Genomic DNA, 72,089 nt, shown 5'->3' with positions numbered 1-72,089 from the left:
GATTTTATTACTCCTTAGTGCTTATTACTTTTTTTGGGGGGGAGAGAATACAGTCAAATATGGCAAAACAAAGCTGTCAGTCAAAACCAAGGATAGACATAGCACATGGTGTAGAACAGAGTACAAGGTTATCAACAATGGTTATCAACGTGGTCTCTTGTTTCCTTAAAAAGAATTGTCTATCTCATTAGATATTATAAAGTTGGACAAAACAGTAGAGAACAAGACCAATAAAACTTAGGCATTGTAAACATTACAGGACTTCCAAAGAAGACAATAGTCAAACCAGAATGGGTATCTTAGTGAATCTTATTGCCTTCAAAGTAGTTGCCTATGTCTTCAAACTTGATACTATCATATAGAATGGAACAGAGTCTAATCAGTCAAAACAAGATCATGGGAGTATTACAGGACTTCAAAACAAGTTAATAGGAAATCAAAAAGAGTTACTATTTATATATCCTAATTTTTTAAATTTTTTCTTTAATTAAGACAAACATAAGAAATGACTAAATAATTTTTTTAAAAGAATAAGGGGGAGATTGAGATAAAACAGGACATAACAATATAACAATAGAGGTCAAAGCATGACTGTTTCAGCAACCTAGTACTTCACCACCATATAACCTGACTTAATAGTAGTTACCATAGTGTCTGTCTTTTTCCTTGAAATATTTGGATAAAACTTCATATACTCTAGCTTCAAATATTTCCATATCAAGAAGCCCAGAATAAAGCCTTTCTAATTAATGAGTGAAAACTTTATAAGGCTTCAAGGCCACCTAATGGGGAATCATGATTACCACATATTTTTGTATATTTGAATCATTACTTACATTAGGGAAACTATTCGGTATTCACACATGCGAGATATTCTTAAATCATATTTTTTTCTATTGAAGCTTTAATGTACCAGCTAAGAAAATAATTATTTTTTTAAAAAATTCAGCAATTCACAGTGGCCCATTTTCTCACTCTCTGTGTTACATACCTCTTTCCTCCTCAATATTCTGTCTCTATCTTTTTTCATCCTCTTTGGTAGCATAGAGACTGATTTCCATGGATGATATAAGCCACACTTTTTCACCTTTTCACTTGCAGCTGAATTTCAACATTGGATGCTCCTAGGAGAGTCTGGCAGGAGTGATGAGAGAGAGCAAGATGTTTACCCCAATTCTCTCCAGGGAAGGTTGTGGCTTGGCAGGGACTAGATTCCTCCACCTATGACCAAAGTGACTGTAGACCGAGTTCCTCCAAGAAAGCCTCTGACTGGTTCTGATTGAGGAATAAATCTTATGGAAAAGAAAAACCAACAACTTCTGTCACCTCAAACTTTTTCTTCATTTTGGGCAGTTGCCTCTAACTTTTATATCTTTGTATGTAACTGTATCTGTATTAAGTAAAAAAAAAAATACAGATGAGAGAACAATCAGAGGAAGAAAAATGACACTGAAAAAATGGATAATGGAAATAAATGAAGGTACAACTCAAAGCCAAAAGTGCAATACATATACAAAATCCAAATACAAAAAAATGAACATAAGATGAGGAACAGAAAAAGAAAACTTCCCTATTTTATTACCTCTTCCCACCTTATTCTCCTGGCCTAATGAAATAAGCACAGAAAAACTTCAGAAACCTGGGAAAGGAGCTCCCTTCTACTGCATGACAGCCTGAATACCCATTTATCTAAAAATGAAAGCATATCATTCATCTGAAACCTGTATTATTAGACTGCTAAGAGCCAGAAAACTTGTAAGCTAATCAAAGCTCAGAATGCTGGCAGAAGAAAGGGAAAAGATGTATGTAAGTGACAGAGAGATTAAAGAAAGGCCTTATAATTTCATATTGGAGCCAGCCGATGTCTCAAGCTTCCCTCACTCTCAAGGAGCCTGACAATTACTCCTATCCCTCCATGTGAGAACATGTGCTTGACCTAAAACAGAATTCAACTCGCTCCCTCTCAATTTAAGTCTCCATTTTATCCCCACTATTCTTTTTTAAATTTTATTTAAAAAGAAAAAAAAAAAGAAAAACAAAACAAAACAAGACAAAACAGTGTAAAGGGTACAAGTAATACAGGACTACAAAAAAAAAAAAAAGTAAGAAATCACCAGTTAATAGTTTACACATTGTCAGCTTAGAAATAGTTGCTCAACTCACAGGATCAAAGCATACAAAGCGGACATTCAAACAGTGAGACTGCAAACAGTTGTGTTTAATGATCCAACAAAAAGTCCGTAATATGGTCATCTATCCTAACACACCTAAACACACTTGCCGTTGTATCCTTTAGAGCGCTTTTTTTTTCCTTTCTTTTTTTTTTTTACAACAAAATTTACACATTTTGGGTTTTATTATTCCCATAGTTTTTACTACTTTTTTGGAAGAAAATAAAACCAAATATGACAAAACAAAGCTGTCAGTCAAAACCAAGGATAGACATAGTACATGATATAAAAACAGAGTACAAGGTTATCAATAGTTACCATAATGCCACTTGCTTCCTTAAAAAGCATTGCCTATATCATTAGGTGTAATTAAGTTGAACAAAACAGTACACACCAAGACCAATAAAACCTAAACATTGTAAACATTACAGGACTTCAAAAGAAGATCTTAACCTATAAAAATCTCTATTTTATATCCTTCTGTTATTTAACATTTTCAAGAAGACCTTGTTTAAAAAACAGTTTTTAACATTCGTTACTCTTTAAAATCCTGATTGTGGGCCCACTTTCAGAACTCTAACTCCAGAAAAAATGTTGGTTGCTTTTTTATCCCAAACAATAATGCACTCTATTTTCTTTCTGCAAATGGCTGCTTTTGGTTCTCAAAATCTCAAACAATTCCAAGTTATGAAAATAGAAGAATACTTGACTAAGGAAGCTTAATGCTAGCCTACTGATAGAAAAAAAATAACTGGCATGAATATAAAAAAATTGATCCAATTCCCACAAATAAAAGGAAATAAAGGTGGGCTTTTCAAATAACACTGTGATGGTGAAGCCAAAGAGTATCCAGAAAAGACTTGACAAGCAAAGGATTAAAATCATAAATCCAAAACCATGGTGAAATATCACAGATTTGTTTTAAAAATCATTAAGGTTATTTGTTCCACGCATTCATTTGTGTCCAATTTTCATAAATCTACATAATGTGTTGATAAGCCCCTAAGTCCAAGTATGAAATATTAAATCAAGTGCATTAATTAGTGTGACTGACTAGAGCTGAATCCAAAACCAATATGGTTAGCTCCCAATTACCTGCTTATTGGAGAGAAACAGCTCTGTGGGGGGATAATCCCTCAAGCATTTCTTTTTGGCTCTAGCATTCATTATTATGCTGGAGTTTCGTGGAGGATGGTTTGTTTGTTTTCAGCAATATTTTCTTTCCATTTATTTTTTCTTAAGTATAACAAAGTAATCCATCTTCCTAAAGAACAAGCTGGATGACTGCTAATGAAGGAATTGAAGCAGGACCATGTTTCGAGTCGGGTGTGGAAAATAATTCAGAGTTCCTATGCACTTTCTGATACCATGTGCCCAGATTCACCAAAGTCCCTGTCACTGAGAGGACTCCCAAGTGTCTCCAGAATCCACAGGACTTAATTACTATCCAGGCCAGTGATGTCTAACCATTATGAAATGTCAAAGCAAAACTTGGATGAATCATCCAATCTTTCAGCCCAATTTATTCTTTAGTAAATGCAATCTATTTCTTTTTTCAACTCTTCTTTTTGATATGCTTCAGTCCTGGAGAATCAAGATAAAAGATACCATACATTAAAATTTCTGCTGATCTAATGCAGATATTTTTATAATGAGTTGATTGACACCCATGAAAAGCTAACAGTCCTATATCCTATTTCATAAAGACTCTTAATAACCCAATCTGTGATAAGGAATGGTCCTTTCCATGTAAAATATCAACAGTGTAATAATGTAATACAAACTTCCACGGAGCCACCCTTAATAAAAATTTGTAAGTCATGTAACTTTATAGAAAATATGACAGGTACTAAAAGAGGTTAACATGTTCCTTAATTTTTTATTTTCTATAGGCATGCCTCACTTTGTGCACTGTGTCCTGAGCTACTCTTAGAACACTCAACATTTCTTATTTCACCAAGGTGGTCACTCAAGAAAGGCAAGAATTAGGAAATTGGCTCACTGAAAAATTAGATGTTTATTTTTCAAGACTGGAAATGATACTAGGTACTAAATAATGGGAGAATCTATGCAATTTATGTAGAACTCTTCTCACTTAAAATTTAAAAATGAAGTATCTGGCTGCAAGTAACTTAAAATGTTCGTGCATTAAAATGCACACAAATCTTTTTTTTTTTTTTAATTTTATTTAAGGAGAAAAGAAAAAAAAGGAGAGAAAGGGTACAAGTTATACAGATTTGCAGAAAAAAAAATGAACAGTAGGAAATCACTAGTTAATGGATTATATACTGTCATCTTAGAAATAATTGTTCAAGTCACAAAATTAAAGCTTGTAAAGTGGACATTCCATCAATGATACTGCAAACAGTTCTGTTCAATGATCCAATAAATCTCTGTGATATCATATTCTATCTTATACACTTAAATATACATGCAGTTATATAGTTTAGAGCACTTTCTTTTCCTCTCTTTTGTACAATGACTATTACACATTTTGGGTTTCATTGCTCTCACGGTTCTTATTACTTTTTTGGAAGAGAGTAAAACCAAATGTGACATAACAGAACAGAATCGGTCAAGTCAAAAGGGTGGACATAATAGATAATGTGAAAACATAATACAAGGTGATCAACAGTGGTTACCATAATGCCTCCCGCTATCTCTAATAGAATTGCCTATACCATTAGTTATAATACAATTGAACAAAACAATAAAGAACAAAACCGACAAAGCCAAACCATTGGGGACATTGTAGGTCTTCAAAAGTAGATAAAAGTCAACGAGAATGGGCGTTATAATGAATCTCATTATCTTCACAGCTGATGCCTAAATTTTCGAACCTGATACTATCCAGCAAAACAGAATAGGGGAACATCAGTTAAAAACCAGATGGTGAGAGTAATACAGGGCTTTAAATCGAGGTAATGGAAAGTCAAAGTGGGTTACTATAATATATCCTGCTATTTTTTTCCTTTAATTAAAAGGATAAAAATTTTTAAAAAAGTATTAAAAAAGTAAATAATGGAGTGGAGATTGAGATAAAAGAGGGCATAACAACGAAACAGCACAGATCAAAACATAACCATTTAAGCAGAATAGTGTTTCACCACCAGATAATCCTGACCTAAAAGTAGTTACCATATTGTCTCTTTCCTTGAAATCCTTGAGTACAACTTCATATACTGTAGCATTAAGTATATCAAAACAATGTAAAACCACTTAAGAGAATGACAGCATTACAGAGTATTTAGAATCGACTAACAGAAAATGAATAATGGTTTCTGTATAATCTCCTTGTCTTTAAAAGGTTTTTGCTTATACTATCATACATAATAAAATCCAGTAAGATACAACCTATTTAGACCATTGGAGACAGAAGGACAAAAGCTAGCTAACACTTCAAAACAAGATGATACTAAATCAGTATTACCTATTAAGATGTCATTTTCTCCAAAATAGCTGTTCCTATCATCCAATCTTCTCTGCCTCATTTCTGTTGAGCTCTTATTCTGTCAGTAGCTGTCAGTTTGTCTTCTTCACTTTGTTCTCTGCTCCATTAGTCGTGGCCTCCACTATTTCTGGATTCTTTGTATTTTTCTTTTTTTAGAATATCCTGCAATACTCTCTGTAGAGTTGAATTGGTGGTTGCAAATTCCCCCAGTTCCTCTTTATCCTGGAAGCACCTTGTTTTCCCATCAATTTCCAGGGACAGTTGTGCAGGATATCTCAATCTTGGCTGGAGATTATTATCTTTCAAAGCTTGAATTATTTCCCCCCACGCTCTTCGTGATTTGATGGTTTGTGCAGAGAAATCTGCTGTAATTCTGATGGGTGTTCCCTTGTAAGTGGTCTGTTTCTTGTCTCTGACAGCTTTTAATATTCTGTTCTTGTATTGAATTTCTGGAATTTTTATTATTATATGCCTGGGTGTTGCTCTGTTTGGGTTGTAGGTAGCTGGGGTCCTGTATGCCTCATATATCTGAGTATCTTTACCTTTTGCTAAATTAGGAAAATTCTCCTGGATTATTTCTGTGAGTAGCTTTTGTAGTTCATTTGTTTGTGTCCCTACTTCTTCTTTTATGTTCTTAATCCTTAAGTTATGGATCCTCTTATCATCTTCTTGTCTTTGTATTATTGCTGTTTGTTTCTTTGCTGTTTTTAAGAAGTTTTTCATTTCATTCTCCCATATTACAATTCTGCCCTCCAGTTCAGATAGTCTGTCCTTAGTTTCTTTCAAGCTGTTATGCCAGTCTTCGATAGACTTCTTAGTTTCTTGGTAGTCCCTTTGAACCTGCTTCACGTATTCTATGCTTTCCCTGTTTTCTCCATCAAACAATTCTCCCCTCTTTTTCTGTTCTTCCATTCTACCATCTGTTTTTTCTTGGGTGGGGCTTAGCATTTCTCTGACTATTTTGCATACTTCTAGCTTCAGGTCATTGATAACTTCATTCCTGAATTGGTCTATGAGGCTCTCTATATGGTACATTATGTGTATTGGTGCGGTGTCCGCTATTGCCTGTTTCTCAGAATTGGGGGCGGAGGAGCCTTTCTTGTTGCTGCCTCTTCCCATATTCTCTGTTCCTTATATATGCAAGCTTATATGAGAGGCCCAGCTTCTCTCCCTGTCAGCCACAGCCTGATCGAATTGCGCCGGTTAGGTGTTCCCACTCACCGCTGCACACCAGGCAGCCTATGCGGGGCCCGCCCCTCCCGGCCTCTGTCAGGCTCACAGAGCCATCTGGGTTGGGCCAGCCTATGGGGTCCGCCGGCGGCGTCACGCAGGCCAGGCACTTTTCACCAATCCCGCCCGAGAGGGGAATGTGTGGCTGGAGTCCCCACTCCGCCCTGCTCCCGCAGGACTGCTCGGGCCCAGAAAGTCCTCTGCTGGAGTCAAACTGTGGTGGAGTGTCAGTTTCTCTCACTCACCTCGCCACAAGTCAGAACATGCCTCCCTGCCCGTCCTGTTTTCGACTCCGTTCGCAGACTCCCGTTCTCAGAGTTTCCGCGCGTCTCTCTCCTTGCCGAGCTGATGTAGAGGCAGCCAGCCACCGCGCGGCGGGAAACCCAAATCGTGGCTTCCAATGGCGCAGGGTCCAGCCTCAGCAGCGAGACTTTTCTGTTCCTGTTTTAGCACCAGGACTGCATTCCAAGTTGGTTTCTCTCAGCCGAGTTCGTTCCTGAGTCAGCAGAGCATATCTCCACCTGCTTATGTCTCTTTAGTCCGCACCATACCTGGCTTCTGAGCCTAGTTTTTCAGAGAGCCTCCAGTAGTTGCTGTTATCTGTCCTCCATGTTCTCCCGGAAGTCAATGCACACAAATCTTAAAGACTAAGCTCCAGTTCACACAAAATGTAGGAAGCCTCTTGATACATTAAGGATAGTGGCCAACGTGATCAGCAGTCTTCTTTCACCTTCTCAGGCTCTTATCCACAGCTTTTAAATCAACCATTTCCTAGCAGAAAGTTAACATTAAATCACTTCTTCAAGATTTTTATTCTTTAAAAACCTTTACCCCTCAAGCTCACACTTCTTAATTACTGTCCAGTGTTTTCACTGCATTTTCCATTTTATTTACTCTTCCTAGTTGTTCTCAATAAGTTGATCAATTACAATGCTGGTAGAATCAGAAATCTAAATAGCATTGTCTCTCAAGAAGTGGTTTTATTGTTCTTCATTTCCACTTGAGATCATAAATTGGTTTTTAAGTCCTTCTATTGTTCACATCTCTGATAAATATAATTGTCCATCAATATTTAATAAGGGTAAATTAAATATATAACTTTTACAATGTATTTTCCAAGTTTGATAAACAAATTGGATATGTCCATTTTAACATACTAATATTATATTATTATACAATCTATTTATCATTACATAATAACCTGCTTCCCTAAAATTTAGCAACATAATCCATCACTAATTATTTATTTTTGAAATTTACAATAAAATGGACAGAGGGGAACTGTGTTATCTTTTACAACTTAATCTTAGATGTTATACCATACCACTACTGCCATTATTACAAGCTTCAAATAATTAAGTGAAAAATTGATAGATTCCCACTTCTTGAGAGAAAATATTAAAAATCATATTTTAAGAGATGTTTGGGGATGAGAAATAATGTTACTATTTTGAAAATTTCAATCTGCTATATTTTTACAAAATTTATAAACAAGGAGAATTTCTGAAAATAAATATTTTAAATCTAATAACATTTACATTGTAAAGACTGACATAATATTTGCAGTTAGGGCTTAAATTATTTCTATAGAACAAATCTATTGCTACCTTTTTCCACATTTGTGGAATTTCTATCTTAACTCTCATATCTATATACTTATTTCTAAGGGAACTGTTATTTATTTTAATTCTTATTTTAGTCAGATGTTAGTTACATATTTGTATCTAATCATTTCTCTGAGCAATATGAATTATATTGACAAGGTCTGTCCTTGGCACTGAATATCAAAAGCATTGCTAAACCTGCTCCTGCTACTCTGTGCCATTTGGTTTTTCAATGTGCGCGTACCATATGGACATTGCATTTATTGTCAGAGTCTGAGATGCTCACTTAAGAAGCTCTCTGGAGTATTTTCATGTTAAAAATCTCATCTGGCCAAAGTTTTTTTTTATAGTTTCTAAAAAAGCTCACTAACCTCAAAAATATTCAAGAAGCAGGAAATGTATTCTAATATTTAAATAAGAAGCTCTTAGCTCCACAAAAGTCACATGCAAAATATGATAGAAGCATAATGTATCTATGAAAGGAACAAACTAATACACAATTAATGCTGTTATATGGCTTGATTTGGGTTCACAAGTTGAGAAATTCCCAATAAGACAATAGTATCCTATTTTCTTCAGCCATCATAGTTCCTTAGTTGTAAGACCCATAATTGTGCTGGCAAGGTCAACTGCATCCATCCATGCACTGCTCTTGAGCAGTGAAATAAGAGACCACCCTCATTCCCTCCTTCCTGCGTCTAGTAGTCATATTGTAGATTTGTAAAAGTTTCAAATAGTATAAAAAATTAGCAGGTATGAAATAGAAATTGATTTTTGGTAGTATAGTGCACTGGGGACAATACTAAAGGCTTATATTTTAAGTGGAGACAGTGATGAAAATCACAGAACATAAACTAGGATTGAGGAAAAAATTCCACCTCATAGATCAGTCAACCAGAAAGACTTTTAACTGGTTGACTGCAACAGAAACACCTATGAACACGGCATTGAACTAAATTACTGTGAAAGACACCACAAACAATAGACCAGATTCTCTATCACCACTTACTCATAAGTACTTAAACACCCTGAATTATTCATGAGTCAAAGTAAGAGTAAATTTGCAATTACATATTAAGAAAACAAAGTGCAATGTGAAAACCGTATATGAAAAATCATTAAAATTTAAATTAGAAACATTTAAATTACTTTAAAATAAATTATACACTTTACATATATTTCACAAACTAATTTAAAGAGCTGGTTCATTGAAGATGTTTATAAAATAATTTTTTTTCAGATCTAAATGGCTGTAATTTTAAATGACATGATCAATTTTTAAGAAATCAAAGTTCATTTATCAAAAATAATGTGAAACATGTTATGTGTCTTTATGGATTTGACTGTATGTTTTTAAAAACTGGTAAAGGAATTAATTGTAGAATAAATAGAAAATGGAGCATATAAAATGTTATCTACAAAACTTTCGACAATCATCTGTTCTGAATAACGTCAGTGTTCATAGCCCCAAATTTCTCAATGGATTATTTGACATGCAAATAAAAACTCTTACAATAAAATAAAAATCAGTTAGTTGAACATCAGTACTAAAATGTTAGTGCGTTAAACACATTTTCATGATGGTGGAGTGGGCTAAGGACTTGAATAAGCATTTCTTCAAAGAAGATACACTATTAATCAACAAATATATAAAAATGATGCTCAGTGTTGTTAATCATTGGAAAAATGCAAATAAAAATACCTATGAGATACCACTTTATTCTTACCAAGCATATTGTAATTTTAAAAAGAACTGAAAACACATGTGTTGGTGAGAGTGTAGAGAAATTGGAATCTGCTACACTGGTCATAGGAATATAAACTTATACAATCATCACAGAAAACATTTGAGTTATTTCTCAAAAAACAAGCCTATAATTACCATACAATTCAGGTATCATACACTAAGGTCTATACACATATGAATTAAAAGCAAATAAACTGATATTTGTATTTCTAATTTAGCAGGGATATTTACAATAGAAAAATGTAGAAACAAAACAAATGTCTATTGACAAACGACAAATAGAAAAACAAAATCTGATACATGCTAAGTAAAATAAGCAAGACACAGAAGAACAAATATTGAATTATTCCCCTTACATGAAATATTTAGAACATGCAAATTCACAGAGACAGAAAGTAGATTAGTGATTATCAAGGGCTGGAAGAGTTTACAGAGCTTCTGTTTAGAGAGTGAAGAAAAAGCTTCAGAAATAGTAGTGATTCTTGCACAGTATTATAAATATAGGAATCCACTGAATTGTATACTTAAAAATGGTTAAAATGGCCTATATTTTAAGAAGTATGTTTAATATAATATGTATAACATAAATACTGTATTACACTGTATAATAATATATTAATTTATTATATAATAATAAATTGGTATAATATATTAATCTATGCATAATATCAATAATATTGCTGTTTTAGAAGATATGCCATCATTTTTAAAAAATATATTTTCCCTTTAACATTGGTCTGTTTTGCAATTTCACTTCCACTACCACTGTGTAAACTTGAACAATTTATCATCTTCAGATATGTTTATCTGTAAAGTGTAAATAATAACAGGACCACAACCCCTGATTACCCTATGCTGGAATATGGCACAATTTGTCACATACATTTCCCTCCACACAAGATTTCGGTGGATATTTGAAATACTGTATGTTCTTCATTTTCAAAAGTAGTATCCCATTCATATATATAATGAAATATGCTTGAACTTGCCTGATGTTCTGGTTCTACCTTTGTTAAGACCAGTTTATTTGCTCTAGTTCATAATTTGGAATTATTACCTGAACTCAAGATTTTTTAATTTATATATCAATGACTGGAATTATATTTTATATATGAAAAACATCGGTTTTCTTTGTACTTCTTAACTCTCAATATGTGATAGTAAAAATATTCTCCTTTAATTCATAGCTTCAACCGCTTCTCATTTAGCCAATAGAAGGTCAGTGAACCTCAGTCTTCCAAAACAGCAAAGTAAACACATTTATAACTGGCACTTTAAACGATATAGTTCTGAGCTAGATACTGATTGAAATTCTCTTGGTTGAAACACATAGGCCTGATTTTTTTCATTTGTTTCACACAACAGATGTGGATATTCTACTATGACTGTTTTTGAAGCCAAAGGTTGGTGAGAAATTTCCTTGTCTAGCAGGCAACCCACAGATATATAAGTATGCATCTTTTGTGAATTTCAGTCCATGTGCCTCAGCGTACATGCCTAAGAATATTTTCTGAAGTCTGCTATACCTAAAGCATATGTTCTCACTTCTGGAGAGTATAAATTGAGATGGAAAGTATCTTTTCTTTCATCTCTGTGAACAGTTAGTTTCTCTTTTGAAAGCATCATGACATTTATTTCAAAGTGATTACAATAGAGACTTTTATGATTTCAAAGGGTTAGGGTAGGGGCATAGATCAGAAGAGGTAGAGTTCCTTCCTACACTATGTGAAACCCTAAGCTCAATCTTACATACTATAATGAAGAAAGAAATTCATAGAGTCAAATTAAAATTAAAACAATAATATTACCATTAAGAATATTTCCTATGTCTTATATTGTCTATATAGCTAGTTGTAATTTCTACAGCAACAGTATATTGACTAACATGTTCATTTAGCATTTTTTTCCTCACAGGACAGGTAAATGGACAAGAATTTATTGTCATTTAAACCTAATAATATTACTTGCCTTTATTAAGCAATTTATCTCAGTTGTTCTCTTATTGTAATGATATTATTCTTAATCCACTGGTATTTTCACAAGGGGTACAGAAAACTTATTTTTTCACTTATCGTGCTTTAACTCTCTAATTGGTGTCATTCTCAATTTGTACAGATGCTTCTCTGATCATGAGAAGTAGAACTGAAAGAAAATTTAAAAATTATCTGGGGACTTGCAACTTCAAATTATTTAAGAGCTACACAAGAAATATAAAGTGTGGCGACATGTGATGGCACACATCTGTAATCACAATCCTTTGGGAGACTGAGACAGGAAGATTTCAGGTTCAAATGTTGGCTGGACAACCCAGCAAGCCTTTTATTTAAAATAAAAATTAAAATGGACTACAGGTTTGGCTCAGTGGTCAAGTGATCCTGAAGTTGATCGCTCAGTAATGGAAAAAGGAAGAAAACATAAACGTGTTATATAACAAGTTTAAAAATTAGAATAACAGACCCATGGAAAGTATCACAAAGACATTTTTAAAGATGAATTAACCTAAGAGGAACAAAATAAATACTGATTTCCTGACTAGATGAGTCAGAAAGTTAGTAAAGGTTTGACTCAATGCAATCTCCTCATTAAAAAATTGCAGAAGGCAATATCTAAAAACATAAGTGACAAAATCACACAATTTAGTTACTAACAAGAGAGTCACTAGCAATTCCCTTTTTTTAAAGGTTGGCAACTCCTGAATCATTTCTTTTCTAAATCTCTACCCTCATTTCTCTCAAGTTTACAACTCCGCAAAGCCCATCTCAATTTTTACTTCCCTGCTATTCATTCAACACCCTCTAACATTACAGAGAGTATTTCCCACCTTGGATTTGGATGGATATTGTGACTTGCTTCAGCCAGTGGAACATCCATAGATGTGACTCGGGGAAACTTGAGGAAAGTGACCACATTTCTGTTCACTGTGTTGCCATGAAAATATCCATGGGCTGGGCTGCTGGAAAGGTTATATGACAGGACAGCATTCCCCTGCAAAGCCATCCTGGTTCTGCACATAACCAACCAACATGGTGAAAAGCCAGCCAGCCTTAACACTCTACCATGCAGAAATATTGCAGACCACAGATGCACATGCAATCACAGCCCAGATTTCGACAATGGGAGTAGATTAGCAGAGCACCACAGATTTGTCAGCTAAATAGTTTTTTTTATTGATGCATGTCTCTGAGATTTTTGTGGTTGTTTGTTAATCAGCATATTGTTAATAGATAACTAACACAATTTATACTGTCCAAATATTCCATCTGTGACTATATTTGTCTGAGTCATGATAAAAGAGGGCCATTTAGATAGATCTGAGGCCAGAGATACGTAGGTGTAGCATAGGCAATCGGGTGATCATTTGCTTAGCTTGAGAGCATTCGGAGATCCAGTGGCAGGTACACTGAGTTCAGCAATGGTTCCTAACTGATACTTTGATTAAATCAGACGGCAAGCAGATTCAGGACTCCAGGCTTGTTTGGAAGGTGGCCACATTGATGCCAATAAATTAATGAGAAATCCTGATGAGCAACAGCACAAAAATAAAATGGAAACTTTATTTCAGGGACAGACACTGGTGGTTGGGCTGGGCTGGGATATTAACTTAGGAAAGGGGTGCACTTCATGAACTGGTGTTATTGGCAGATTCTTTCTGCAGCAGAGCTTGGTCCTCCTCAATGGGCACTGCATTGAGACATGTTCTAGTCACAGGTGTCACATCTGATCAGTTTACGGTCTTGTCCACCTCAAAGCAACCAGGGAGAATGTTCTTTAACTAGGGGTGAGGTATTTTTAGCAATAACTGGTCACACCTATAACAAGGTTGTGCAATAAACTTATAACAATATAGGGAACTATGTGTAGGTTGGTAAAACAAAAATGCAAGATGATAAATTTAATTTGACTTTTATATAACTAACCTTAAAATGTATATGCATGTCTCAAATATGACACAAAGGATATTTATGCTAGTTTTCAGTTTGTTTACAGAATCACATGGTAAGACACAGGGAATTTGTGAAAGGTTTTGCCAAGCTGGCTACCATAGTTATTGCTTCATTGCTGAGACAAAATATACAATACTCACAAGTTAAAGGAGGAAAAGTTTGGTTTAGCTCACAGTTTGTAGATGTTTCACTCCATAGTCTGCTGGATCCAAGACAAAGAGGCATAGCAGAGGTGAAACAGTTCATGGCAAGGCAGCCAGGAGGCAGCAAGAAGTAATGTTACCTTTCCCTTTATTCCACTTAGACTAAAAGCCTATTGGTGGGTGCCAGTCACATCGAGAGTGGGGGTTCTGTCTTCAGTCAGTTCAGTCAGTCACACTCCTCACTGTACTAAGTCAGTTAGCAGACTATTCCAGTACCACACACCCTTATCCTAGTATCACATACCCATGATCTGTCCACCTTCCAATAGCCCCACCAATGTGCACATGCGACTTTAGGAGTATATTTAGATACAAACCATAACACTGGCTTTCACAGAAGACCCACTCTCAGATAACTCATTAATTTTAATCACCTTTTAAGTGCCTGATTTGTGGCAATCTCATACTTGGGATTAAGTTCCAACATGAATTTCAGAGAAGACTACCCATAGGCAAACCACCCTAATACCTATTTCTAGGATTCATACAAGAAATTAAAACAAATCCTGCTTAGACATTCTACAAAATATTAGTGACTAGTTAAGGTACTATAAATGATCGTTCTTACCAACATTGTCATAATCATAAGGTTATATGTAATAAACTAAAGAGAGAATAGAGGAAACAGTAATCTGCACAAGTGAAAATATTATCAGAAAACAGAAAATTGGAAAAAGCCAAAAAAGTCTTACTTATTTGCAAAGCACAAAGCACATATACGATTATAAACTGTAATTGTTAGAAATAAAACAAAATGTTTGAATGCATGTTAAACGCCTTGCCTTCAAGTCACCCTCCAGTCAATACTGTTAAGAGAAAAATACAGATAGAGGATTTACACTTGTTTGGAGAACCATGTAAATGCTAGGAATGCAAATGCAACAAGAATTTAAATTTTTTTCTATAGCCATTCTTTCAGAAGCATTTTTAGGAATTTGTCAGTTAATGGAAATCTTCTATTCTGTGTTTTTGGTCTTCCTATAATAAGAAATTCTTGTTGGACCCTTGAGGAAGAAAAATGTAAAATAGATTCCAAAAACAGTCCAGCTGTCAGTTACATAGTGAGAAAAGGCAGATTAATCCCCACAGACCTCACAGTTGACAAAGTCCTCGCCTAATGTGTTTAGCTATAGTGCTAAGAGGAATTTGATAACAACATTCTGGGAGCCCCACGCTGTTACATGAAATAATTACTGCCCTGGGGTATTGCAGGTAATCAGCTAGGCTGGGTCTCCTCACATTCAGGGAAGAGGAAAGGGGCAGGGGTGATTATCTTCCTATAATAGTAACAGCTATTATGTCTCATTTCTTAAATTCATTTCAATGCCATGACACAGTTTTTGTTTTCCTTAAGTGGCTGTTATTTCCCTAGACACTCTTTTTTCTTTTGTTTTTTGTTTTTAATATGAAGAAAGCCAATTTACTGCTCACAAGCTTTATTGTGACAGGGGAAATCATGGTGAAGACATGACAAAAGAGGAGCTGTCCTATACTACTGGGCAGAGGACAGATTGCTAAACCACTTTGTAAACACTTCAGCATTGTCTAATAAAATCCATGATATGCATATTTCTTCTTATTGTTCTACCCTAAAAATAAATTTTGATGTGTTCATGACAGTCGCATACAAATAATAATACTATTATTCAGAATAATCCGCAGTGGTAAAAATGTTCATGAAAAATACACTAGAAATATAGTAAGAGTAACTGCAGACATATGCAAAAATATAAACTCCAAATACATGATCTGAAATAAAAGAAACCAGACACTAAAAAATACAGACCATGTGATTTCATTTATATAATATTCAAAAAATCATGCAAAAGTAAATTACTGTAGAATGTGAGGACATTTATTCTTAGGCTTTAAACTTTTTCTGTTTCAAAAAGGTTCAAACTAAACATAATGAAGCAAATTAGAAGCAAAACAATGTAAGTGACACAGATTTCAAAACAAGACAACAGGAGATCTACAGTGGCTTCCATAATGTCTCTTGTTTTCTTTTAAGTGGTTGTCTATATATTTACATACAATGAATTCATACAAAATAAAATAGTATAAAACTGATCAGAATAGAGTAATGAATGCAGGAGAGGCTTTCAAAACCAGACAAGATGAAAATCAACAATGTCTGCCATAATTTCTCTCGTTCTCCTCAAAACAGCTGTCCATACCTTCATGTATTTTGAAATTGAACAGTACAAAACAGACTAAAACCACTCTGAACAAAGAATAGAAGCATTACTGGATTTCACAACATGATGATACAGAATCAGCAATGGATACGATAAAGTCTGTTTTTCTCCAAAGTAGCGGTTCATTTCATCACAATCAATTCTCGTAAACTGTTTAGAAGTTCTAGGCATGTATAAGCCTCTACATATATACCGATCCTTTCTGCATTAGAGAGAAAGACAAAGCAAAACAAAACAATACTAGAAAAATAAGAAACAGACAAATAACGATAGCAAAGAGCTTAAAACAATGACGATATAGGCCTTCAAAACACGGTGTAGGAACAGAACTAAGGTTGATATTTTACATAGTGATCTTCAAGAGTTCCTCAGGTCACCAGACACAAATGTGCAGCAGTTAATATTCATAGGATTGGAACAATTTAGGCAATAATGCTAAATAACAAAAAACAACAAAATCTCAGAGACATGCAGCTGTTTCTGTTGTAGTGTTTAGGTATTTGATCCATTTTGACTTTAGTGTAGTGCGTAGTGATATGGATCTACTTTTAATCTCCAACATATAAAGAGTCCATTTTTCCAGCAACAGTTATTAAAGAGGCTTTCTTTCAGTGTACAAGCGTGGCCTCCTTGTCAAAGATAAAATGACTGCGTTTGTAGTTGTATACGCATCTTTTAGTCAGCTTCACTGGTCCTCAGGTCTGTTTTTTGTTTTGGGGTTTTGTGTTGTTGTTTGTTTTGCCATTACTTGATTTTATCACAGTAGATTTTTAAGTATAATTTCAAATCAGGGATTGAGATGCTTCCTACCTTGCCTTTGTGGCCCAGGAATGCCTTTGTTATTCTAGCTCTCTTCTGATTCCAAATGAATTTTAGGAGTATTTTCTCTATTTCTGTCAGGCACGCTGATGATATTTTGATCAGGATTATGTTAAATCTGTGTAACAATTTTAGGAATATGGCCATTTTCACTATGCTGGTTCTTCCTATCCCTGAGCAAAGAATATCTTTCCATTTGTGATATTTTCTTTGATCTCCTTTATCAGAGTACTGTCATTTTCAATATATCGATCATTTACTTCTTTTATTGGATGATTTCATAAATTTTTTTTGGATGCCATTGTGAAGGTTGTGGTTTCTTTAATTGCTTTCTCAATGAGGTTGTGTTTGTGTATAGGAATACTATTAATTACTGAGCATTTTTTATTCAGCTACTCTCTTAAATTTGGCTATTAAATGTATATTAATTTTTATATCTTTTTCTGTGTGTATTTTGTATTTCATGATAAAAATACTAAAATCTTTTCTGTTATTTTTAGTATTTTAATCCAAACAGCAGAGGAGAGATGAATTACTGGATTCACATTGAAGCTTTAATAAGCACTGTTCCTTTCAATTTTAACAATATCTCCTATCAGAGATGATCTTCTGCACTTGAAAGATAGGAACAGAGGTTTGGGGAAATCCAGGCATAGGCACATGACTGAGAAAGCAGAGCCGGTGGCTGAACTCAGGCTGGTGCCATCTGAGTATGTGTCACCAGGATGACTACATTTACATCTTGGCTTTATAGACAGAAGTTCCATATTTTATAATGAGAAGCCTAATTAAACACATACTCAAGATCTGCATACTAATATATACATAATTTCACATATTTTTAATATAATTTAAGAGCTGTTTAAAATATATGCACCTAATTCTGTGCGTAAGCCACACCATCTTATTAAATAAATGTTATTAATTAAGTTAAATGATGTATTATTTCTGTTTAAATAGAAAAAAGGAAGTTTGTGAATCATTAGGTGACATAAAGAAAGCTCAGGAAAAAGATGCAAAGCCAAAATCTCAATTTCTGTTTTAGATTTTCTGTTACGTAGCTGTAGGTCAAAAAATGAAACAAACACAGAACACAAGGATAATAAAAACTTGTAACTTTTTAAAGTTGAGAGGGGACCCAGAAAAATGCCTCATTCGTTTATTCTGTGTACACTTAATTGCCTGCAGTCACACTTTAATCCAAGCCCCAGGGACAGATGACGAAGAGCACACAGGTGACTGACATTGTACTCTAAGTGTTAAAGAAAAATCAGCAGCACAATTAAATTGTAAAGTGTGAATAAGAAGCAATTCAAGAACTGGGAAGCACCATCCTGAGAGAGGTTTAATCCTGTAATGACGTGCTTAGAAGTAGTATTTGAAGTAAATATGGAGGCAAAGAGAAAGGGAGGAAGAAGGAAGGAAAGAAGAAAGGAAAGAAGGAAGGAGTTACCTGATTGTTTTACAATTTAAATCCCAGTCAGAATGTCTTTAGCCACAAAGTTGAATGTCACTTGGCTGCTTTTGATTGGTTGAGAGTAGTAAATTTCATTCCTGTTCACCATAAACATGTATCAGAAATGACCCAAGTTAAAATATTCGCTTATGACTGCAATTTAAGCAATTAAAGCTACTTTTAAGACCTCACTGATAGTTATACATGTAAAGACTCATACATGTGTAGACTTCTCCTAAACAGTTTATGAGAATCAATTATATAACACAAGATGAAATAAACAGCTGCTTTGAAGAAAAAGAGACACTATGGTATCAAGTGCTGATACTGTAGCATTATGATTTGAAATCCAGAAATAATGTTATTCTTTGGTCAGAGTGGTTTTAGTCTGCTTTGTATGGTTTAATTTCAGCATACATGAAGGTAGAGACAGCTATTTTGAAGAGATTGAGAGACACTATGGCAGCCATTGTTGATTTCTCTGTTGTCTGATTTTGAAGGCCTATAATGCCTTCATCATTTTTCTCTGATCAGTTTAATGCTATTTTTTTGTATGAATTCATTTTCTGTGAAGATATGGACTACGGTTTAGAAGAAAACTAGAGACAATATGATAGCCATTGAAGATCTCTGGTTATCTTGCTTTGAAATCCGTCACTTACATTGTTTTCTTCTGATCTGCTTTGCTCTGTTTTGTTGTGTTTAGTTTTACTCTCTTTAAAATAAAATTTTAAAAAGAAAGAAAATAAATGTTGATGGCCATAGACATTAAAAAAAAAAGACCTCACTGTTTACGTTTGATCCGAAACTTTCAGAACAACTGGCTCCCTCTTCATCTTGTCCAATACACACATTCAGAAGTAAGCAAATAAACAGTGCCGTATCTTCAGAGAGCGACAGAGGGCGCTCTGAAGAAATAGTGAAGCTAGGCTCAAACCAAAGCCTCTTTCAAAAGTGATGCATGATCTTTTCCTTTCTTCTTTCCTTCTTTTCCTATTCCAGTAGTTCTGTCCTGTGGAGCAGTTGCTTTCTCGTTCATTATTACAGTATCTATTGACTAGTGTTAATCCCCTCCCCCCCCTTTTTTTTTCTTTTTTGAAATTTTTTTTTGAAAATTTTTTTCTTTTTTGAAATTCTGTATCATTTCTTTTTTCGGTTTTGCTTTTAAAAAAAGAGTGATACATAAGCCAAGGCCAGAAAGAGGACCAGAGGCAGCTGAACAACCATGAAAATAGGAAGAAGTTGTCTCAGGCACAGTGCAAAGTTTTAAGTTACAATCGCACTTGTTATTTTTTTCACAATTTTTATTTTAAAGAGAAAAATTAAAAATAAAAATAAAACAAAATTTCAAAACAAGCTAGTAGGCAAATAACCATAGCCGAAATAGTGTGACTAAAAAATAAGTTAAGCTTAGGGTTTGGTTCAGCTTCAAGTAACACGGAGTTAATATAACAGATCCTCAAACAGAGGCCATTAGCTCTTAAATGTCCGTGCAAAGACCAATGTGTTAAAGGTTTGGCTGCCAGAGTGTGGTGCTGCTGGGAGGTGAAGAGTCCTTAGAGGGTGGAGAGGAGTGGGAGGAGGTTAGGACACAGGTCAGGGGTACTCTTCAAGGTGACATTTTACCTTAGTCCCTTTTTCTCTCTGCTTCCTGGCAACCATGGCCTGAGGAGCTCCCTGTGCCACGCTTTCTCTCTCCCAGACGGTCTGTCTTTCCGCAGGTCCAACATGATGTGGCCAAAAATCCATGCGCAGAAACTTCTGAAACCTTCAGTCAAAATACATTTTTCCTCATACTTTGTCACAATAACATAAAGCTGACTCACCTATTTAGTCTAAAGTTGAAAAGAGAGTTTGTAAATACTTCAGGGACCAAAGTTATTTTTATATTATGACTTAGCATCTTCCCTTGTGATCTAAAACAGTCACTGGTACTCCAACTCTTAAAAAATTGAGTTCCTTCTCTGGGCAAATAGGAGGGATGGTGAAGAATGTACAATACTCATTTTAAGAAGCTCCCAGGAAGCAAACATAGCAGTATGATATATAACTCAATAACCAGGGGAAAAAGTCAAATACATGTAGCAGGAAACTGGAAATGTGTTCATTTTCATTTATTTATTTATTTACTAAGAAAGAAAAGGAAATTCTGTTTCATTGAAGAAGAAATTTGATACAGGAAGAAAGAGATATGAACTGAGTATGAAGAAGTAAGTAAAACTACCTTTTTAGGAACATAATGCATAGAATGGAACTTTATACTTGAAGGCAGGACTACTTGGAAGGAAGATTTTCCTTTGCTTAAAATCAGGGGTTTCTAAAAGAGAGAATTTTGTGCCCTGCATATAATTATTTCTTCAAGCCTGTCTCAGGAGTTAGCTTGAATTTACTTGACTCTTCATTTATTTTTTCCACCTTTTTTAAAGTCAGCCAACATATCCTATTAATCCATATCATGTCTCTTGCACAAAAATTGGAAAAGTTTGATATAATACTAAAAATTTGCAACCAAGAACCATCTTTTGGAAACAGCATTTAAGGAGGGGAAGGGACAAAAAGGGAATTGGTTGAGTTATGTGTATTATGTATCCCCAAAATATATCTGCTAATGTTCTAATTGCGGTAGTTCTGGTTATGGTTTTATTTAAAAATAGGATCTTTGAAAATGTAATCAAATTAAGGAAAACCATGCTGAATTAGAGTGGACCCTAAATGCAAGAATTTTTTTCTTTATAAAAGTTATGTGAAGATATAGAGGCATAGAGAAGTACATGGAGTACGTCATTATTAATTACTTTTCTCTAGTTGCTGAGACAAAATATCCAATGCCCAAAGTTAAAGGAGGAAAGGTTTTATTTAGCTCACAGTTTGTTAAGGTTTCCATCTGCAATCACTGGCTCTAAGGCATGGTGGCACATGGCAGAGGGTTCATGGAGATGAAACACAGCAAAAACAAGAGAGAATCAAGGTTCTTTCTGTCTCTTATATTATATCCAGGCTACCCACTCTAGGGCAGATGTGGCCCTCAATCCTAGCATCAGACCTTGAATCAATCACAAGCCTTACATTTAGCCACCTCTGAAAAAGTTTGAAACTGCATAAGCCTTAGGAGGATACAAACCATAACACCGTTTGATGACAGGACCAGAGTTTCTATAATATACCTGTAAGTCAAAGAACACCAAGGACTAACCATTGTCACCAGAAACTAGAAAGAGGAAAAACTTCTTCCTCAGAGTTTCATGAAGGAACTAATCTTGCTGAAACCTTTATTTTAGACTTCCAGTTCTGAGAACTGTGAAAGAGTAAATTTCTACTGCTTCACACCACCAAATTTATGGTAATTTTATGACTTCTCTAGAAAACTACTTCAATAAATAAAACCAGATGTGAAAGAGTAGAAACTGAAAAAAGAAACAAGAATCTAACAAGTAGCTGAGGTGGCTACAAAGCAATCAAATCTATCAGGAGTACTGGGCATCAAGGGTCAGGTTCAAAAATAATCACAATCGTGATCAGAGAATTAAGATATCACTTGAATTAGAGTATCACACATGAGCCCCACTCCCGCCCAACTACCTGTTTTGGGATTATAGAGAATATGGAATGGAATGGGAAGAATTTTAGAACAAGTGGGAGTAAGTTACTACCAGTTGGTTTTCTTTCTTTGCTGTCACCTTAAGATTCCAGATGAGGTAGGACCATTATGAATTTGAAAAGCACCCAGTAATAATGCATTGAATGATACTTAAAATATTCCAGAATGCTATGAACTATGTAATATTTTATTCACATATTGTATCTACCTACAGAAGTTATAGGGAGTTATAGGGAAGAATTAAGCCCTCCTGAATTCCTATGTCGAAGTCCCTCCTCTGGCACTCAGCATGTGACTGTTTGGAGACAGAGTTTTGAAAGAGGAAATTAGTTGCAGTAATGATGTGCTGTGATGGATGCCTTTACAGGAAGAGAACATTAGTATGCACAGAGAGATACTTTAGGTCACATACATAGAGGAAAGATTGCTTCGGAACAGAAAGAAGGTGACCATCTGTAAGCCAAGGAGAATGGGCTCAAAAGAAACCAAACCTATCAATCTTGGACTTATAGCCTCTGCAATTGTGAAAATTAAATTCCTACTGCTTAGGCTACCCAGTCTGTGGTATATTTTAATGGCAGCCTTGCCAAACTAACACTATAACTTGATTTAAATTATGCTGAGAATCAGATTCCATGCTGTATTTTATCATTTTCCAAGGCATCCTCTATATTCTTTGGATCCAATTAAGAGTCTATTGAATCAGAGAAGTAACATGTACATGTAAGCTTAAGCCCTCACTTGTTTCTAAGTGAATCCTTTTCTATCTCTTTCTCTCTATCTTTCTGCCTCTATCTGTCTGTCTGACTTTCTCTCTTTTTTTTTCTCCATCTCTGTCTCTCTCCAATATTAGTCGGTCAGTTATTCTCAGGAGTAGTGTTCCTTTTTGTTGTTGTTTTGTCTTTTTCCAGTACTATGGATTCAAACTGGGTTTCGGCATTGAGCTATTACCAGCATCTTTTATTTTTTATTTGAGACAGGGTTTTGTTAAGTCCCTGAGTTTCCCAGGCTGGAGTCCACCTTGCCTCAGCCTTGCAGACTTCTGGTATTACAGGCATGCACAACCATGCCTAGATAAGTGGCTTTTAAGGTAAACTACATAACAAACTCAGTGTAAGTGCTGCATTTGAAGCCCTCTGGTGGTGCTATGATTTTTGTGTCAGATGCATCCCCCCAAGTCTCACGCAATCATGGATGCCACTGAATCTAGCATTTGTGGTTGGTTTATTGTCTAATGCTTGGATTGATGGTGTGAGTGCTACACCTGACCAGGGGTGGAGCCAGCACAGGTAGAAGGCGAGCCTCTCTCTCTTTTACTGTTTGTGCTGTTTATAGGACCCATGAATGGCAGCCTGCCATGCCGTCCTGTTGCTTGGGGCCAACTGAGTATGGACTGAAACCTCCAACCTGTAAGAAATAAATTTTCACTTCTTTCATGTTGGACATCAGGTATTTTGTCTCAACAGCAAGAGAAAAGTAACCAAGACAGGTAGGAAAAGGGCACAACACTGTAGATAATTGTCTTAGACACTTTCTTGTCACTGAAGACCAACACTTGCAATTCAAAGAATGAGAGGTTTTTTGGCCCCAGGTCATAGTCTCTGTTCAGCAGGCACCAAAGGACATAGGCAGAGCAGTCAGGAAGTAGAGAGGAAAGGAGGGGGACCAGGGAGAGAGATCCAGCTTGCATGTCACACCTTCAGTGACTGGCTTGTTAGGACTGGGCCCATTTCTAAAAAATTACATTCAGCTATTCATCTAAATTATCATCTCTATCATCCAGTCACACTGAAAAAGCCTTGCCTCTGAGTACATGAGGTTTTGGGCAGATACCCTCAATTTCAACCATAATAATTGCCAATTAAAGAGAAATCATCAAGACCTACTGAAACAAATACTATCTATACACTAAAAGGTTAGTTTATTGGTTCTTCATGTAAGTCAATAGAAATGTTAATGGTCCTCTCAGGTTGATTAACCTTCATCTTGAAGATCATCTGGAAAATTTAACTGACCATAGAATTTTCCACAAATAGTCCTCTAAAATTAAATAATCTAATTCACTCTTAAATCCTGTGAAATATCCATGTTTGCTTCTTCTTTTAACAGGACACCAAAACACCCCTGAGTTCAGTTATAAACATGGATGAAATTGTGTCTTCTTGGACATGGAAGACACAAAAGTTCTCTCATCACAGCGTGAAAAGCACATGATCTTTCATAGAAACAGGAAGAACTGACAATTAAATCCACTTTGGTATTTTCTTTGTTCTCTCACTCTCACATCTATTCAAGGTTTATGTTGTCAGGAGCAGTCATTTGTTTTCATTATAACATACATCCCAAATCTTCTTCCCACTTCATCTAACAACTTCATCTAACAACTTTGGTCAAAGCTGTCATCACGTTCCATCAAAATTATGATTCTGATGTTATCTGTCTTGACAAAATACTATTCTCTAATATGCCTTTTTATTTATTTTCTTATTCTTTTTTATCTATCAGCTGAATTTTTGCAGACTCTATGTCCCACAACCTTTTTAATAACAAAGTCAATACATTGTATATTTTGAGATATAGCTCAGTATCAGGGTGCCCACATGTATACATTGTGTACTTGGAGCTGTAGCTCGGTAGCATGGTGCCTGCCTGGCAAGCCCAAAGTTCTGAGTTCAATTCCTGATACCAAAAAAAAAAAAAATCATATTTGGAAAGTGATAGTATGTTTTACTTCAAATTATTTCCTTATTTCCTCTACAATGTATCTGATGACTAGATTGAGACTGCATTAGGACATGTTACATCTATAGATAAGGACCATTGTTCTGAAGTCCCAGAAAGAACACTAGGGATACCTAATCTGTATTGAATACTTAGTCTGTGCCAAGCACTGTGCTCAGCACTCCACACATATTTGCTTACACCTTTCACAAGTGTCCTATAAGCTAAGGCTCATTACAAGTCATTCAATCAACATATAGAGAATAAAAACAACTCACATAATTCACAGAAACTCTTCCCAATATCAATTTGTTAGAGACGTACGGGTTTTCAAGACCAGGACACCTGGGAGAAATGGGGAAGAGCCCTGATGGAGTAGTGAAGAAACATATTCTGCTCAGAAAACTGTTGCTGTAGTTACTGTGAACAAGTCATCCCTCCTTGCTGGGTTTCCATGTCTTTGCCTGTGAAGTGAAGATCTTAAACTGTAGCATCTTTAAGGCAGTGATTTTTATTCTCCTTCCTCCAGGGTAAGTATACTCCTGGATGAAAATAAGTCTGTATTAGTGTGTGGAATGTGTGTGTGTGTGTGTGTGTGTGTGTGTGTGTGTGTGTGGTAGAGGTAAAATAAGAGGCATAAGAATAGCACTTCTACAACGATCTTGGTCACACAGCCATAGAGTCAAAATGGACACAGCAGTAAATAGAGGCAGGTAGGAAACACACCCCCAAGAGTTCACTGCCAACTACTCAGTTAACACCTTCTTCACTACAGCTAGATTGCATGCTTATGTTTAATACTGCCTTCTTTGTAATCAAACAGTTTCTGGACTGTCCTTTTAAAATTGAGAAGTAGTAGTACTGATACTATGGTAACCAACCAGCAGTATACCACAATCCATATCCTCACAAGTACTGCATTAGAGGAAATATTCTTCAAAACCCAAACATGGGAGGTCACCTTGTATGTCAAAACCCATCTGTGGTTATTATTTAAAAACCATCCTTTGAAAACCATAGAACATATTTAATAATTTAGCAACCTCATTTCCAATTTTATTAAATTGCATACCTTATTATGGCTCTTTCAAATCAATGGAAATATTCTCCTCATTGTTTTCTAAACACCCCATGTGAATAGCAGGCTCTGTTACTTTGCTTATAATCTTGCCTGGAATTAACAGCCTTCTCATTCATCATGCATTTATGTAGTTATCATGTATGCAAGACAAACAGTAGCTGCTACAGGAGATGTGGAAACCAAAGAAAAGCAAGGAAAAAAAAGACACTTCTCTAGAAATCTCAGTTCTCTAATTTCTTGAACTAGTATCCATACATTTAATTATAGAAATACATAAAATTACCATTAAGTAATCATGGCTTTCTCTATACATTTCTTATTTCCATACATGCATTTGATTCATGTGCCAGGTTCTCTAAGAAGTCATTGCTGTCAGTCTAGAATGATCTCCCCTTCTAGTTGCATTAGTACATTTGATCTAAAGAACCATTAACATATTTACAAACATAATTTTTCATGAATATGGACTATATATCTCTTCTAAATTTTACTTTCTTAGAGTGCAGAAATCTTATCCTATATTTATGTCTCTGGGATGAGTATGCCACTTATTCTTTCATACAGTCAGTAATCTCTTTATTACTGGCTAATTGGCTTCATGGTTGCAGAACTGTGCAGCTGTTGGGCAGAAGAGGCAGGAAGGGGAAAATAGTAGCTAAGACTTAGTTTCCAACTTTAACAATCAAGCAAAGAAGATGAGTCACATGAACAACAATAATACAATGTAATCTTTATTAAAACCAGAAATAGAAAGACAGGCAAAAAGAATCATTAAACATGAGCCTCAAAGGCCAAGTAAGAAATCAAGGGTTGTATAGCCGGCTGGAGGAAATAAGTATTTCCAAGAGAAGAAAGAATGAACAATGAAGTAGTTACACAAAAATCAGGATACGCTCAGATAGCAACTAGTTGTTTACTTTAGTATAATTGCAAGCAGAAACTATAAAGTAAGATAAGAGAAGCTTAACATAGAATAAGTCTCAGACCGTGAAGAAATGTGGGAGTTTAAACTTTAATTAGTTGGCTTTAGATAAGAAAAGGGAATAAGGAAAGGTTATCAAAGGTTTCAGGTATCATATGAATTTTGTTTAAAATTACTAACCTAGAACTAGTGGTGATGCATCCAGGTAGAACTGAGACTGGGGGAATTCAGGAAGCTGCGATGGTCAGTTCAGTTGAAGGAAAAAACAAAAGACTTGCTTATCTCTGGCCAAAGCCCCTTTGATACATGAAATACAGGTGGCATATGTTATTTTCCATTTAGCACAAGGCAGAAAGTTATAGAAAGAGAAAGGAAAAGCATTAATGTTGAGTTTAATGACTTGACATGGGAAATGAGAGAATCCGAGAAGTCTATCTCTTATAAGCAGTGAAATCTTCTTTGTGCATAATATTGTATTTGACCACTTTGTTCTGCTTTCAATCTGTTCTTCCTTCTTTGCTTCCTTTATTCTGTTAAATCTCCCTCTGGTTCTCCAGATGCTACTTTAAAATTCCATGCAATAGTGCTTTTCACATAATACTCACTTGTGGCTCATGTTACTTAATCATTCCAAGCTATATCCTCAAGTGAAATCATTACAGACAGTTTCATAACAGAGAACACAGCAAGGAAATAGCATATTCTCAACAGTGATGACCAAGAAGCTTCACAGCAAAGAGAAACCTTTATGTAGATTCCGGAACTAAAAGGTTGATAAGAGCAGTGATTTCAATGAAAAGATCACTAGAGGCCTGAATCTCCAGCACCCGCAGCTGCCTTTATTCTTTAACTTTCTCTGTCTCTGAAAATGTGGCCTGAGCCACAGCTCTTCACAGTTCAGGACACAGAGATTTGATAGCTCTCAATTCTATTGCTGCTCTGTCTTGGATCACTGAGATGACCTTGAAGGAAGCCCACTTTCCAGTGCTTCTGTTCCCTTGTAGACAAAATGGGAATGACATCAAGTTTCCATACATGACTAGAAGCACAAGGGCAAAGCAGTTGGAGGACATGAAGTGCTAAATAACAAACAAAATGGAATATATAATTCCATCAGGCATGCCTCAGCACTGGCTGTGCACATTTATTATTACTTTTCAATTTCTAACGTTGATGGCAAAATGGAATTTCTGCTAATTTTTCAAGAACTTGAATCTGATTCTTGTAATCTAGGGCTTTATGTTGCTGATATATTGTAGGTATAATTTTCGTGTGCTCCAAGAGGCTTTCTGCTCGCAAGACACTGCTATAAGTTGTGGATAATTTATTTTCCCCTGCTATTATATTGTGTAAATTACCATGTTGGCAATATTTTAGCCTTTCACACTTTGAATCAGTGCCCAGAGTAATTCTAAGAAGATTTTGATTCTCCGGAAGCAATTTTAAGGAAGAAAGCCTTTCAAAATATCTAAATATTCATTTAAACTTCAACTGGGAAAAACATCTCCTCCAGGTCAAGTGGAAGGTGAATCTGAAGGGTAAGTGTTATTTATCTCATCCCTGCAGATAGCTGTCTCCTCCTCCACTGCCAGAAACTGTCTCGGGACCTTGCCAGCTGAGCACATTTCCCAGCGTTTCTTTCTTGGGGGTGCAACTTCTAAAACAAGAACCCCATTTGAGGCTTTGTCAGAAATTTCACATAGTTTGGTCCCAAAGGTTCAGCTGCATCACCAAGACTGTGGCTTAATTTTGTCATCTAAAGAAGACATTTTGACTTTTTCAGCTAGAAAATACTGCATTTCTTGGTATTACTAGAAATCAGGATAGGTTAAAAAAAGAAACTTCTTGTTGAATAAGAGCAAACCAGGTGCTCAGGAAAGAGACATGGTCATAGAAAATCATGACCTTTATACATCTTCTTTGATTCTGAATAAAAATAGAACCTCACACACCAATAGAAAAAAATAAAATGAAATGAAAAGCTTCTCTTTTGCCTTATTCTTATAAGCCCTCTTTCTCTATTCCATATTAATGAGAAATATTTCTAGAACTCATAACTGGAATATCAGGGACCAACCCCGCCTCTACCAAAAACTAGTAGCCCCAGAATGAGGCAGGAATTCTTCTTCTTAAGACTGGGTCAGCTCTAACTAACTGAGCGTACCAGTGAGATACTCAATCTTAAACTTTTTCACTAGCATAATGTAGGACATTGTTAGTGTTAATGTCATAGTATGTTGTGATAATTCAATGAGAAAATGTCTGTGTACTTTTCCCAGAATAATATAGTAACAATTATCAATTGCTACTAATCAAAATATGACATTCTTTTCGCTTATATAGTGTTGATTGTAAGGATATTCCAGAAAATACTTTTATTAACAGTCTCCAACTGTGAGTCAGGATTGATTATGGGTACTAGGAAAGAATGAGCTCTGCTATAGGAAAATTAATAAACATTTTCATTGCTTTTCACTTCCTCCTCAAAAGCACATATCAACTTTTATTTCAACTAAGCGCTCCTTTTATCTATTTATGCTCATAGCTAAAGACGCAAAAGTAGTTTAGGAAAGAAAAAGGACCGTTCAAAATGCTTTTAAATTTTTCTATTTTTCCAATGAACTTAATAAGCTCCCCAGACACATCTCACAAAGTAATAAACCTTAAACATATTAAAGTGATTTTGTTTTCTGCAATAGTATGGCACATTCCAGGTAACTGGTAAAATATATATCATCAGTTTTACAAATTTTCAGGTAGAAGTAAAGGGAAAATCACAAGAAAGGACCTTCCCCTTTGATGTCTTTTAATATATTTGGATAGAGTTCTGTTTTAAGAATCATCATCTGAGTCACTTCAAATTTTCATCTCAAATTCCAAAAAAAAAAAAAAAAAATCACAATTCTAAATCTTCCTACACTAACTGTCTAGCAAACCAACCCACTTTTGACATTGCCAGAAACATTCTGGGTGTTTGATCAAAGAAATAAATCAGTAAATTGAAATCACTGTCATTCTTTTTCCTAACCTTACTCATTTAGTGGGTAGTACTATGAACAAGTCTCTTCTAGGGGCATCAAAGCCCTGAAAAACAAATGAAATGGGTTAAATTTTGCCATCATGGTCATAAACCTCCTCTGAGCAGCAACAGAAGCACTCCAGGACAGGGAAAAACATGAAACCTGAGCCACGGATCCACAGACCAGAGTAACGCCTAAGACAGAACACATCCCGAGGGTGACCGCGCTCCTGTGACCATTCTTAACTGTACGACAGGTTTTCTGCAGATTTTGAGAATCTCTGGCCCAGAGCACACAGTATAACTAATTAGCTCTCTCCAGTCAGGAGAAATGGCTCCCCATTTTCTGACGTTCTGTGCAGGGCATCACTTATTTACGAGGGAAACATTTCTTTAGTACAGTCCATGAACTACTTGAATCAGACTCACCAATGGTACTTAATTTAAAATACAGATTTAGATTCCACTCTCAACTTTCAAAATCAAAATATCTGTGTTCATTCCTGGAAACTTGATTTTAAAAAAAGTTCTGAATTAATTCAGATGCAAATACACACTCGAAATGGGACTTGGCTTTGTGACTGAAGGACCCTGAATCTCCTCTGTTAATTAAATTCAGAGTCATTGTGGAAGTGAAAGGGGAATTCTAAGTAAGAGCAAAGACGGTCAAGTAAGTTTAACGCACTCCAGTATGATCATAAAACCTACAGATACAATGGACTTTATATCTGAAAGGGATGAGTGAAGTCAGGGTCAGTGTTAAACAAGTTGTCAGTTATCTGATCACCGAGTTGTATGATGTTGCTAAAATCATTTACTATTTTGACTTTAGAGTGACAGTGAACAGCTATCAACATAGCCTACATAGACATTGAAAGGGTTATCCCTTAAAATATCCAGAAATTCAATTTTCTTATATCCATTAAACAAAGTGTAACAATAAGGTTCAAAATACTAAAACTTTAAATTAAGGAGATGGGCTTTCTAGAATGCACAGAAGCTAGACACCATCTCTTGCTCACTCCAGGATTTAAGACTACCCCACATTGTAAGTGTCTGGAATAGAAGTCTCACCCATAGCTTCCAGGTCTACTTGCTGTGATTTAAGTTCTTTGGTACCTCCTTACAGTCCACATCCCTTTTCAATTTAATAATTATAAATTAAACAGATATCATCTTTTGGAATTCATCATCTCAGACAAAGTGTTTCAGTCTTTAAACTATGACTCATAAAATTATAATTCCCAGTAATGGGGAAAAAAGAAAGGAAACTGTTCATAACTTCAAATGTAAGTTTTAAATAAGAGCTTAGCCTATCTCAATTCATTTTCTTATACATGTGAAATACTCTAGTGAATTTGTTTATTCACTGTTTTTTTTTAATTCATGGATATTTTATGATGACAAGAACTGAAATCCCATTTGAATTCTAAAAATGATAGAAACTACCATCCCCCATGTAATCAAAGCGGATACTGTCTCAAAGCACTGATCCTCATTCCTGGAGGAAAAAAACACATTATTTTTTTTTTCCTGGAAGACAGTAAAGTAGCTGTGGGCAATATTTTGGCTTTGTGATTCTTTAAAAGTGGTAGCCAAAGCGTTTAGGTATGTATCTGATAAGCTTTCTGTCAGCAGCACAGCAGCAAAGGCAGATCTGTATTCTCTGCCGGGGTTTTTGTGTCAGCAGATCAGAAAGTTGAAGCCTAAACTGGGATCCCTGAGAATTAGAAAAGTGAGCAGGGGCAATGCAGCACGCTGAGAGGAACTGTGTCTACCTCTGTCGGAGTAGTTTCTTACTGAGTCAAGCTTCTGTCATCACGTGTCATTATCCGTAGGAGCTGGGGCAACCTTCTGTCAAAAGGAAATATTTTTAACCAAGCTTGAAAAAAATGTAAAATACGAAGATGAATCTTTTCTAAATACATATATTTTCAGCAAAAGCAAAAATGATTAATGAGACTGATTCTGAGAAAAATACTGAGAGAAAGAAAGAGAAAAGGCTGAACCCAACTGGGGAACTCATTCAACAAGATTAAGCAAGAAAGCCCAGATATTTCCTCCCCACATTTGAACAGTGGTCTCCATGATCTCCATTGCACCTAGGAGCATCAATCCTGTCCTGAAGGGTGATACCATAAGTCACTGCTCACATGTGTGTTTGATTTGGAAGACTTAGGCCAATAGGTATATCCCAGGATTTTGATATAATCCAAATCTTGAAATTATTTGAAAGTCTAGTCAACCCAACCACAGTTCTTAGCTGTTGTAATTAAGGTTGTCTTCCTTTTCTCAAAGAGCACTTAATGTCCAATAATCTAAAGTTACTTTGGAAGACAAACACCAAGCTAAAACATACTACCATTTTTAGCAAAACAACATGAGAAACCAAAAGACTACAAGGTCAGATATTCAAGTTTTGTCAATGGACTAAAATAAAAATAGTTCCACAGATACTTTCAGGGAAGTCATATGATCAAAATAATTTTTCTGATAATACATAGAATTTATTGCCTTTTTTCAGTGTATCAACTATACATTGATAGTACAAAAGCCATAGTGTATAAAACTGCTGAAGTCTGAGCTAGAATCAAGTCAGTAACCTTCACTGCTAGACAGTTGCAGACAAATAAATACAAAAAAACAAAGCTAGTTTTCCTTAAGAATTTCCCTGGCCAACCAATAGCAACTCATTCCATTAAAACCTGATCTGGAGTATGTATTTGTATGATAATTTGAGTGATAAAAAGAAAAGAATGTTATAAAGTGTTTACACTGCCTATCAAAGTATAGCAGCTGTCTTAAGTAAATGCTCTGGTGGGATTGATTTGTGACCTGTTCTAGTGGACTATTTCATGTAAAATTATTTATACTTGAAAGAAACTTACAGGCTCTGTGTTTTCTCAAACTTGGGCATTTAGCAATAAACTGAATATATTAAGCTAATTACACCAAAGAAAAAAACTGATAGTATATGTTTCCAATGAGACTTTCACTTACAAGTAAATGTTAAAATTTTGGAAAACTTGCATGCACACTGTGAGCTTGAGAGTTTCCCAATATTTAAAGTCATCTCAGAATAGTAGTGATAAGATTAATATGCTTTTATAATGAAATGAGTTAATGATTACAGAAAATGGTAAATGAACCGTACTATAAAATCACATTTAAGTACCTGATCACTCAAAGTGCTAGGTAAAATCGATTCATCATGTAACAGAAGATGGAAAGTTCATTTTAGACTTTGGATTCCACAATTGTAAGAAACTACCACTTGTCAAGTTTCAGTGTCATATAAGAGAAGAATATCCATAGTTATATAGAAAGGCATTAAAGTAGTTTTCCTTTTTTTCAAAGAAAAACTTCATTGCAATGGCAGGTTGAAATGCAATGAAAGCAAAAGAATACATGACTGTCCAAGGGTCATTTATCAGATTTTTAAAATTTCATTCTTTTCACTATCTTTTTTTAAAGGTAGATAATTTTTCATATAAACATGGTATTTATGTTAACACAGCAAGCTTATTTTTAATGAACTCAGTCTCTAGAATTTTTTTGGCTTTAATTTTTAATATGGTAAGTATCAATAAGTATAATCTGCATTAAAGAAAGTGCTAGTTGATTTTCACTGAACACCAATACCTGAGACAATCATCTTAAGGAGGAAAGTATTATTTTGCTCACTGTTTGAAAAGCTTCTGTCTATGGTGTTTGGTACTGTTGCTTTGGGCATGTGACAACACAGAGGTCATGGCAGAGAAGTTCTGTTCACCCGATGGTGGTCAAGAAGCAAAGAAAGATGGGGAAGAGGTTCAAATGCACATTTCAAGGTCATACACAATGACCAAACTTCACCCAGTAGGCCGTACCTCTTAAACATTCACCATCTCCCAACAGCTGCAGAATAAAAGAAAGAAGGGAAGGAGGCAGAGTAGGTAAAGAAGGGGAGGGGAGGGGAGGGGAGGAGAGAAGGCAAAGAGCGTGGCTTAGAATACCTAATTGAGAGGAATTATGGTTGAAAGAGGTAAACTATCTTTTGTGGTGCGATGAGCTACCAACACTTGGACATCAAGCTATTCGTGGCCAGTCTCCTTCCTGGTTGTCTATAAAATTCATCACCTCTCACAGGAGCTAAAGAAAAGACAATGATTTCTAGGGGAAAAGGTACTCAAGGCAAGAATGTTACTGGCAGGAAAGAGACACATGAACCAGTGAGAAAAGAGAATTGTCCCAGGGAATGAAATAACAAAGGAAAAGAAGAAACATATTCAGAAGGGGCTTCCCAGTAGGTGAAGACCCTACCCGGTACAGACCCTACCCTTCACATATATCATCTCATTCAATCTGAAGAGTAATACAAGGAAAAGGCACTTTTATCACCAGTATAGTAACTAAACACCGTTCTTGCACATATCTTCACAAATTCTCCAGGAATTGCTAAGGATATATGAGGGTGCCGTGCTATGTAAACTCAGAACTCCCAGTGCTGCTCTGTAAATTAAACAAAAATATAAACTCTGTAAATTAAACAAAAAATAGGAAGCATTTGTATATTTTCTCATGCTTATATTCTTATATCTGTAGCTATTCATTAAAATGTTTGATAATTTTCCTTTTTACCTATTTTTACTTTATGTTAGAATTACTACACATTAAAATTCTGGGCCTATCACTGAAAATATATCCATGAAATCTCACACTTGCAGAAGTCAGTCAGCAAGACAATAAAATGCTCAAAATGTAAACTAAAATTAGATCATAAGGGAATAGCACAGATACGAATATCTCTTAGGCATGATCATCTCTGCAGCATTAAGCCTCTTGGCATTTACTTTTGAAACTTCAAGGTTTAATGCAAATGGTATAGATGCCAGTGTATCATATATTAAGGTCTTTGAGCTGCTGCATGCACTCAATTGCAATCACTTAATATAAATACAGATTAACCTCCCTATAAGAAGGTCCTAATAGCTTACCACCTCTATATTTGAATGTAGGATTGTTTCATAAGTCATGAAGGCAGATTTGCCTAGAGTATTTATGTTCTCTCTCTGTAAGCTGCTGATTGCCAGTAGCAGAACACTGTGAGCTAGTTGCTAGTGTTTAACGTTATACCCTCTGGCTATAGAACAAAGATGACCTAAGTGGTCAATGCAGGGATCAAATTTACTCACTGGTCTTTGCTTAGTAACGAGGTTGACATAACTAAAATAAGCAGCTGGCATAATTAAAGAACCCCATGTACAGTATATTACTATATTAAAATTCAATATCTTTATTAAATTCTTGCTTGCAAAGGCTACCCTGCTGCTCGTTGTTAAGTAATTAAGCAGGTACATGCATTGAGGGTGATTTCAGCTAATGTCAGAGGCATTTCTCTCATTAAAGTCTGCCTAATAACTACAATATGGTTACCAGCAAAAAAAGTAAAATTCAAGCTTGCTAAATGATTAAAAAAGTTATTTCCATCTTGCCTAGTTATCTGAGGTGTGTATATATCTGATTTCACAATTTCGGGAACAAAATCTCCAAAATGATTTTGTACAGTAAATGTTTTTATAACTGAAAGAAAAGTGAAGAAAAAGTTTTCTTAAAGTGTTTGTAAATATCTGTATTCAAAGTGTTGAAAATTCCTTTATGTAGATTTCACGTACATAAGGCCCAAGTACATTGTATTATTTTATCACAACTGGAAACTACCTACCTCTTTATCCTTCATTTTCATTAAGACCTGTAAGTGTTCTTGGTTACATATCCCTGGTGCATAAAGTTTCATAAACTCATTTTCACTGTATGTGACAAAATATGTGTTTCAGAAATATGAAACAAACAGTAAACAATTTTAGCATACTTGATTTGTAGTTTAGTTCTGCCTAACTTCTTGTAGTGAAGAACATCACAAAAGATACTAGAATAAAGAGTGCATGTTTATAGGTGTTAGCAATCAGCTGCACTTATTAAACAAATGTATAACCATCAATCAAATGTTTAAGGTAATTCAACGCAATCTAACCATGCATGCACCACGGTCCAGCACATTATAGGAGATCCAATAATACCACACCTCCCACACCTCCTCAGTAAATCACTGGGTGTTATCAAGCAATGAAAAGTAATGTATCAAGACATAGTCAACATACAAACATAGAGCTTCTGAAGTACTTTTGTAAGTGCTCTTAATGCATATTTTCCACCAGTTCTCCCTTGCCCAAACATGCCTTCCACATAATAAACATGTAGCTAGGTTTAAATGCTTATGATTTTTCACCTTGTTTATGAGACGCAATGGAGTTAAATAGAGCAAAAATAGGTTTCTCCTTAGTCATTTGATTTTCAGGAGATACTGCTGGAGTAAATACAAAAGATTCATGCAGAGAAAAGACGAATATAATAAAATGTCACAAAAGCAAGCGTTTGCTATCCGCAATCCTCATCCATCCAGAGTAGGAGAGGCAGGTAAAGACTGAAGAGAAAGAGTAGGGACATAAATATTGACCAGTTCCTGAGAAAGTGATACTGTACACTGCAAGAAAAACAAATAGTAAAGTACTTAGAAAGCTCATGGAATCAGAAAGCAAAGAAACTTTGCCTTGCTTTCCTAGTCAGCACAGAGGGAGATAGCAGGATCTTTTTCCAGATAAAGACATGGGAAGGAGAAGATCCAAGGTAGCACACAAAACATAAAGATAGGTACAAAGGAGAAAAGGAAACTCCCTATTTTTTCTCCCTATTACCTTAAAAGTTTGAATCAGATCCCTGTTCAGCACTATGTGATAATCTCTTAAGGAATGTCTGCACTGCAAGGTTTATTGGCCCTACGTTTACCTCATCTATTTCCTTTCTTTCAAGATTGAAGACACCAAGATAAAAGTAAAGTAGTTCTCAGGATTTACAGGGACTTTCCATTATCAGTGTATATAATGTTCAGTTCCAATTTCCCTGAAGCAATGACTAGAATTAACTAGCCATTATCCCAAACCTGGGGTTCCAGGAAAGTTGGAACCTTGCAGGCCTTTCTATGATGAGATCACCTCCTCTAAAGAGGAGCAACTACCCCTTGAGGAAAGCCAGCAGCTTCCTCCTAAGCAAGGACTTCATCTCAAGAGAACCAAATTATGCTTCCAGTCATGAGAATCCTCCTGAGCTCTGGAAAGAGAACTGAGTTAATCATCAAAGGGACTCTGACCCACCTCTGTGATTCTTTAAAAGCTAACATTGTCCTTGTGCCAGCTTGCCAATCTGAACTCCTGCTTCCTAATATCTTAATGTGCCCCCTCCAGCTGCTAAAGCTATTGGAATACTGGTTCTCCCCCACCTCCTTTCTCTCTCTCTTTCTCTTTCTCTTTCTCTGTCTTTGTCTCTCTCTCTCTTTTTCTCTCTGTCTCTATCTCTCTCTCTCTAGATTCAGCCCAGTGCCTTTGCACTGGTTTGCATGCCCAACACAACACACAACTTCTGTTTTTAAAATTTTATACAAGTTCTCATAAAATAAGGTGCCCAGGTCGGGCTCAAACTTGTGATTCACTTACCCCACCCTCTCATAGTACTGGGATGCCAATCATCATGCCCAGCTCTCTATTTTCTCTTAATTTCTATTTTTGTCTGATAAACCTGCCCATGCCTGATACTGACTTGTCCAGAAAATCTTTTGCTGTTACATAAGACAAAGGCACTTCTAAGATAACAATATGTAATTTATCGACGTGATTTCTCAGTGTTTCTTTTTTGAAATTCTGTATTATTTCTACCATTTTTTCTGTTTTTCTATTCTCTAAATTAAAAAAAAAAAGGCATAGTCTACAAGCCAAAGTTGAGGTCACCATTTTCTCTTTGACGGCTTCCTGGAATCCTGCACAACAACACAGGCATATTGATAAGATACAGATGCATCTCCAAAACATGCTAGCTAAATGAATTATCAAGAACTCAATGTACCAGTAAACACCTTAGTGAAATTAAGCTTCAACATGTAATATTGAGTACTTATGTTCTAACAACTGCCAAATTTTACCTGTGACTTTACACAGAATATTTTAGCATTTAAACAATACTGTGAAAAATAGGACCTAAAACCTAAAAACTCACTGAAATTTTTATTAGTGCAACAAGATGGGGACTCAAAAGGGGAAACCAATGATTATAAGGTAAGAAGAAATATGTACTTTCAGCAAATTGTGAATTGATATTTGTAGTCAGCACCATCTCATAAACTCATTAACATATAATCAGATCCCTCCCTACAGATAGCAAATGCTCTGGGATTTCACATTTATCACAGGCCAGCAGCTTATATACCAACTTTGTTTTAGAGCTGAACATGTCACTCTAATCATCTGGGAGAATATGCCAAGGGAAAATAAAGCAGAGTCCTAGCCATTCAGTGACAGAGTAATGTTTAGGAAAGTTAATTGGCAAGAAAGAAAATTTACTAGAGACGAACCAAAAGGACAAAGAAAAGATGAGAAAAATAATATAGATATTACAGGCATCATGATAAGAAGAAAGGCTCGATAGAACTGGAATATGTATGGTGTAGAATTAAATGAAATTTTATCAGAATAATAAGGTCACACGAGTGTGAACAGACTTAAATTTTGCATAAACATAGATAGTCAGCAGTGGAAAACCCAGTCTATGTTAATAATTTCTTCAATATGGTCATTTCCAACCTTTATAAGCAGCCTTAAAGAAGTGGTTTGCTGAGATTAAATGACACACCAGATCATGTTTTTCATTCTCCTTAGTATCCATGTGGCTGAAGCCACAGATAATAAACTGCAGAGGAAAACAGCATAACAGACAAGGAGGGAGACTTTAGAGAAGGGTCCTTCATCACCAGAACTACTAGAGAATGGCATTTACATGAAATTGATTTTCAGCGGTGAAATTAAGCTTGTGATGTTCCGTTGTAAATATTGACAGCATTAAAAAGAATGCCTACAAGATGGGCACTAAAATGTCACCTGAAAAAGGCTGACCACTATTTATGCTAAATTTCTTAAATTTCATATTTTTTATATATATAAGTAGTATGCCTCATGAAACAAGGCAGATAATTCTCTAGTGCTGTGAAGTGGAAGGAAATGATTGTGTCTACAATCTTTGTCATGTAAGAACCCAGAAAGACACCCACTGCCTCCCAGCAGAATGACTCAGGGTTTTATTTCCCTTCATTAAGTATTTTCAGATAACAAGGCTCATATCTTTCCCATACTGAGTTCATAGGATGAAAAGGCAAAATAAATCACTAAAAAAATAAAAAAATAAATAAAGGAGCTTTAGAAACATTAATGGATTAATGGCATTGAGCTGAGAGCACTGGATATTGATGAGACTCAGTCAATTCAAGTTTATAGATGTGTTTATCTATCTAATGAGGAGTCCACTGGCAGTTTGATAGTGATGTGAGACCACCACCACCACCACCCCCCGCTAAAAAAAAAGTCAAGTTCTCTAACTTTTCTATTAATTGTGATAAAACAGAAACTAAAAGCTAAACATGCAATCTGTGGGTTTTTACTGAGCTGAATTTCTGGGAGCTTTAAATTTAATCCTTTATCTTCCTCTCCATCTAGCAGTTTCATTAAGGGACTATCACTGGCCTGTGTGCTAAGTCAAGAAAATAAAGCCTGCCTTCCTTTGATCTCCAATATATTCTTTGAGAATTATATGCAATTATTTTGAAAGAAGAACCTGAAAAATTATCCCAGAATTCATTTTTAAAAAAATATTACTCACAGAATACATTTATTAAATAATTTGGAGCAAAATATTTTATTGGAATACTAATTATATTACAGAATATTATATTATAATTTTGACCTTGTGGTAAAATATTCTTGGAATGAATCATAATTCTAGAATTAATAGACTTTACAGGTTTTTTAAAAAGGAACTTTTTCTCTGAAATATTGCAATTAGTGCTTTGCATTGTTACTGAATAATACTCTCTCCAGTTAGTATGAACAATGTAATTTAGAGCTCTTTATGCACAATCTTTTATAACTTTGATTCTTGACAGTGACATTTTACATCAAAAGACAACATTTTAGATAAATACCAAATGCAGTAATTCCAAGGTCTACAGAGATTTAAAACCTCTTATTACAATCAATAATAAGCATAAAAGTACAGTTGCTGTTTCATAAGAAGCTCTCTGGATTTAAGTAAGAATTTCAATTAGTCACCTATTTGGGGACAATAAAGTAGTAAAACTACACACTTATCTGAGGTTAGTATCAATGCAAAGTGATGATATAATTAATTTTTTAAAAAGAACAACTAGTAAAAAATACACACTCCTTCAAAAGACTTCAAAAAAGATTTGAGCTATAAAAATGTTTACTGTTGTTTTCTGAGCAGCAATCTGCAGCTTCCTAATATAAAGATAGTAGGTGGATTCACTGATAAGTTGATCAAGTAAGCCACTCATCTCAGACGAAATCTGATATAACTTGGCTAAGATCATCTGGGCCAGGACTAGATTTTGCGCAGCAAAGAACATGCTGCATAGTTATTTGTTTACGTGTGTGTGTGTGTGTGTGTGTGTGTGTGCATGTGTGTGTCTGTGTGTGTTGTAACTGCAAGATAATGGATACATGCCTTACTGACCTTTTCAGTAAAGACTTCAGAGCATAAATTGGAGCTCCAGTTGACCTCATAAAAACTACCCAAATTGGATCCTAAAGGCTAAGGTTTAAAACCTCACTGAAGAGTTGTTTTATAGGTTGATGAAAATAACACTAGTGTGAAGTAATAAAAAACTGTACTACAAAGAGATTAGACATATACAGAGTTTAGTTACAAAATTAAATGACAAGGTTACTTAGAACAAATAATTTAAACCCTAGATCCTAAACCTATAAAATAAAAAAGTTGAAGTAAAATCACATTTTTGCAAGATCTATGACATCTGTTCAATTAAAACTCACATATAGACACTTCCACACACAGCATTTTAACTTATGTTTTTTATGGTATGGGTTTGCAGTGCATAATGTTTACTTTATTGATGTGGACTTGGTACATGTACACAATACATCGTAATTATTTTATCACCTCCTTTTTATCTCTCTTCCCTCCACCTGCCCTCCATGTCTTGATTACCTTCACCTGTGAAAAGTATCCCTAGGTCCTATTATTTATTCATATTTTTCCCTTTAATACAATATTTCAGATTTGTCACATACAAAGCTATGGAAATCAGCATACAGATTCATCAAAAAACTAAAATTAAAAATTCCATTCAACCCAGCTATTTCACTTCTAGGTATCTTCTTGGAAAAGTTAAAGACGTCATGTTAGAGTGATCCATGCATACCCATGTTTATAGCGACACAATTCGTAATATATAAATCTTGAAAGTAGCCTATATATCAATCAACTGATGGATAAATAAAGAAACATGGTATCCAAAATCAGAGAAAGACCCAGCCAAAAAGGAGAACTATAAGCCAATCTCACTAATGAATATTGATGCAAAGATTCTCAATAAAATACTGGCAAATGAATGTATCAAATCATCAAGAAGATTATACATCATGACCAAGTAATAGTCATCCCAGGAATACAGGGATGGTTTGATATATGCAAATCAATAAACATAATACACTACATCAACAGAGCCAAAAACAAAAACCACATGGTCATCTTAATAGATACAGAAAAAGCTTTCAATAAAGTCCAACATATGTCCATGATAAAAACGTTTCAGAAACTCAGAATACATGGTGTCTGTCTCAATCTTTTAAAGGTCATCTATGACCAACCAACAGCCAACATTATACTAATTGGATAAAAACTGAAAGCTTTCACTTTAAAATCAGGAACAAGACAAAGATGTCCACTATCACCACTCTTATTCAATATAGTTCTGAGAATACTATTAAGAGCAATCAGACAAGAGAGAGAAATAAAAGAAATAAAGATAGGAAAGGAAGAAGTTAAATTACCACTATTTGAAGATGACATGACATTTTATATAGAAAATCCAAAAAACTCCATTAAAAGACTCTAGAAGTAATAAACAAATTCAGCAGTGAAAAATCAATAGCATTCCTGTACACAAATCAAAAACTCACTAAGAGAGAAATTATGGAAATATCACCCTTCACAATAGCATCTAAAAAAATGAAATACTTAGGAATCAACCTAAGAGTGTAAGAGAACTATATACTAAAAATTATGCTACACCAGAAAAGTAGATTGAAGAGGATGTTAGAAAATGGAAGGATATTCCTTGCTCTCAGCTAGGAAGACCCAACATGTGAAAATGACCATACTCCCAAAACTGTTATACAGATTTAATGCAATCCCAATCAAAATACCATTAAAATACCTCACAGATCTAGAGAAAACATTGCTAAAATTCATTTGGAAACAGAAGAGACTTAGAATAGCAAAGGGCAATTTTGGGCAAGACAGGCAAGGCAAGAGACATCTCAAGTCCTGACCTGAAACTATACTACAAAGCCACAGTGATAAAATCAGCATGGTCCTGGCAAAGAAATAGACCTGAGGATCAATAGAACAGAGTAGAAGATGTAAGCACAACTACAAAGACACTCATCCACTTGCTATTTGACAAAGGGGCTAAACATGTTCACTGGAAGTTTAGCCTCTTTAATAAATTGTGTTGGAAAAATTGGCTCTCCACATTCCAAAGATTGAAACTAGAAGACTAGGCAGAGAATTCATGAACAAAATGGAAAGTGCATGGGAAACACTTCAAAGAATCAACAATTGGGATCTCATGTAATTGAAAAGTTTCTGCAATTCAAAAGAAATCACCAACAGTGTGAAAAGAAAACCCACAGAATGGGAAAGAATTTCAGCTAGCAACCCCTCAGAAAATGGACATATCCAGAACATACAAAGAATTGAAAAACATCAAGCCACCCAAATTCAAAGACCTTCTCCAGAAATGGACATCTGAAATGAACACATAATTCTGAGAGGAAGATACAGAAATAGCGAATAAATACATGAAGAAATGTTCACCATCACTGGTCATTCGAGAAATGCAGATTAAAACTGCACTGAGATTTCGTCTCTGAAAAGAATGGCTGCCATCAAGAAATCAAGTGATAACAAATGTTGGTGAAGCTCCAGGGAAAAAGGAACACTGCTCCACTGTTTGTTGGAGTGTAGACTGGTGCAACCAATATGGAAATCAGAATGGAGATTCTCAGAAGACTAGGTTTGGAAGTTCCATTCAGCACAGTTGTTCCTCTCCTGGGTATTTTCCCAGAAAAACTGAAAAGGTCATATCACAGTGATATATGTGCACCCATGTTAATAGCAGCACAATTTATAATAGCCAAATCTTGGAAATAACTAAGATGCCCATCAACCGTGAAGTAGATGAAAAAGATGTGGTATTTTGATACAATGGAAAATTACTCAGCTCTAAAAAGGATGATCTTGAGACCTTCATAAGCAAATGGAGACAACTTGAGGCTATCCTCATTAGTGAAATAAATAAGAATCATATTTATAAACATCACATTGTGTCTCTAGTGTAAAAAGTAATAAAAATGTAGGAGTAATAAAACCCAAAATGTATAATTGCTATTGTAAAAAGGAAAGGAAAAGAAAGTGCTCTAAAGGACATAACTGCATGTATGTTTAAGTGTATAGGAATGATAAACATATTAGTTTGTTGGATAGTTGAACAGAACTGTTTGCAGACTCACTGTTTGAATGTCCACTTTGTATGCTTCACTTTTGTAACTTGAACAACTATTTGTAAGAGGATAATATGTAATTATCAACTAGTGATTTCTTACTGTTTATTTTTTTGAATTTATGTATTATTTCCACCCTTTTTCTGTTTTGTTTTTTCTTTAAATAAAAAAGGAAAGAAACATGGTATTGTCACACAATGGAGTACTCATCTTGCATAAAGAAAGATAAACTTAAATCATTTATAGGAAACTGGATGAATTTTCAGAACATTATGTTAAATGAAATAAATCAGACATGCAAGCTTAAATATCACGTTTCATCTTGTATGAGAAACCTACAACATAAATCAAGAGCAAAAGGAAAGATTTTAATTATTCTTCATTCTTTTCATGATATAAATAATCTGGATATTTTGTTTCAATAGTAGTTCAAAGAAGGCATTGTGTCTCAAAAAAATTAAGCTCCTAATAAGCACTTTTTCAATTAATAAAATTTTTTAAACAAATAAATACATGTAAGATTTTATAGCATAGAATATTATTTTTGTAATTGATAGTGAAATCAGCAGGAATCATATTGATTACTTATGCTCACCACTGTTTCTTCATGAATACATCTTGGAAGTCTGTATAAATATGAATATAATCTAACTATTGTTTTCAAAGTCCATTCAGTATGGCTTTTCCCTTTGCCATCCACTTTAGACACGATTGTGTTCTAAACCTGCAATCTGTCTGTTCCATTGGTAAGGTCAATGCCTCCCAGACATAACCATGCTATGAAAGGAAGAAAACACATCTTTGTAGGGCACTGGTAAACAATTAGGCACAAAAGAGTTTGCACGAGGACTACACATTTAGCATAGTTGCTGCAGGGTTCATCTGATACAATGCCTAAAACTATTAACCTAACAAGTCCAAAATTATGATGCCAAATAACTGAGTCATATTGGTTACTAAATCATGCAGTCAAAAATTTTTGCAATTCATTGCTAAATTTACCCTAAAAGTAGTTGAAACAACAAGAGTCACCCTTGAGGTGTGGCAATGACAGAATGGTCCATAGGATCACATGAATGACAAGCCTTCACCTCACTTCCTGCTCTACAGACATCTCTTGAGCCCAACTCCTTAAAATTGACAACTATTCAGAGAGGCAGGGAAATTACCATGAAGTTAAAAAGAATAATTCAGGGTCTGTCATTCCATTTGACCTATTGCTAGGATCTTTGGGAAAGTAGGATAACATGGCAGCCAAAGGAACTGAAAACTGAGCACCAATACTAAGCATGGAAACTCTGAGATGTATCCCCATCCTCATGAGCTCGGAGATGGAATGATGTGTGTAAAACATTACTCTGGCCCAAGGGTTATAGTGGCACAAATGAATAATGCATAACCAGATGCTCTGTGGGTTCACAGCTGCAGGAGGACAATTGTTTGTGGAGTGTTGTGGAGTAGATGTACATAGGAATGGGGAACAAAAGGGTGAGGAAAAAAAGATAACAAAAAGAGAATAAAAAGAGTTAAAAGTGGTACGAGAAAAGCCAAAAATGGGGAGCCAGTACTCTCAAAGGAAGGGCAGTGTTATCAGTGAGGGTCATGCAACATGCAGCTAGGTAACCACCTAGCTGTCTTATGTTCCAAGCTCCTCCTTATATCTGTCCACTATCTATCTGCTTAGCAGTTATTTTTCTAGTTATCAGTGTTTATCTTAATTGTTGTAAAGGACTAATGAAACAAAAATTATGGGGATAAAAGAGAACCATTATAAAGGAATTCAGAAATATAGGCAACAATCATTATGGAGGGAAAAAAAAACCCTAAAACTAGAAATTCCATTTGACATATCATTTCCCCTTCTCAATGTCTTTCTGGAAGAGGTAAGGAAAACATATTACAGCGATACATGAACGACAATATTTGTGGTAGGACAGTTCAAAACATATTTCTTTACATCCCTCAAAGATGAATGGGTAAAGAAAATTTGGTATTTATACCAAATACTGCTCTGCCATAGAGAAAGACAAATGAGTTATTTGTAGGAAACTAGATGAATCTTCAGAGCATAATGTTAGGTGAAATAATTCAGACAGACAACCTTAAATTCAGACAGACAAACCTTAATATTTACTGATGTCTCTTCTATGAGAAATCTAAAATATAAAGAAAGACCAAAATAAAAGACAGATGATAGGAAATAGGGAACTAGATCTTTCTCAAATGGGAAGGGAAGGATTGGAAAGTGAAGAGAAGGGAATAGAAAATGAATTGGAAAGTGTTATGCATATGTACCAGCTCCTCACAAGGAATAGAAACATGTACTGCAAACATGTGCCAGTAAAAAAATTGAAAAAAATAACATTTTACAAATGAAATTTTAAAAAATTAAATTCCATTCAAGCTAAAAAAAAGTTGACACCAGCTACTTCTCTTCTTATTGATGCAGCACTCTAGCTTCCCCTCCTTTTCAAGTTATTTTAAAACAAATACATCTCTGCAAGTCTCTTTATGAGCGATTTAAGAGGTATAAATCAAAACACACATTTCATACTTATTTTTTAAAAGTTATTACAGCATTGCCATTACTTTCACTCAAAATACACCCCAGCACCTCCAATGCACTAATCAGTGGGTATGAAATTTCTCTTTATTGAGTTGTACTGTTGTGGCTGCCTCTCTGTCTTGAATTGATTGAAAATATTTACCCTAAATGATAACTCTGGGGAAGAGTCAGAGCCACACAAGAATAAGTAAAGTAAATGAAGATACACCATTATGTTTTTATGAGCCTGCTTTTTTCATTGGATAGTATGGGCAGTATTATTCACTGTATTTCTTTTTAATCATACTTCATAAGGATATTCACGAAAGAGAACTTTAGAATTGTTTCAAAAACTGGCAAGAATGATGAGACACGTGTAATAAAGGCAATATTTTCAGAGAGACTGAAGGTAATGTGTCTTTTCTGTAATGAATTCTTTTTCTGTAAATATTCACAATACATTTTTATCAAACCTAATAGGCTATGTGAAGAAATAATTTAAGAATACACTACCACCCTGAAACTCACCATGCCTTCTCCATAATTTCTGTTCATAGTAGGCTTCTTTCAAAATTTATGTTTATCTTACTAATTTATGTTGTCTCCGGATAAGCATGGATGTGATGGAAATGGAAATTAAATTAAATAATCTATATAATTTGTATCAGAAAAATAGAATCCCAAATCCACTAAGTGAGTAGCCCCCAGGTCACAAGTTTGATGATGAAAAAAGGAAAATTTGCATTTTTGCATCCATCATGACAACAGAAATCACCAGATGTATGCAAACTTATGTTATTATCAACAGGTCAAAAAACTACCCAACTTTTTTTATTCACACACAAAAAGTCTTTAAAACACTCACTTAATATATTTTTGCTTCACTTATGCCTCTTTAATCTCTTCAGACTAGTTTAGAAAAAACAAAGAATTTATAAACATTCTTGTATATATAGGATTTCTTTAATGTTTCGTTAATGTTCATGATACAGTATAATTACCATTAGACTTAAGGTAAAAACATAACACAATGAAGAATTCACTGTTATTTTTTCTTTTTTAATAGGGTAAAATTTTAAGAGATATTCTAAGTGAAAGTAAATGAGCAAAATTGAATTAAAATGTTTTTATAAATGAATATAATTGATAGGATTATCTTCAGAGGATAAAAAATGCTTCCAAAAGTTGAGGAGTATAAGACAAAAGAGGCCTTTATTCCGGGAACATGGGGAGAGAAGCCTGGTGCACTGGCCGCTGGAATCTGGCGATCTCTCTTGCGGACATGTGGCGTGGGGGAATATAAATAGCCTAAGCTTAGGGCAGTGCCCTAAGGCCATTAGAGATGCACAGGTATTTCATTGGCACACGTTTGGCGCCAGGGACAGGTTCTTAGGGATGGGGGTATAGGGTTACAGGTAAATCTATAGGGGTGGGGGAGGCAGGAGCCCCTTAATTTGGCTGAGGATTTTCCTGGTTAAAGTGTCCGGTCTGGGCCAGCAACTCTTTCAGTAATCATATTTATTGTCACAAATTTGACTATATTTTATGACAATGTATTCATTTTAGTGGTAAATGGGAACTAGACTAGAAGACTATAAGTTTAAAGCTTGACATTAATGTATATTAATTCTAATACAAAGACAAAATTATTATTTTACAAATTCATTATTCTTTGGTTTGAGAAAAAATATAATTTCTTTCTGGTTTAGGCAAGATCAAAAGTGTATAATTTCAAGTCTAAAAAATTGGACATTCAGTAAAAGGCTAAATTAAGAAAAATGTAAAGCATAGGTACTTACTGCCATCTTGTGGAATATTTGTTATTATATCTGAAATACCTGTTCACCTTTATTTTCTAGGATGTCATTTTAATTAATACTAGCTACAAAAATGACTCTAGAGTTCCATGACAACCAACTAGAACTAAAGTCTTTCTAGAAATCAAAACATGAGAAGACTCATGTATTTTGCATCGTGGAGACTGTGACGGTTGAATTTTTAACCACCCTTTGCTTCCAGTAATTAACTTGTGTCTCTTTTCCCTGTTAAGTGAATGGAAAATACACTTAAGATACTATGTTTTATTATCATGGATTCCAAATGGAAGAAAGACAATATTATCAGGGTGTTAACTAGAACAGAACAGAACAAAGAACGCAGTGTAGTCTGGCATGCTTATGCAGTCTGTACAACCAGTGATGAGGGTATCGGATCTCCTCACAGACAAACTTTAGCCCTAGAATTACTATAACCTGAAAACTTATAAAATTGCAGAAACTCGGGCCCCATTCAATACCTTCTAAACCAGAACTTAAAGTAATTTATTTTTTACATATCTGAGATATTTCATCTATAATGTGCATGAAGGTATTTGTAAGATGATTCTAATATCTTTTCACATTTTGAAAAGCTTTGATTTATTATTTATGCATGAATTGTTCATTTAGTTAAAATCCATGCATCACTTATTCATGCATCAACAAACTGATGGACTGTTTGTCTCAGTAATTCTGATATCAAGCCAACAAGTTTTAAATTCACATCTCACAAACTAGTAGCCCAGTGAACATGTTTGGTCTAGTAAACACTAAATATATTGTTAAAACTGAAAATTATACATCAATGGTTTAAAAATATTTTTTCCTTTGAAGTCTATGGATGTTTTAGCTTTCTTTCTATAATTAGAATGTCTATTGAAGCTGAGCCCACATTTCCATAAGGAAAGTCATAACTTCTCTGGACCCTTGTCTGCCCCAGTCCTTCCCAGCTCTATTCATTTCCAGTCAGCCTGGTCCCAGTTGATCTTGGAGTCAGCAAACACTGATTTAAATGATATTCTCAGCTGATTCTCTTAGTATCTCCAAAAGTTATACTAGATTAAATGAAAAAGTCTTTCACAAGAGCAAATTATCAAGGCAGAATGCTGTATTTCATTGACATACATATCCTTTTGAGGTACAACAGTGCTATTTTAAGATTGTTAGATATTCCTACCATTAGATTGAGGACTGGCAAGTCTACACTAGCACAATTTAATAATTTTCCCATATTATAAGAAATTTTTACATGTTCACATGTATAAATGTCAGAGAATTCAGTCCCCGTTGTAGTCAGGGGTTATGCGGAGAACAATTAGAATTAGGACCCGGAATTTATAATATTGTTTATGATGTTCAGTCACCCAGAGTTAACACAAGAAAGTGCAAGAAATCTATCCACAACATTAAGGACATAGGATATTCAGCTAAGGGCCTGAATTCCACAGCAATGTTCTATATGAGTCCAGATGAAAATCTAGAACCCATGACAATGCCTCTCATGAGTCCAACTGGAGGTCTAGATCCCACTAGAAGGACTCACACCAGTCTGTTTTATGGATCTGCACTGGAATGGCCCAAAGGTTAGCAGTGGAAGCTAGAAAGTCTATGCCAGCGGGGTGAAGGAGCTATGCTGATAGGTTGAGTATTGTATGCTGAAGCTGAGAAGTCATGCTCAAAACAAAGACCAGGGCTATCCTGAAAAGCACCACAGCCATCCTCAGTGACCTGGAGGACCCAAGCTCCTACAAAGTTAGGAACATTTGAGTACATGCCAAGAAGCCAGTGTAATTAGTTCATCCTGGAGATTAAGCAGCACACTTCTTCCCCCAGAGCCAGGAAACAATGCTCAATGTAAGGATCAGAGCTTCTCCAGGAGAACCAATGGCTCAAACAGCAACATGTAGGAGAATCCACAATGCCTCAACACCTCAAAGCCTCCCTTCTCCTCTCCACATCTCTATTTATCCTAGCAACTTTCCTCAGGGGGAACATCTACACTCAGCACTATGGTAATTTAATTACCCTGACATTAAGGTGACCACCAGTTTTTAATCTATAACTGCCCACTTCATAGTTAAAGATAACCACTAAAGGGCCAGAGATATAGCTCAGCTGCACAACAACTACCTGACAAACACAAGGTCCTGAGTTTCATTCCTTGTACCAAAAAAAGATAACCACTAAGTATATGCTGTAAAGAAGGAGACACTCTACCTCTGTCCTCTTACAGTCACAGACTGGACCCAAACAGTAAACTCCATGACAACAAGAGAAAAGCTTAGATTTAATAGAATTTTACATGTACATGGAAGTCCTCACTGATAACGTGATATCCCCAAACCTGTAAAAAGATTAGACAGTTCAGACATCTTTTAAGCAAAGAAATGATATATTTCTGAAGAGTAAGAAATGTGGGGTAGGCACACTCCGCTAAGGGCAGTTAACCAGGGCATGTGATGAAGAAATAAACTGAGGGAAATTCACAGAATAGAAGGGTTGTTTTAGTAAGTTCCTTTATACAGATCTGTTTTAACATGATTCCTCACTTGTGATAATGAGTGTGTTCTCTTCCTGGTCCAGGAAGGGCATTTTTCTTAGGAAACTGTATGGCCTGTTTTAGATGGAAAAGAGAATGTGAGAAAGCGCTTCTTGTGCCTGCTACATCTCAGGTGACTTCTGCACAAAGCAATGAGCAGGTCGAGGTGACAGGTCCAGATCTCCTTCAGTGCCAACAAGTAGAGGCCACATCATCAGTTTTTTCTAGAGAACAAAACAAAAACCTTTGGTTGTTAGTAAAGACTTTCCATACACCAAATATTTTTTGAACAGGGCGATAGCACAGTTTTAAATAAGACTGAAACAATCCCTACTCTCATAAAAAAAATAGTGTGCTAGAGAAATCTTACAATCAAACAAGCAATTCCAGTAATCAGTGGTGGCATTTATGACAGAAGGTGCCATGTCTTATACAGGGGATGTGGGCTGGTCCGGGATTTGGAAGTACCCAAGAGATCATAATAGCCCTTAAGCTGAGACTTAAGGCATAATAACTCTTAGAGGGAAAAAAGTGAGAAACAGACTGCTCCAGGGAAGGAGTAGCATGTATAAAGCTTAACACAGCAGAGAAGAAAAAGGAAAAAACTGAAAGACAGACAATAAACCCAGAGTGGAAAGGAAGAGGGGGAAATCTGATTTGCAATATACTTGAAGAGGCAGGGCAGCTTCTGAACGTCAGATATTGTCCTCAGAGTATAGGAAGGCTGATGAAGGAGCTCAAGTGATGGGTCACTTTGGGCCTTTTATAGTATGATTATGCCATGCATCTTCAACCAAATGCATGAATAGTGATAGAAATTGCATATATCAATAGACTAATCAACGATCAGATCCCTGGATTCTAGTTTCATACCTCCTGTGATTACATCTGTGACCAGGATGATAGGCTTTTCCCACTGGTATTTTTGAAGGTTTCTAGTGTACTTAAAAAAATAAAAGTTATGCCTAACATGATAACAAAAAAATGTTATATCTGAATTGTATGCGTTTAGCAAATTAATGCTTATAACTACTAACCACAGCAGTATTATTTGTTGAGCACTGCATATTTTGCCAAAGTGATTAAATATATTAAATCATCATTCGCTGGAAGCACTGGGACTTGCTAATGAGGCTATTTTTTTTATCCCTATTTATAGTCCTGTCACATAATTCTGTGACAATTTACACAAAGCCACTTGGGGATAAAGTCCGAACTCTACATTTAAGCCATGTTGATTGAAAGGCCTAGCAACATAGCCCTCTGGTCCCTAGAAACAAACCTTGCTGTGTGGATGAGCCCATGCTGCAGCCGGTGATGCTTATTCATGGGTGCACAGGAAGCTGAGCACATTGTCCCTTAACCTGGAGGCTGAAAGCCATGCTTGTCTAACTGATCCTGCAGCTTCTAAGCAGTGCATAGCTGGAATGACTCATTTGAAATGACCCTTTGGTGTTTTTAAAGCATGCTTTATGTTCAACCAATTTATTTCTACTGCGTTCTATGCAACCACTAAACACTGTTGAACATACTATCTGGGCACAGTAAATGTCTAAACAGTTGCTAGCAGTCTTGTCTTAACAAGTAGTGGGTGTGAGACAGTTAGGCAACCCAATATAACATCAATACTGATCACGGAACTGCATAATTGTGACTTGAAAGGCTTAACCCCACCTGTATTTTTAAAAATGAAATCTCAGACCCAGAGAAGTTTCGTGTTGTTCTCAAGTGACAGCAAGAGTCTGTGCCAACATGAGGGTTCTCAGCTCTAGAGGCCCGGAGCATCATTTTCTGCGCTAGCACTTCCTGCCAATTCTTTTCCCTATTGAAATAAGCAAAAGGCAATGCAAAAGTTCTATGATTGATTCCAACTGTCATTGTCTAGGAAAGGGCTGGCAAATCAGAGTCTGTAGAGCAAATCCATCCCAACACTTACTTGTGTAAATAAAGATTTATTAGAACATGGTCATGCTCATTTTTAAAGTATGACCTACAGGTGCTTTCACAGGAAGAAGACTTGAGTAGCTGCTACAGAGACCATAGGGCCCCTAAAGTCTAGATTATTTATTATATAGATATTTGGAGAAAAAAGTTAGCTGAGCCTGGTACAGGACAAATAACATTGACTTGAACGTAGCTGTGTTTTATTCTTCTAGCTTTCTGTAGAGTCCTTTGAAAAATAGCAACTGAATGTTAAATAGGAGAGAATGTTAAAGAAGACAGAAACATGAAATTAGGATTTTTAAATCTACTCTTCCTGAACCATGCAGAGGGTATATTCCACTTATGAATTACAGAGCATTGTTCTGGGGGAGGAGAAAGACTCCTTTAATCTAAAACCAGCTATAGCAAAAAAGTTCCTGTCTAAATGCATGCACAGAATTACCTAAAAAGCTTCCTTTAATTAACCTTCTCTATGTGTTATGGGTGTACTAAGCACTAAACAAATATCCCACTTAATCCACACAAAAAATCCTACAAAATGTGTTTAATATTCTCAGTTCCAAGATTTAGAAAACTATTTTATTTCTTCAGAGAACTCAAGTAATTTTCCTGAAAATGTAATGGCAGCCCCAGGACTTAAAATAGGCTGGCCAATCACTAAAGCTTGGGATACTGACCCTCATCATTTCTTAAAGCAATCATTGGTGGGTGTACCAGCTCCTCCAGTCTCTTTGGCAAGCACTAGATGGGCGGCACAGAATGGCAAGTTATTTTATTGGTCAAGATTGAACCTAACGCAATTCTATGGATACTCTGACTATTCCTATAACTTTGATCCTGAATTGGGAGTCTAGGAAACCAGATCTATGCCAGTCCCTAAAGATACAGGACAAAGCAGGAAAAAAAATCCAGAATTAGGACTTTGTAGACTAGTGAAGACAAGCCTAAAAATCACTGTGGCATCTACCCATGCAGGTAGTCCCATCCTTAATCTAAACAAAGTTGCTCCTGCTTCTCCCACATTTACATTCACCAGCCTTTTCCTGATTAGGAAAAAAAAAAAAAAATGAGGATCAGGCAGGCCTGGCTAGATGGCTCAGAAATGTGGCCTTCCATGCTACAGTGGGAATCAGAGCTACCAGAAGACACAGAAACTATCAAGCACAAAGAATTTGGATCTCTTTGTTCTAGAATAAAGAGTTAGATAAAAGCCATATTCAGTTAAAATGACTAGAAATAACATATAAAATATGAAATTATTCATAAATAATTTGAATTGACATTATTTTATGAGCTACACAAATTTTGCCTACTTTTTCCTCCCAAAATATGTCTTTATAATCTGATTTTACAGCTATGTTAAAGTTTAGTAGTTGGTTCCCTTTTTTACACTGTTTAATATCATGTGTTACAAATTTTCATGCCAATTACCTGTCATAAGAGTCTTATCCTAGTCAAATTGCAAAAGGGCTGTCTCTTCAACTAGCAAAATTTTTTTTTTCTGTTTTAGCTCTAGACATGTGAACCATAAAAATCACTATAAGTGATGAAAAGCATGGTGTGCAAATTGACTCTCTAGGTACCTGTGGAGAGACTCACATCCCAGGTAAATAATTCTTCCGGCCCCCAGGTCAGGACTTCTTAGGCGAAGTCCCTTCCAGGCAGGTAGGAGTTGAAATGAGGCAAAAGCAGCTGTGTGCAGCGTAGCTTCAAAAGGCAGAGAAATAACTAGACATATCTGCCTCAAGGCAGGTCCTCCACAGGAGAAAGCTTACCAGACAGGCAACAGTTTTTGCCTGTCTGGAAAATAAGGCACAACTCACGGGGACTAAAATTCTGCCTGAGAAAACTCCCTCAGCATATCCTGCAAGGCAGGTCAGCATGAGGCAGGCAGGCCCACAGGGCACAGAAATAAACTACAGAAGCCCGCCCTTAGGCTCCTTTCAACATGCTGCCTCTCATTGTAATGATGTTTCTAGAAGAAAAAAAAAATTCTTTTTACTGAGGTTCTAATTTAGACTCTGAGGCTATGCTCAGCTATTTTGGGTTGACAAGATAAAAGAAAGGGTACGTTTGTAGGTTGGGGTATAAATACCATTGATGCCTCTGCATGTATTCATGTGAGATTTTTTCTGCATACACAGCAACCTACTTAATGATTCTTATCATCTAATCTTGCATACACAACTTCTGATCTCCAGAGAATTTCTTTTTAGAGAAGACACAGCAATTATGAATGAGAAAGAAAGCAAATAGCTGGTAGAGTATTTAAAACAGCTACAGTAACTTCAGATTCTTGACTTTTCACAGATGATGTGGACCAGAGAAAACATTAATTAGAAGGTCCTAATTCTGTCTTGTAAACCCCACTTGCAATCACTCACTGGTTAGCCTTTTCTGTACATTTAGAAATTGTAAAATGTCAAACAGACCGCAGCACCTGATGGGCTAATCATGACTGACTTGAGGCCCAACGGGACAGATGCGGGAAGACTGAATTGACAGCTTTAGTGTTGCTCTGAAGCTCATGTTTTTAAAACAAATTGAGGAATATAGATTTAGTCATGCTCTCTAAACAATGTATGTTACATAAGTGTTTATCTATCAGAGTTCCCAGAGGTTAATAAAACTCAAATCTTCTAAATGCATTAGCACCCAAATCTAGATCTATATCTACCTTCAAGGAAAATGGCAACATTTTCTAAAAGATTGTCTATATAACTCTCAGTCCAGGAGGTCACTGCCTCTAATAGAGAAAGAAGATAGTCAGGGACTATATAACTGTAGATAAAGGCCCTGGACAAACTAATGAGACCTCCCCTCAGACATGAGAGTAGGACATTAAAACACTCAGGAGAAAATCAAGCATGAGAAAAAAATGTATAAAGTGATCAACACAGGTTGCCTAATTACTGAATATAAATATTATCTAAACATACACTAAATGTTGTATGATCAGACAAGAAACAAGATCATTTGGTAAGTGTGAAAATGTAACAAAATATTACAAAGTGTGTACAGATGAGGTAATTAAAGTCTCCATGATAAAGACAATAGTGAAGAAAAAGTTACTAATTCAAAGGCATGTGAGCTAAATTCCTTCTGTCATATTCCAAACACATCTTTAAATCACCCATTCATTCAAGAATTAGTTGATCACTAAGTGTTAGACAACATTTTGAGACCTGAAGAATGTGGTGACTAGTCAGAGTCCACGATCTGATGATGTATACAGTTTACTAGAAAAGACAGAAATATATATATATATATATATATGAATGTGATATAAATATAGAGAGTGATAGCACTTTTGAGGAAAATGAATCAAGATAAGGGTTAGACAAGAGGTTTAAAAGGGGGCTGTACTACACAGTTGCTCTTTAATAAAACAGAAAGACTCACTTCTGACACAATGGAGGAAATACAGTGAAAATCTAGAGAGAATTGATTCCATGAAGTAAAAATAATGATGACCATGCTCATGGGGACTGCCAGGATTTGGACACTCAGGAAATAATGAATAAGCCAGAGTGAGTAAATCAAGAACAACAGAAACAGAAAATTAGGTGAGCAGAGGCAACACCACATAGAGCTTAGGAGATCATGGAAGATGTTTGGAATTTTCAAATGTGCAGTGGGAAACTATGACATAGGGGAGTGGGGAGAACCATGATATACTATTTGTTTTTGAAAGGTTATATCAGCTCCCACATACCTGAAGCAGACTATATCCTAGGCAGAATGGAAGCAGAGAGGCTGGTTCGGATGTCTTTATAGCGTTCCTGATGGGAGATGACGATGGATCTGTGTAGTTAGTGGTAGTGGAGGAAGAAATAGGAAGTGGGCTGATGTGGATTTTAACCTCAGCTTCCCAAGACCTGGGAGAGCTGACATCTTTCTCTCTCTCTCTCTCTCTCTCTCTCTCTCTGTCTCTCTCTCTGTCTCTCTCTCACACACACACACACACACACACACACACACACACACACACACATCAACTAGTGAGGCTCATGAGGATCTTAAGTGTACTGTCTGACCATTCACTTGAAAATCGGATTTTGTGAATGTGATGGTATCCACAAATCTGTTTTACACATTCTCTTCAGGATATTAACTATAGACAAATTATAGAACATTAACTTAGTAATTTTATTTTATTAATTTTTTTGTTTTTGTTCTCCACATTGCTGTCATTACCTTCACCTGGAAATAAAAACCTGGTCCTTATGACTAACAGTGTCGAAGGCATTTCCAAAACCTTTGCTTCTAACTCTGACTACAGTTAAGAATCACATAAAAGCCTTTATAAAGACAGATAATAGCAAATAAGGAGAGACTTTTTTTTTTTGCAAGTGGAAGGAGAATCTAGAGATGGAGGGAGGGAAGATGGAAGAGAGAGGAAGGAGATAAAAATAGAATTGAGATATGCCATGAATATGTACCAATGCAGCACAAAGAATGCAATTATCATGCATTCCAAATATTACTAATTAAAAGTAAAAATTGAAAAAACTGATCTTGATCAATAGACTAGAAATAGGTATGTAGTCTTTCTTTCCTATAAGCTTGTTCTATTTCTGCTTGGTATTCCATTGGTTCAGACTCTCATTTGTACTTGTTTGCATTTTTTTTTCATTTCATCAAGAATCCAATTGCCAGCTCAATCTTCAGAGTATACTACATTGAAGATACTTCTTTGCTGATTAGAAAATTTCCTTGTATTACATTTTCTATAAATTCCCAAATCCTTGGTTTGACTTTTTATAAAAACAGAAAATTAAAAAAAAAAAAAAAAAACCATGAAGTAAACCCCTGCCAAGATTAGGCTCCAGCAATGGGTTTAATTTTCTCTATTGTGTTTCTCTAAGAAACTCCTTTGCCAATCTTTTCTGTAAATCACAAAAGTAATTCATGTTTTCAGCTTGCTTAAAGAATTTTTGAATTTTTTTCTTTCATTCTATCTATGAAAACATCACCCCTTCATCAAAGTAAGGCTTGGACCACTCTATTAACCTTCAGGTATCCCTAAACTTCATCCACAAATTATCTTTTTTCTATTTCCAACCCAGTGGAATGACCATCAGTTCTATGACTATATTGTGGCTTGACGTTTAAGTTGCTAGTTGACACCAATATCGTGTTTGGGATCCAAAATTCACTCCTCTCCAAAGTTGCTGATGGATTTTGAGGAAGTGATTAGATCATGGTGGCTCATAAGTCCATCATTGGATTACTCGTTGAGATTCTAATTTGATGGCATATTTGGGTAAGTGGTGAAAAATGGAAGTAAAACTTCATTGAAGAGAGCATATCATGGGTATGACCTTGGAAATTATACCTAATCCCTGACCCCTGTTTTCTGGCTCTTTCCTTATTTTCTGAATACAAGACAGAAGCCTCTGAAACTGTGGGGCAAAATAAAACCTTTCCTTCATTAAGTGGCTTATGTCAGGTACTTTGGCAGAGTGACACAAAGCTAACACACTCAGCTGCTTTATCTTTTGTTCTTGTCCCAGCAGGGTCTACAATATTTAAAATACATTTAGTATGTGTCCTCCAATTTGTTTTTTAAAAATCTCGGCATTTTTCAAGTGTTATCAAAAGCAGAAAGGAGCTATCTTAAGTGAAACCTAAAATCTTCAAGTTCTCTTCATCACAGATTTCCAGGCCCTCTTTAGCTTTGAAGGCACATAAGGACTTGAATTTTGCCTGCATTTCCAAAGTCTTCTCTCCTTTAAGTCATCTCCTTCTACTTGGTACTCCAGCAAAATCAAACTGCTTTTATTTCTCATCACACCAAACAGGCTCTTTTACTCATGACTCAGCATAGGCATTTTTTAATGGAATTGTGTGTGTGTGTGCGTGTGTCTGTGATTTTCTGCTTCGTCCACTTACATCCTTTGCATTGTGCAGTACTCAGCTCCATAGGCACCCCCTCAAATAAGGCTCCCTCCTCAGCAACCCCCGCCTTCCACCACCAGATTGGAGTGCCCCCTTCTTCCACACATAACTTGAAAAGAGCCATGTACTGAAATTGCTTCTTCATTAATTTCCCTGTCAATCATCTTTCTTTAAAATAAAGAGATCTCTCATACTTTCATTTCCAGAGTCTGAAAACATTGACTCCTAAGAAATGAATCAGTCATTGCATAATATGAATTGAGTGAAATCCATAAATATGAAATAAACATATTGACAACGTGTCCTGCCCTTGTTTACATCTTTCTTATTCCCAGATGACTATGATGTGTAACTGGCATGTAATGTATGGCTTTAAATCAAACGTAATTGGTGCGAAGGAAAAATCAACTTCAGTCTGAGCTCCTTACAACATAGACCTTCAATTCTAATGAAAAGCAAAAATTCTAAACTTTTGAGTCGAGTCACAATTAAAAGTAAGGACTGAAGAAACTTTGTTAATAGTATAGAGGTTGTCTGACTTGAATTGCCCCTCTGTTCTCCATAAATGAACCTGACCCACTGAAAAATTAATCTCATTTTCACTTTCACCCTCAATAGGACACACCTGCACTGATGTTAGTTTCAATTGATGAACTGAAAACGCCTCATCTTTATTCACTATGAAACAGCTACCAAAAGAGATGGCCTTTGAGAGAGGTAATAAGTTCATGAGTATCACCTGTGTCATGCAAAACAATATTTGAATTTTTTGAAAAGTTAAATTCACAAGAATATGTGAATTAAGTGTCTATCTAGTGAGTGAAAAGTTTTGCTGCAGGGTGATAGAATGTATCATCAAGGTGATATATTTGAAACATTACTTTCCTGTGACACAAGGGAGTCACAGAGCAAATGGAACACAGGAAATTATGACCCTCAGGCCAAGATGGATTTGTAACTTTGGAAAGCCACACTGATGTCCTTTATTCTTACCTCAGAGAATAAGACGTTGAACAAATAAAACAAATGTCAGAGTAGAGCATTTCTCTGTATATGAACATTCTCAGCAACAGCAGCCCATGTTGGAAATTCATTATATATTTTGGAAATTATTTTCAAGGGAGAAAATCATTGTGATACACTAGAAACTGAATGATTGAAAATGTGTCATACACACACATTTAAATATAAGTATATATGATGTTTTTTCTTCCTTTCCAAAAAAATTCAGCTTTGCCTATTATATTGAAGTTATGATAAATTTCTCACTCTCTTTCTATTCTATTTAATTCAGTGGCACTAGTTTGCTTGTTAATAAAACCTTTGTGTTACATGCCACAAGAGATTCTGTTCCATTGAACAGAATTTCTGCTAAAGAAGGACAAACTATCTAAATATTATAAGCCACTCTCCTAGATCCATCAAGACTGCATCTTTTAATGTAAGATAGAGTTTACTATAAAGTGATATATGAAAACTTGATAATAAAATATTGGTTTATTTAACTTGGAAAAATTGTAATAAAAATAAACACTAAAATACTCTCAATTCAAGACTGCATGCCAGAGATTATTACAAGTAATTCATATATAGTTGTTAATTTTTGTTTGCGACAACTCTGTAAAGTTTTCTAAAGTCTTGTTTTGTAAAATGATTTAAAAAAATAGAAAGTTTCCGTCTTGGGATACCCAGAAAAATAAGAAACAGAGCCAAGAGTTGAACCCAGGAAGTCTGATATCCCAGTTCAACCTTTTAGATGTACTGTGTTTAACTCCTGCAAGAAAAATATTTTGAGTGGGTAATAAAGGGAGTTGTAGATGTTGTGAAATTTCTAACTAAAGTGGTAATTTTTCTGATATAAAAATGTTTAAAGAAAATGACATTTCTCATTGAGGGATAATTATAATATAGTCCATTCTTTCAACAGGTTATTATACTGGTTATTTCTTGGCCTCCCTTATTTTATATTATGACAAGTACAGCAAAAGTGGTAATTCTATTCCACTCCACCTCTCACTTTGTCCCTGGTTCTACTTCCAGCCTCAGTTCTGTGTATGTGGTCGACTTTTGTCTCAAACATATTTAATGTTATTCCTAAACTTGAACTCTTTCTGTTATAGCTCCCCCATTCTCAGCACAATACATGATCCCTATGCAAATCTCATATTTTCTACCTAACGTGTGTTAAATTTTTACTTACTCAGGTACTCATTAAAAGGTTTTTTTGAATATTCAATATTAGTCTCAGTTAGGTCTCCATATGTATCTGTAAATTAGAACAGAAAGAACTGAGGATAGTGCAAATCACCCTTGACTTATGGATTGAGTAAATTTCTATTAAAGGTAGTTCATTAATTTATTTGCACAAATATCTTCTATTTTACCAACACTAAATATTGCTCTTTGTATATTTCTTGCACAACCATATCTTGGCTGCTTGGCTGAAAAGAATAAAAGACTAAGCTCAAATATGTTTTCACTAGTAATGGAAAAGCAACTTAAGAGAGCAAACCTTTTTTCAAGGTCACATAGGAATAGCTACATATTATAAGAGTAAATAGTAATGCTAGGAGGAACCTAAATAAGACAAACAGACAAATACAACTAAGCCAGTATGAATTCTGCAGGGCAAAGTGCCCTAGAGGAAAGGCTTTGAAAGATAAACTACTGAACCACAGTCTAGGCCCCAGAGGAAATTGGCTCATGTGGTAGGAGTAAACAAACTCGTTCCCCACATCAGGAAAATATTCTGCTAGTGCACAGGAACAATGATTATCAGTTACCTGTCTGCCTTTCGATGTCACGTCAGTAAAAAGATAATCTGTTATGAAATCCAAAGTCTGCAAGCTATAGATTATAGACCAAAACAAAGTAGAAAGAAGAGGACTATGAGGCCCATTCTTCTCGTCTGTGTAATGACTAACAGGAATTTTACAGCCCAGTGCAGTAGGCCTGTCCTCTTTTACAGTGACAGTCAGGTATGATTGCTACACAAACATTCACAAGAAGTGGTTTCCATTGCTTCTACTTTTTAGCAATTTGAATGTTATCACTAGAGAATTTAAGCAAAACAAAAGTCATAATTAAAACTTCATACAGGTTAAAAAAAGCTCCAAATATTTTCAAAGATTTTGATGAAAAAATGCCAATATTTTTCCAACTATAAGAAAAAAGAAAAGTAAGGATTATTTCCAAATTTATTTTTATAGAACTGATAAAACATTGATAATAAATAGTAAGAAGGATATTGTAAGAAAAATGTAGTTAAACATAAATTATTACTCAAAAGCTGTAAACAAAATATTAATAAATCAAACTCAACAATATATAAAAAGGATAATTTATTATATCAGGATAATAAGAAAAAAAGGTATAAAGTTTAAAGAGAAAAAAGTAAAAACTTCCTTCATTTGCACATGACTAAACTATTTAAATAAAATACTACTAAATTAGTAAAATTAGTAAATGAAATTAAAAATGTAAGAGGTTACAAAGTGCAAAATTTATTCATAATGCTATATACCAATAATTTGAATTAGGTGCTTAAATTAACATTTTAAAAATATCATTTATAATTGAATAGAAAGCACTAAGTGCTGTTGAAAGTAGCATCATCTTATTAATAATAATTATTAATATCAATAGAAATAACTGTAAAAAATTCACAAAACCCATACACTAAAACTTTAAAAATACTAAGAGAAATTCGAAAACACCAAATGAGTAAACTGAAATTTTCATTAATCATGTTTCTTTTGACTTTATATTAGTGTTTAAGCTTGAAACAACACTGAACAAAATCTTAGTAGAAATTTTTATACAAATTGAACAACTAACTAAATATCTATTTTGCAAATTCTAACAGAGCAACAATGTCTGGAAAAAGCTGTAGTAATACATTAGCTAATATCAAGACACCCTATACAATAGGAGTTAGTTAATACACATGATACAAGTATATGAGTATAAAAAGTAAATAATTAAAGACTAGAATTAGAGCCACATACTTTTGGTCAATTGATTTCTTAACAAAACTCTAAGGTAATATCTAGGAGGAAAGTTTATACAACAAATGATGCTAAAACAATTGGATTTAATTGGATTTAGATGGGAAAAAGAAAAATGAATCTCACACACTATTTTGTATTACATACCAAAATGAATAAGTGGCTCAAATACCTTACTGTGGAATTAAAAATATAAATACTCTAGAAAAAATATAGGAAAAAAATCTTTTCTAAGAAAATACCTGGCTGGGAATTTAGTTGAGTGGTGTAAGCGCAGACTTGGCAAGTGTGAGATCATGAATTTGATCTCTGCTTTAAAAAAAAAAGAAAGAAACAAAATGCAAAGATTTCTTTGACAGAAAACACTGGTAAAATGAACTTCACCAAACTTTAAAACTTTAGCAGTTCAAAAGGTAAGCCACAGATTGAGATAAAATATTCCTAATACGTATGTATAACAATACATGCATCCACAGAATTCTGTTATGATGTGGTTGCTGTTTATCCTTCCAAAGACTCATATGTTGGAGATTTTGTTCTCGAATTGGTGGCACTGGAAGCCAATAGGTGGATCCAGAGGTAACTGGGGGCACTCTTCTAGAAAAAGAATACCAGTGCCCTGAAATAAGTTCCCATGAGAGTGAGTTATTATAAAAGCCTGACGCTGGCCCCCTCCAGCTCTCTCGTTCTCCTGGAGATGCAATCCTGTTTCCCTGTGCACTGCTGCCAAGGTCATCTACTGTTTTCCTGTGTCAGGATGTGATTTAGCAGAAAGTCCTCAGCAGAGCTGAGCGGGTGCAAGGGCAATGCCTTTAACCTAAAGAACTATGAGCTAAATAAATCTCTTATCTCATGAAGCTAAATTTTGTCAGGTATTTCATGTAGTACAAAAACCAATATGAATTTAGTCAGAAAAATGAGCAGCCTACTGAAAATGGGCAAAAGACTTATACAAATGTTTCACACAAAATATTCAAATGGCTAACACACATGTTTAAAAGATAATCAAAATCATTAGTCATTAGAAAAGCCCAAGAAGTTCAAACTTCAAGAAGAAACTCCACAATACTATAATGGTTAAAATTTAAGACTGACAATACCACGTGCTGAAACTAACATGCAGCACCTAGAACTTGTCCAATGTTTTTGGTACATAATGTGAAATGGTAACTTGTTTTGGATAACAGTTTATCATCTTTAAAAGTTAAACATACCTTTATTACATGATCTGGTCACCTAGAAATTTACTCAACAGGAATGAAAACATTTGTTATGCAAAATATATAAGAAATGTACACAGCAGCTTAAATCATAATAGTCTCAAATTGGGAACAACTTTGATACATGTCAACTGGAAAACAGCAAAACAAAACTAATGAAAAAGAAAGAGATATGCTATTAATGTGTGCAATAGCATTGATCTGTGTATATACAAATTAGATTTATGAATGCGTCTCACACCCCTTCAAGTAAATAAAGCTTGACAGTAGGATATTTACTATATAACTTAATGTTTAAATGATTTTTAAAAGACTAAACTAAGCTAGAGTACTAGTATTCAGATCATGTCAGCACCATGATTATAGATTTGGAATTTCCTGTAAAGACAGTAGAAAAGACACTTTAAGATGACTGAATAAGGCACTGATAATACCTTGTCAAAAATTATCCCAATGTACTCATAACTGGTGCATTTCATTGAGTGCAAATTATGTATAAAGTGATTAAAACTTGGAGAGATAAAGAGATCATATTACAAGTGAACATTCTCTACATAAATAGGTCTTAGGTTGATTTCCCCAATATGCATATCTAAACACTTTGGATCTATTGTCTAGTTCCTTGTTATTCTCCAGTGCTTTTGAAAAGTAATTACTGATTCTGAGAATGACTGTGGGAAAGTACTCTAATTGATTTGGTCAGCAAACCTAAACTTGCCTCTATTTAAAAAGAAACCAATTTGAACATTCTATAACTGCATGCAGATCCTGCTTTGCTTGAAGGGATCTGCCTAGTAATGCCATAATACATAATTCTGTTTCAAATGGGATTGTGGTTACTGAGGCACAGCAAAAACATTTGCTATGCTTATTTGCATTAACCAATAGTCAGACTGGCCTTGAGGCTCAAAGCTATTTGTGGAAGGCTCTATGGTCTACTAAGCTGATGAAATGACATGGATTTCTGTATACATAGAGATAACTTTTTGAAAACTATGATCACTCACTAATGCTGCTACAGAGAGATTTAGACATGCATAGTCTCTGATTAGGAGGAATTTGTAATGCAACATGGATAATGTTGACATGACTCAACATATGGAAGATTTTTAAAACACAGAAAAATTACTTACCAATACACAAGATGATATATTTCAATTTTCTGTGTGTCCAGATCTTGAAATATACATGTAGAATATGCGAATGGAAGAAAATAAATCTTAACTAAAAATAGTCAATTTTGTTTATCTTGTTGTTTTGAGTAAAAGCGAAATGTAGCACCAAAGTGAAATTAACATCAAAATCTTAGGATACATCTGACACATTAGAGGGTGGCTTAAAGATATTTGAAAGAATATCCAATTTATACCTGTAATGATGATATTAGAAGCAACTGGCTTCCTTTCTTATCTTTTTACTTGTCTAGAAACACATCAAGAAGTATGACTTTATGTTTCAGAACACATGCTGCAAACGTTGCAAGAGGTAAGGCAGTGTGTCCACTTCAGTTCAAAAGAGGTCTTCATCACAGAACGTTACACACCCAAAACCTAATTCCAAATTATTTACAAGTGCCACTTAGATCAGTTCTCCTTTCTTACTTTAAAATGACTTATGTCCTAAAGAGCAACCAGTTGATAAACTATGATGTATAGGGAAGATGAACGAAAATGAAACCTTTTTTCTCTGTTTGGTGCTATTGGCCTTCAGAGCCCACCTTTATTATAGCACCTTGATGGGTCAGGCTCATCACAGGTACTCAATAATTGTACATGGAGTGAATATTCTCACCAACAGAACCTGCCCATCGGCAGGGTTCTGCAACAGTAGTTCTTGACGGTAGTTTCACATTAATGTTCCTCAGTCTGCCAAACCCTTAACCTGACTAAATGAACTTGTATCTCTGTGAAAGGGACCCAGGGTCATGGGCTTTGCTTAAAAGCCTCTCTTCCATGCTCTACAGCCACCAAATGAACAGCAATGTTTATTAGGACAAAAAAGAACCCTTAAGAAAAAAAAATCATGAATTGAAATAAATAATTTCCTTACTGTTCTGTAAAGAAGTATTTAATTTTTAATCCTGTTCACCTGAGACTCCACTAGAATCATAAAAAGCTACTTGAACATTTCTGTTTTCTTTCAGTTTTCAGAGCCTCATTATGATACAACTGGCTTAAGGGAACTTTGCCACATAAGTGTTTTAACAAGAATCCTGGGCATTTTTACGTGGTCTAATAACACAATTTCTGACCAGAGCTGGGTTTGAGCTGTTGCTTGCACTCTATTTTATCCCTAGGACAAGTAGCTGTGTAAGGTAAGGACACAGAGAGATGATGCCACTGAGCTCTATGTACATAATCTGCCCAGAAAACTGATAGTTCTTATAATAACCTCAATGGCATGGGTTGAATATTTATTGTAAGATTTTAAAAACTTACATTAATTAGGATGTATGACATCACCCCAATCTTAGCTACGGAAGAAAGCAGAAAAATACCTACTTCTGTAGCATACACAGATGGAAGGAGCTGGACCATTCTTATATCACATTCATTCTCTTCAGGGTGTTTTCCCATTTTTGAGTGGTGATCTTTTTGTATTTTTTAACCTATATAAGGCATCTTTTGAAAGAGGAAGAAACAGCACTGTGAAAATCAACAAAGAAAAATAGCCTAAAAAATTGTATTTCATCTAAACTTTGGGATATTTTCATGAAAAAAGTTTAAAAAGGAACAAAAACGCCCAAATTCTATAGAGGAAGATTTCTATCAGCAGTTTTCAAACTAAGAAAATCCCTTTACAATTCTACCACATTTTTCAAGATCAAGACAATTTTTATTACAGTGTGTTACTGTCATTTTAATAATAAAACTTTATATCTTTGTGGTCATTATTTTTCAAAATATTTCATTTGTAGCATAATATTGATCCTTTGATGGATGGTTTTATTGGTTTTATTTTTCTGAAAATGTACTTACATGACATCTCTATTTCCAAGCCTACTATTTCCAAGCAGTGTGAACATAGATTTTCTAACTCGGTTGTATTTTTCATCATTTCATTCATTTAATATGCTATTTAAATTTTCACTTATTACTTTATTTACATGAATCTGTGTTTCTATTATCTTTGTTTTTGTTTATCCCTCTTTTTTGCTACCAACTTCTCTTTATAACTGTGATATTCCTACTCACTTTACAGCACTTTCAGATTTTAGATAATTGCCTATCACATCCTTTAATGAAAAAGTATGAACTTTTCTTCACATAGAAACTACACATGCACACACACATGACATCACTGTTTGACTCAGTTCTATTTCTTGTAGCTTACTAAACATTTTTGAATCCCTAAATCTATTTTAAACCTACAAGTAAAGTATACAGAGAAAATTTCTTACATAATACTTTTCTGTTCTCCTCTGTTTCTGGATTCTGTTTTTTATTTCAATCTATCTTAGTTGGATTTACTGAAGAGGTAGCAGAATTTTAGGGAAGGAATATAGCACAAGAAGGAAATAAGATATCTCCTCTGATAATTTAAAGGAACTATAAAGTAACTCTTCAGTGGCCGTGCTGAGCTCTACTTCACCCAAAAGTCCATTTTGGGAGAATGCACTGATTAATTTTGTCTCAACATTTCATAACGTTGATAAATTTCACCTGAAGCCCTGGACTAGTTCCCTCACATGCAAATGAATTCAAAGGAACCACATGCACTGCTGAGCGTGATCCAGATGAGACTACTGCATAAGTAAGTAGCTCCACAAAACTGAAGTTCAGCTTTACTTTGTTTATACTTTCAGACTTTTAATATACCTTTGTTCAATTCCATAAAACTGATTGAGTGTCTTCATGGGACAGATTCAGAGGCAAACACTCAAAGTTCAGTATCAGTTGAGCTAAGGCCCTTGTTCTCAAGGAATTGATGTGAAAAGATAAACATGTTCATCAGGGATGCTAATGTGCCCTAACATGTACATTTAAATACCAACAAGAGGGGTTACTCAGAGAATATGGAATAAGGAGCAAGTTATAAACAATAAATATGAAAATAAAGACAAAATTGAAGAGGATGGGAAAGGGAAAAGTAAAAAAGAAAACAAAGATAAACGCATGATTATTCTTTTTAGTTTACTTTCTCTTTAATTCTTTCACTTCATTGGAGATGCTTGGAGGTATAAGGGGCTCCTGTTAGGAAAGAAACTTCCCTTTTGCTTCAGGCTCTAAGAAGATGTCATTATGTAAGAAAAAGACATGATCTTCATTTACATAGCTATAAAATGAATACCTATACCTGATGTTGACAATCTCTACTACTTGAAACTAAAGCTGAATCTTGGTCATGATTTCACTTTAACTTGTTGCTCAAGAAATTGAGAAATGGATCAAGATATGGAGATGGAGTAGGGAAGAGAAGGATAGAGAATGAAAAAATGAATTGGAATGTGTACTATACATGTACCAGTTTCCCACAAGGAATATAAACATTATATACTATACATACATCCTAATGAACTAAAATAAAAATACACTTGAAATAAGAAATTGGAAAATGAAGAACCAAAGTCATTAGCTTTGTAATATTACTATAAACTTCCACATGTTTATCAGTAAAATAAGAAAAATAATAGTATAAACTAAGTATTCTGTTTTCAAGATGCTTATAAGAACATGTCTCTTTGAATTTCAGACTTTGGGGGAAGATTTGGAAACATTGGTATATATTCAATGAGATATCTCCACAGTGGGAACCAAATTCAAACACAAAATTCATCTATAGTTTCACATATCCTTTATATATGTAGTCTAAAGTTAATTTAATGCAATATTTTCAATTCATTTTGTGCAAAAAAAACCCCAAAAGTTTCCTGGTGTAGAATTTTCCACTTTTTGCATGATGTTGGTGCTCTAAATTTTTTAATTTGGGACATTGAAGACTTCAAGTTTTCCAATAGGAGTGCTCAATCTACTTAAAGGCTTTCTGTAGAGAGTAAAAGTTATATAAGCAAGACAGATGGAAATAGTTCAGGAATCATTAAATATAATTATAAATGATACTAGAACCTTCTGGTGATGAGGATTTATCTGTTAATCATTTGAAAAAGAAGGAAAATGAGATTATTTTAGTTTGTGATGTCTAGTAACACTTTTCAGGGCACATAAAAAGCACATTGAAGCACATGATAGAGGATGAAGGAGCTGACTAAATAGTTAAGGTTGCTACCATGAAAAAGATAGCAGGAATTACATTTGGCTTAAGGAAAGTCTCAGCATTTAGGGGTAGAGAATCCAGGATAGGTTTTCTAAAAAACAATCCAGTGAGGCAGGTTAAATGTGTGCATCCTGAGATTAACCAATTTGCTCAAATTCTCACAGTAAATTGCTAGAGCAGATTAGGATTCAGTCCTCCTTTCTGGAGGGAAGGAATCCATTTATCAACCCCATGGAGCGTCAGGGGATAGAGTGGAGATAGCCCTCTTTATTCAAAAGAACACCAAGTTTGCCATCAATTAGTTCTTTAATAACTGAGTAACAAGGAAATATGTTAAAGTCTTCCTGCTTCAGGAAGGGCCTCATATCCTTTACTGAGCAGCTCACAAGCTTCACAAAGCCTCATGGAAAAAAGACACAATAAAGCGGTGTCTTGAGGGTCATTCCATTCAGTCCTAGAGAGAGATAGTGTGAACACAGAGGGACAGCAGAGGGCTTTATGAATTTCTCCTTCGTCTATTTAAACCTGTCCTTACAGTTTCAGTAGTTGATACAATGTTTAAAGAAAATTATACTAAATGTCTTTGCTTCGTATGTTTTACTTAATAACCTGCTGCTTTGAATGTACCAACCTAATAGTACTCTTATCTCACGTGTTTTTATATTGCCCGACATATTTACTTAAATTCTTTATTATTTCTATAAATTTCAGATGTGTTCTTTATGATTGTAAGTAGACTAGGAATATAGATACCACCATTAAAAAACAACTTTTGCTTTGTAATCTCCAATCTATTTCCTCATCTCTGGAGTTCCTTCCATATCCAGAACTATGTAAGACTAATTCCTCTTCATAGATTTTTTTTGGGGGGGGACTTATCTACACTGTTATTTCATTTTCCAGGATACCCCTGAAAGCATAACTTTTGATTAAAATGGGCAGCAAGAGATCATCCAAGAGTGTTTGAAACAGAAAGGACATAACAGAATTCATGCTTTTGATACTAGGAAGATCCAGAAGAGGCCAATTTTCCCATTTTCTGGCTCACTTGTGGGGAAAGGGTAGCATCTAAGCTCATAGCAATTCAAATTCCTTTCGTTTCTTTTTTGGCTTCTTTTCTTAACAAGTTTATGAAAAAATAGATCTTGGAAGATGTACAAGACCAGTGCAGATTTCAATCCATTGTCCTAAGCTTCTATCACTTCAGATGTATCTTTTGTTCCCAACTTTCTGTCATCAGAATTCAGAAATCCAACACCCAAGTGACAATCTCATTGACTTTTTAGTTTAAGATGGTCAGAGTCCTGTAAGTCTATAAATATAAGGTAGACCGACAGACAGACAGACAGTATCAGGATAGAGTGCTACAAAAAATTCCATAAACTAGATAGTGCATAAACAACAGAAATGTATTGGACACAGTTTTAAAGGCTGGAAAATCCACGATCAAGCCACCAACAGATTCAGTATTTGACGAGGGTTTGTTCTTCAGAAATTGTGCTTCTCACTATATGCTTACAAAGTGCAAGGCAAAAACAAGTAAACCCCAGCCATTTTTTGTTCACTCCACATATGCAGTACTTGAACTTTAAAATCATCTTGAGAAGTAGAGACTCTACAAAATAGAGCTCAACTATTTTTTAATCTCTTTCCTCTTTTCTCCTACCTCCCATCCCCCTTCTTTAATCCCTTTTTCTCATTTTCATTCTTGTGGATGTTATTAACTTTATTTTATACTGTACAATGTTTATATTCATGAGGTTATTAGGGTCCTGTAGAAGGCATAACTTTATTATATTTATTTCCTCTTCTCCTCTCCCTCTCCTTTTAGCTATGTTCTCAAGGAATTCTTCCCATTTAGAAGGAATCTATCCCTTTCCTTCTTTTCATCCTTTATTGTGCTCTTTGTACTTTACAGTATTGAATTGAGAAGTACTATATGGTATTTAAACTTGTGTTTCTGACTTATTTCACTCAATATTGTATTTTTTACCAACATCAATTTTCCTACAAATGTTTCAAATTAATTCTTCTTTTTAACCAAATAGTATTCCGTTATGTATGGACACCAATTGTCTGTTGATATATGTGCAGGCTGATTCCAGAATCTAGCTGCTATGAATTATGCTGCTGTACACTTGTATAGCAATAGTATGATGTCTTTAGCCATTTTGTGAAGTTACCTAGAAGAAGGGGATGACTAGGTCATGTGGAATTTCCAATTTTACTTCTTTGAGGAATTTGCATAACAAGCTTTTTAAAAGGATAATAATCACGTTCATGATGGTGGAGCACTCACATCATAATCAGTCTGTTAATACTAGTACACTGGGAGTTAGGCTTCAACATATGAATTTTGGAGTGCACACTCATGCAGATAATAGTAGATAAATAACATACATAGAGATATAGATACATAGAGATTCTGGTTCACCTTCATCAAATTCAAGCATAATACAAAATAACACAGTGCTTAGCATGTAATCTAAACCAAAGTTTCCTGTTGCTAATTATATTTTGCTTTTTCTTGATATATTTATATACAGAAGTCCCCAAAAAGTCAAGCTCTTGTATCCCACTGAAAAATTTCATCGTTTAAATCATATCAGTTGTGGTAATAATAGTAATAATTACAACTTACACTTAATGTTGTACTTACTAAATGTCAGACACTTGCAGTGACTAACTAATTGAATCTATATCACAGTCCTATTAGAATCACAGCCAGGCTGAATCGCTGTCTATTCTGTGTTCTTAACCACCTACTATCTTCTCTTTCAATGTCATAGCTTATTATAAACATATTTTATAACCTCTAAAATTACACTAACCATCATTTCCAGCAAACGAAACTTCTATTTGTAGAATTCATCGCTTTGAGACTGCATGTGTTAGAGTCCCAACAGGATGCAGATGGCACACTCAAAATAGGGTAATTGCCGAAAATATATTCACAAAGGGACTGTTCATAAAATTGAAGGTGAGGAAACTGCAAGGAAGAGCACTATTACTGGTGGCTTAGAAGTAGTTGATTAGCTGTCACTGCCAAGTCT

This window comes from Cavia porcellus, unplaced genomic scaffold (assembly GCF_034190915.1).
Source record: "Cavia porcellus strain 051 isolate PalLab524CR breed Dunkin Hartley unplaced genomic scaffold, mCavPor4.1 scaffold_12, whole genome shotgun sequence".
NCBI lineage: Eukaryota > Metazoa > Chordata > Mammalia > Rodentia > Caviidae > Cavia > Cavia porcellus.
This window is presented reverse-complemented; position numbering follows the sequence as displayed.